The sequence below is a fragment of the Amaranthus tricolor genome, chromosome 4 (assembly GCF_026212465.1).
Source record: "Amaranthus tricolor cultivar Red isolate AtriRed21 chromosome 4, ASM2621246v1, whole genome shotgun sequence".
Lineage (NCBI taxonomy): Eukaryota > Viridiplantae > Streptophyta > Magnoliopsida > Caryophyllales > Amaranthaceae > Amaranthus > Amaranthus tricolor.
This window is the reverse complement of record NC_080050.1, coordinates 20,165,424-20,237,512: the sequence shown is the minus strand read 5'-3', so window position 1 is coordinate 20,237,512 and position 72,089 is coordinate 20,165,424. Positions and strand designations below refer to the sequence as shown.

The following is a 72,089-nucleotide window of genomic DNA, read 5'->3' as shown; positions in this document are numbered from 1 at the left end:
CTCTTCAAGCTTCAACCCATCGACAGTCGACCTCCTTCAAACGACCTCCTTCAAAGACGCCTCTGCTTCTGTGGTTCTTCGAGGCTTCGACGCTCCTCCTCCAATCTTCATTCTCCAATCTCACCATTCACCACGGAATCAAGTGTAGAATCTCGTAATGTAAGTATATTGGTTGATTTTTTTGATTTTTAGGGTTTTTTTATCAGTTTTTGATTTTTAGGGTTTTTGTTTCATCCACCATTTCTTCTTCGACATAACTAATTTTTTATTGTTAATTATAAATTACTTTGAATCTTCTATTCTTCGACATAACTTCAGTTTTTGCATTGCTTTGAAGTGGTTTATGAATTACTGGATATCTTCTATTCTTCTGTTTTGATGATTACTGGATATGGGCTGTTTTGATGATTAATGTGACTCTGTGAGACCCATGTGTAGATTTCCTTGCTCTCCCAGCTCTTTCTAATCTTCCGTCTGCAAGCATGTGCGCTGGCCTACATTCCATTTTACTGCTGAAGGAATCACTAATACACAGAAACTTATTTGGAACTGTATCATATATACTTCCTATAGAAGTATATCTGTAAATTGAGATTGAAATGGAAGTGAGTTAGAAAAATTTGAGTTAGTTAGAAAAATATGTTGAAGGTCCTAAGTATAGTGATGCAACATGTTCATCGTTCTGCTGCAGATCTTATTGACCTCCTGCAGGAGCTCCTTAAGCTCTTTGAGTAAATAATTCATGTTGAAGCTCTTTAAGCTGAATCATCTAGATAATCATAAAACACATTGATGCCTTTCTTTCACCCGAAGTGTGTCTCTTTATTTTACATTTAAAATTATTTTTATTATTGATTTGCATATGTTCTCTTTTCTTATTTTGTTCAGTCTTCAGTTTTCTTCTGCTGGTACTCTTTAAAGATTCTAAAGTTCAGGTTTTTGCTAATTTTCTGGAAAATTTTTGGATGATCATTCTCTTATATGTGGAATAAATAAGCATGATCATTCTGAAAATGGTAAGCTTGCAATGACAGTGAAATGAAATTATCTCAATTATTGGAGCCCATATTACAGAAATTCTGGATCTGTCCAGTGATGGAAATCAAAAAATGGTTGAAAAAATGTATCTTATTTCATAAATCCAAAAATCTTACAAAAAAAAAAGAAGAAAGTCTGGTCTGTGCCTTATAAGATATAACCCTTCAGTCCTTTGTTCTACAATGGCTGTTTAGCATAACTCCACTTGGGAGCCTATTCTTCTATTCTTCTGTTTTGATGATTACTGAATATGGGCTGTTTTGATGATTACTGTGACTCTGTGAGACCCATGTGTAGATTTCCTTGCTCTCCCAGCTCTTTCTAATCTTCCGTCTGCAAGCATGTGCGCTGGCCTACATTCCATTTTACTGCTAAAGGAATCACTAATACACAGAAACTTATTTGGAACTGTATCATATATACTTCCTATAGAGGTATATCTGTAAATTGAGATTGAAATGGAAGTGAGTTAGAAAAATTTGAGTTAGTTAGATTCTTAAAGCGTATAATATGTTGAATGTTAAACTTGTTGGTATTACTCGTTTGATATGTTGAATGTTAATATGTTGGTATTACTCGTTTGTAGACTAAATAGATTGTTGATGATCAATTGTAGTTTGCAATGTCGATGGATGAACCTTTTATAGTTTGATGATGATGTATTTTGGATTTGATGATGTATTTTGTTTACAGATTATCGTTTATTTTAGATTCTCACTCAATTAAAAAAATTTCAAAAAAAAAAAAACCGTAGACCAGACCAGACCAGACCGTTCTAGAACGGTCTGGTCTGGTCCGGTCTGGTCTTTTGACTGGTCTGGTCTGGTCTGAAAAATTTCCAGACCGGAATTTCTGGTCTGGTCTGATTTTTCTGTCAAACCAGACCAGACCGGACTGTGTGCAGCCCTATATATCCTTTCCCATTTTCTCTCTCCTTTCCTACACTTGACACATCATTTTCTCTTTCCTCTACATCACTTCCCACTATCTCCATCCTTTTACTTATCCTTTCCCTCAAAATTTCCCAACATCCATGAGTATCCTTTCCCACTTTCTCTCTCCTACTTACATATACCCCACCATTTATTCCCTTTTCAAATTACATATATTTTTTTTTTAGGGGAATTAATAAACTTAATTATTATTATTATTGGTGTACATGTTGTTAATAACAATTAATATGTAGATCATTCTATTAATTAGACACATTAATTAAACGAGACGAATTCTAAAACATAAAATTCATTGATTAACAACATGAAATACAATGATTAAACGACACGAATAAAAAAAACATGACTTACGTTGATTAAAATAACACGCAAAGAAAAAATAACAAACATAACTTTAAAAATTACTAAAATGTTTAATTTTCATCCGACCTCCTAGATTGTGCCCATAAATGCTCGATCAAGTCGTTCTTCAAAGCCATATGGACATTTCTATCACGAATCTCCCCTCTCGAAGCTATCAATGTATCGAAATTATCTGGATCATAATGTCCGGGAGTGACGGTGAATGTTGTTGCATTCCTAGTTGAGGACGACCCCGGCATATTCTCAGGCTGTTCATCGGCAAACTCGAGTGGATCTTTATAATTTAAATATGTATCACGCTCGTCTTCAACAATCATGTTGTGGATGATGATGCAAGTCATCATAATTTTCCACAACAGATCTACAGTCCATGCCAAAGCAGGCTTCCTGATTATTGCGAAACGAGCTTGTAACACACCAAAAGCACGTTCAACATCCTTTCTCGCACTCTCTTGACGTTCAGTAAATAACGTATCCTTAGCTGTTTGAGGGGCCGTAACCGCATCTATAAATGTCGACCACTTTGGATAAATGCCATCGGTGAGATAGTATCCTTTTGTGTAAGTGTTTCCATTAACTGTGAACAGAACTTGTGGAGCACGATTACTTATTATATCATCAAACACCGGAGAACGTTGTAGTACATTAATATCATTGCACGACCCAGGAGTCCCAAAGAAGGCGTGCCAAATCCATAAATCCCTAGATGCAACCGCTTCCAAGATAACAGTGGTCGTTTTAGATCGGCCTTGATACATTCCTTTCCATCCAGCTAGACAATTTTTCCATACCCAATGCATGCAATCAATGCTGCCAAGCATGCCGGGGAAGTTTCTAGCCTCCCCTTCTCTTAGTAGACGCTGCATATCTTCCGGTGTTGGCTTGCGGAGGTACTCAGTTGCAAATTGAGCAATAACTCCATCGACAAATTGTGAAAGACATTCTCTAGCAGTACTTTCACCAAGCTTTAGATATTCATCTACTTGATCAGCTGAACAACCATAAGCTAACATACGTATAGCCGCGGTGCATTTTTGAAGGGGTGAAGCACCAAGACGCATGGTAGCATCGGGACGTTGTTGGAAATAGCGATTACTTGCACTTAATGTGTCCACAATCCGAAGGAACAAGGGTTTCCTCATACGAAACCTCCTTCGAAATACGGTATCATTGTATACCGGTTGATTACTAAAGTAATCTGCAACTAGATTGTCGTGAGCCGCTTCACGATTTCTAGGCACAGTTTCCCTTCGTTTTCTTGGACGTTTTTGATTATCATGTTGTACTGAATTGTTAACAGCTACACCGACTTTTGCATCGCAAGTAAACGTTGACTCTCATTTATATAATTCATGACCATGTGATCATAAATTTCATCAGTTATACTTGAGGAGGAAGAGCTTGAAGAACTTGAAGAGATTGAATCTAAGCTCATATTGCATTTGGTGTTTTTATTTTGGTGTGTTTGTTTGTGATACTAGAAGATGGAAATCATATACCTTAAATAGACAAAAATAGGATAATGTTCGTCAGAAGATAAGATTTTGTTGAAACATAATTGGTGCACATAAGATATGGGTAAGATAAGGATTGTGTGGTGATGAGTTTGACCAATGCATGCATAATTTTGTACGGTTAGTTTTTTGACTAATGCATATACGTACAACAACATTACTAGTAGCAGAAACAATTCAAAAAAAGGAAAATAACTTGCGTACCTTACAATACCCTTAAATTAAAATACAAACATTGTAAAAACTAAAATGAAATTAAAGCGAAAACCTACTACTAAATTCGTCTCTCAGTTTGTTATACATTGCTAATTCCTTGTCATCAAGAACGGGCTTCAGCATTAACCTTTCCAACATTCTGAACTTCATGGCCTCCTCCTTCTGCCTTTTCTTTTCTTCCACTCGGGCCTTTTGTTCTTCATCTTGTTCCTTCATCTGCTCAAGTAGTCGCTCTCCCAGTTCACCCAATTTATCTCCCATTTCATTAAAATTTGTATTTAAAGAATCAAGATTTACACTTGACGAAGTACTTGATGCTTTACCTTTCATCTTTGTCTGTTTTATGCCAGAAGGTCTTTTAGCCCTTCTGCCAACCTCACACTGTGTGCCAACCTCACACTGTGAATCGGGTTGGGATCTTTTACCGCTCCCCCCACTATCTGGAGATGCTTGACCACCCGGTAACATATCAGACTGAACTTTGGACAAGGAGGGATCCCACTTGGGGTAATTCCTCAGAATTGCAAAACAATGCAAATAACAAAACATCTTATTGTTAGTTGCTTTGTAATCTATATGAGCGAATCTCTCCAAATTTTGCTCAGATTCACCACTACCCTTAGTTCGAAAGTGATAACCGTAGGCGTCAACCCATTTACTAACATGTAAGTTTATTTGATCCCATCGATTTTGCAAAGATTTAACGTTTCTTACCTTAATCTCATTGAGATTTTCAGCTCTAGCCTTTTCGTACTGGTTGTGAATTTCTGCCCATAACCCACTTCTCTTGGTCTTCGTTCCCCTCTCCACATCGCCTCCCGCATTTATATAGGCTGATACAAGAGCATTGTCTTCGGCGATAGTCCACGCTTGGTTTTTCCTTTGTGCAGATGTATTATTGAGTTGCACTTCCGGAACAATTTCGACTTCATCATCGTCAATCTCTTCAAGATGTTGTGCTCCTACTAATTCTTCAACATGTTCACCACTTAACTCAATTGGAGTAGCATTGCTACTACAAACTCCACCTGGAGATTGATTCATATTTTGAGTTAAATGTTCTGATATAGGGAAAAAAGGGGTATTACCAAAAGATTGTTGATATGATTGGGAATTTTGAGGAAAATTTGGTTGCATTGGTGGAATATTATTGAAATTTGTTGGTCTTGGTTGACTACTACACCATTGAAAAAATACAGCTTGAATTTGAGGATTATTCAACATATTAGGGTCAACAGGAGGATTAGATTGGTTAAATTGAAAGTTTGAATTGTTAGGAAAATTCGGGTTATGGCCGTAATTAGAATTATTACGATCCATATTGAAGACTCTAAGAAATTGGAAGTAAAATGGAGAAAAATAAACTTGAAAATATGGAGATTAGAATAATTTATGTGTTTAAGAGTATTAACTGAAAATGAAAGTATGTGAAAATATGGAAAACTTATACTCATTTTATAGGGAAAAAAATTTTATGACCGTTGGTGTTTTCAGTTTTTCCAAATGTATTACCGTTTACAAATTATGGTAGTTTTTCATTTTTTAGACATATAAAAATACCCACCCACCCATAATCTGACAAGTGGCGTCATTTCCTTGCTCAACAAAAGCAATATTACCGTTGCAAAGCCATGAACTTCAAAAATATGTTACCCATTGCACTGTTTCTTTCCTCTTTTCAGTATTTTTTTTGGCTTCTTGTACAACTTGTGCTCGTGGGCCGAGGAGTCTTCTCCTTTCCATGGAAAGGAATACCCAATTCCTTTTTCTAACAGGATCCTCAAACTTATTTTTACATTGTTATTCATCAAGATAAGTACAAGATAAGGGAGCTAAAAGGAGAGTAGTCCTCAACAATGTTGGTGCTCTTACTCCTGTTCTCCTTCTCTTCTTACTCTTCCAAAGCCCAAGTACACAGTAGTTTCAGATTTTCTGGCCAAAATTGCCTCATCATTACGTTGTTTGATAGAAGACTTGTTTGCGCTGCCTCTGGATCTCATGAAAATGGCGTCAGTGCTTGCCACACGTGGCCCAAGCACAATCCTAACCTCATTTCCAGAATAATCTGCATGTTCATCGTCCTTCTCAACGACCTCCTCACTGACTTTGAGATCTCCAACTTTTTCCTTATGTGCTGCCTTCGAATTGTTCTCAGACATTTTTTTGAGTAAAGCCTCCCAACGCTCATCTGATTTTTTCTTTTTCTCTAAATACTTATTTCGAAACTGGTCAAGATCTGCTTTTGGGCTGTCTGAAAATCTCTTCCTTATGCAGAACATGTTGTGCTATGTTGTTGTCAATTTTAGTGATTATCTTCTCCATCAGAATTAATACTCTGTTCAAGCCAGTTTTGAAGCCTTGATGAGTTCCAGCAGGATGCCGACCACACAGTCCTTGATCTCTGACGCGTCCTCGATCACCAAAACATCGAATGGATCTGATACCAATTGGATTTGATACGAAAATGAAGGATATTCCAAGAAACTGACACGAAGAATAGGTGTAAGAACTGGACTGCAAGACTCCTTAATCACTCAACTCTACGCTTCCTCCTTTGATCTGCAACGGAGTTAACAGTATCTGTGGATGGAGTGATGTAGGTTCTTGAAGACGCTCAAGAACACGTACACCAAAGATGGGCAAAACTGGCCTAAGGTAACCCATTTGCAAAGCAATTGAAAGAAAATCACTTAATGAAATTTCAGAACATTATCATTCATAACTTGTTTTTTACATTGATCAAACCTTCTACTTATAAGCCTAAGATACATGAGTAAAGCAAGGAATGAATAATACACGCAAGGTAACTACCACTAACAGTCATATGGAGCACGTGCACAATATGTGCTTCATTAAAAACATAAAAACAAACTACAATAACCAATCTGATATTCTGACAGCAGGCTTCTGAACAAGCGACCTTTCTCCCACTTTCTTGTGTTCCTCCCAAAGTTGATAATGGTCACTAAGAGTCTTGTCAGCAATTTTCTAGTGTAGAGATTCCATTTCTACTCATGGTGGCACAAGATACCACGGAACACGATCGGGCCAAAGCGTGCTAGGTCAGTTGGTCAGAACATGCTTGCATTTGTGTTCTGTTCTGATTTGTACTACCTGCTGAGTGGCTGACCTTCACTGCTACTTTCAGTAGGTTGTCCTTGATGAATAGCAATGTTCTTGGGCCAAGGTGCAAAGTCCCAAGTACCAAGATTCCAAATCCACCTTGCATGGCTACTGAATCTTTCTTGGTTGTTCTGGAAGAGGGGTGCAAGGTCAGTTATTTGCAAGCTTTGATCAGAAATTGTTGCTTTGATATTTTGAGTTCTATGTTCTGTTTTGCAAGGTTTGAAGCCTTTCATTTGCTATGTTCTTCATCCTTTGTATAAATCATCCTTGAACCATCCCAATATGGTTCATTCCCACCAATTACGCGTGGTCAATGCATGACATTGGATTTGATACGAAAATGAAGGATATTCCAAGAAACTAACACGATGAATAGTTGTAAGAACTGGACTGCCAGAATCCTTAATCACTCAACTCTACGCTTCCTCCTTTGATCTGCAACGAAGTTAACAGTATCTATGGATGGGGTGATGAAGGTTCTTGAAGACGCTCAAGAACACGTACACCAAAGATGGGCAAAATTGGCCCAAGGTAACCCAATTTCAGAGCAATTGAAAGAAAATTCACTTAATGAAATTTCAGAACATTATCATTCATAACTTGTTTTGTACATTGATCAAACCTTCTATTTATAAGCCTAAGATACATAAGTAAAGCAAGGAATAAATAATACACGCAAGGTAACTACCACTAACGGTCATATGGAGCACGTGCACAACATGTGCTTCATTAAAAGCATAAAAACAAACTACAATAACCAATCTGATATTCTGACATCAGGCTTCTGAACAAGCGACCTTTCTCCCACTTTCTTGTGTTCCTCCCAAAGTTGATAATGGTCACTAAGAGTCTTGTCAGCAATTTCCTAGTGTAGAGATTCCATTTCTACTCTTGGTGGCACAAGATACCATGGAACACGATCGGGCCAAAGCGTGCTAGGTCAGCTGGTCAGAACATGCTTGCATCTATGTTCTGTTCTGATTTGTACTACCTGCTGAGTGGCTGACCTTCACTGCTACTTTCAGTAGGTTGTCCTTGATGTATAGTAATGTTCTTGGGCCAAGGTGCAAAGTCCCAAGTACTAAGATTCCAAATCCACCTTGCATGGCTACTGAATCTTTCTTGGTTGTTTTGGAAGAGAGGTGCAAGGTCAGTTATTTGCAAGCTTTGATCAGAAATTGTTCGGTCTGATATTTTGAGTTCTATGTTCTGTTTTGCAAGGTTTGAAGCCTTTCATTTGCTATGTTCTTCATCCTTTGTATAAATCATCCTTGAACCATCCCAATATGGTTCATTCCCACCAATTACGCGTGGTCAACGCATGACATTGGATTTGATACGAAAATGAAGGATATTCCAAGAAACTAACACGAAGAATAGTTGTAAGAACTGGACTGCCAGAATCCTTAATCACTCAACTCTACGCTTCCTCCTTTGATCTGCAACGGAGTTAACAGTATCTATGGATGGGGTGATGAAGGTTATTGAAGACGCTCAAGAACACGTACACCAAAGATGGGCAAAACTGGCCCAAGGTAACCCAATTTCAGAGTAATTGAAAGAAAATCCACTTAATGAATTTTCAGAACATTATCATTCATAACTTGTTTTTTACATTGATCAAACCTTCTATTTATAAGCCTAAGATACATAAGTAAAGCAAGGAATAAATAATACACGCATGATAACTACCACTAACGGTCATATGTAGCATGTGCACAACATGTGCTTCATTAAAAACGTAAAAACAAACTACAATAACCAATCTAATATTCTGACATCAAGCTTCTGAACAAGCGACCTTTCTCCCACTTTCTTGTGTTCCTCCCAAAGTTGATAATGGTCACTAAGAGTCTTGTTAGCAAGTTCCTAGTGTAGAGATTCCATTTCTACTCTTGGTGGCACAAGATACCATGGAACACGATCGGGCCAAAGCGTGCTAGGTCAGCTGGTCAGAACATGCTTGCATTTGTGTTCTGTTCTGATTTGTACTACCTGCTGATTGGCTGACCTTCACTGCTACTTTCAGTAGGTTGTCCTTGATGTATAGCAATGTTCTTGGGCCAAGGTGCAAAGTCCCAAGTACCAAGATTCCAAATCCACCTTGCATGGCTACTGAATCTTTCTTGGTTGTTCTGGAAGAGGGGTGCAAGGTCAGCTGTTTGCAAGCTTTGATCAGAAATTATTGCTCTGATATTTTGATTTCTGTGTTCTGTTTTGCAAGGTTTGAAGCCTTTGCTTTTCTATGTTCTTCATCCTTTGTATAAATCATCCTTGAACCATCCCAATATAGTTCAACACAGTCCTTGATCTCTGACGCGTCCTCAATCACCAAAACATTGAATGGATCTGATACCAATTGTCATGGATTGACTTAGCCATGAGAAGATATCAGTAATTGGCAAAAGAAAAAACTATATGAATGAACAAATTGTAAGACAAATACAAATCACTTATTGTAGAAATTGAATGTAAATGAAAATGTATAACGAAGAACGATTATAACCAAGAACGATTACAAAAGATAGTACACAAGCATTCGAGAGGCTTGTTTTCTCCCAATGAGTATAAAACTCTTCTTAAAACTATTGAATGAATGACTAATTTCCTTCCTTTCCCCTCTATTTATACTAACTATCTCTACATTTTATTCCCCCAACTTAACTAATTGCTAAGTATTATTACTAGATCCTATTTTACCCTCTCCTAGCCCTTCATGACACAATGTTTCACTTTATTACCAAAAAGGAAGTCTTACACAATTCTACGCCCAAATTTGGAGACACAGATTACCTATCAAATAGAATTGTCTAACAAAATGTGAGTCAATCAGTGTTGGGATCAAATGGATTGGTGCGTATGCACTTCTTGGCGTAGAATTTTCAAGGTCTGATCCCAATTTTGCACCATATTTAGGCATGGTCACGGTCTGGGTTGGGCCGGTTTCGTTCCAGTTTCATCCGATTCCGGTTCTACCCGGTTCTGGTTCCATTTGGAACCTGTCGCGACCGGTTCCGGTTCCGGGCGGTTCCAAACGGTTCCTTGGCGGTTCATGAGGCGGTTCCGGCGGTTTCAACCCACGGGACGGGCGGGTCGGACCATCGGTTCCATTTTTATTTTTTCTTTAAATATTTATATAATAAAAAAATACTATAATATTGCGGACGTACCTTTGATGATTACTTGATTATTAGCGAAATTCATTGCTTGTCAAGTTGTCATCGTTATTAAAATATTTACTAAAAAAGAATGAAAAAAATAAATTAATAAGAAACGAATCAATGATAATGTCGATAAAGATGATTAATAAAAAAGAGGGAGAAAATGGACTTGAACCTAGTACCCAAAGGAATACTAAGCTGCCTACGTATCCCGAAGGAATCAAAGCCCACGTAGTTCTTTGTTATACCTTTTATTTATAGTTGTTGAATGTTGATTTATCGTTGTCCGATTGATCCTATTCATCTTCGTCATCATCATCTGGTTGGTTAGATGCTTCCGCTGACTCTCCTCCTGACGATGATGCAAATGTATCCATCATCATCCATGGATCATCATCGTCGTCTTGATCATCATCATTCCTTAGTCCTTGTGTTCGAATCTCCGCTTGATCCTAATCTTTCTTGCAAACACATTTTTGAATACTATGTGGAGCAAGACGAGATCTCTTTTCGTCTAAAACTCTTCTACCTGCACTAAAAGCAGACTCCGACGTAATTGTTGACGCAGGAATTGCAAGAATATCCTTTGCAATTCTCAATAAAATGGGAAATTTTACAGATTTTTCTTTCCACCATTCTAAAATATTATAGCTACCTTGGTCAATTTCAAAGTGGTGTTTAAGATAACTATCTAATTCTAAATATGAGGTGGAGGGTGAAGAAGAAGATGATCCTACAAAACTATCACCTTGACTCATTATATTAGCTATTACTGAATTATAATAAGAGGGACGTGCCGAAACGCTAGCACGCCTAGACGTATCGCGTTTTGGGTTATATACACTAGCGTAATAATCATTGAGTTCTGCTAAAAGTTTTTTACATGTTCCAACATAATTATGTACATCAGTAGGCGGGCGATCTAACGATTGGTAGTAAAATCCTATTACTTTAGTAAGGACTTCAGTTTTAAAACATGAGTCTAAAATGGTTGTCATTCCATAAATATAAGGAAAATCGGAAAAATATGCCTTCCATTTTTCCATCATATCGGCAAGAATCGGCTTCAAATATGGGTTAGTATCATCATGCGTATGTTTAAGGGGATGATAAAAAATAGTAATACACTCACTTATTACTAAGTGAATGTTCGGTTCATAAACATATGAAAAAATCTTAGTTGCGTGGTCATACGCTTCTAATATTTTATGTATACCTATAGCTAATTCCCAAGTGTCATCAGCTATATAGCTATCTGTACACTCACTATACAGTTGTGTTATAACTGGACGATAAGCAATCGTCTTTCTTAATAAATCGTTGGTTGAGCCCCAACGTGTAGGAGTATCTAATGACCAATACACTTTTTTTAGTTGATATTGGTCACATAATTGTTTATATCGTCTCTTTATCTTTCCCATCCTAAGCCACTTCACTATATCTCTAATTGGATCTAATAAATCGCTTAATTGTTTTATACCTGCTTAGCAAGATAAGTTAACTATATGCGCACAACAACGTATGTGTAATAAGCTACCCCCAAGGATAAAACTAAATGCAGGTTCGTTAAATAAAAGTTCTATACATTTAATGTTAGCGGTTGCATTATCAGTAGAACAACAAAATATCTTATCTAATAAGTTCCATTCTCTACATATCTCTACTAATCTATATTTTATGTTTTCACCGGTATGTCTTTTTGGCATTGTCTCAAAAGCGATTATTCTTTTTTGAATAATCCAATTTTGATCTATCCAATGTGCTGTTACACACATATAAGATTCTAAATGTGGGGGAGCAGACCAAATGTCAGTTGTTATGCTAACCCTACCATTAAAAGATTTAAACAATTCAACTAATTCATAGCGCATTGATTCATATAATTTAATTGTGCGTCTTTTAAGAGTGCTTCTAGGGATTGGTCTATATTGTGGTTGCAAAGTTTTTCTAGTAAAACGCTCGTGTGCCCTACTTTCACCGTGGTTAAAAGGCAATTTATCACAAATTACATACTTAGAAAATTCATCAATCATATCATCACGATTATATTTAAAAGGCATACCTGTGCTAGGAATGTCCCACTGTCGGCTTCCACTTGTGGTCCCGCTGCCGCTTGCTGCATGAGTTTCTTTTGTGATTCCATGCTTCTTTGCCAAATGTTTGTTAAAAGATCCCGTATCACCACCTAACACGTATTCACAAAACACAATAAATAAATTTTTATAAAATATGAATATATAATGTATGTATAAAAAACTTAAAAAGTATTTACCTCTGGCAAAACTGTATGCAACTAAGGGCTTTACTCCTTGACTTTCACAAATTTGACAAGTGCATAAGAAAACATCTGGATTGTCGGTTGGTTCTTTTGTAGAAAAATCCCAACGGCTAGAAACGGCTAGTTTCCAACGTCTCTTTTCACGGTTCCATGGAACCGGTGGGCCGGTTCACGCGGACCGGTCCCGGTTCCGGTTCCATTGAACCGTTGGACTGGTTCAACCGGACCGGTTCCGGTTCCAACCCTCGGTTCTTAGGTCCGGTTCATGCAGTTTTTTTCCGGCAGTTTCACGGTTCCGGCAACTTTTTCCAGAGGTTTCACGGTTCCGCGGTTCTGGGCGGTTCGGAACCTGTCGCAAACGGTTCCGGTTCCGAATCCGGTCCCAAGCGGTTCGGGACCGGTTCGGTTCCGGGTAACCCGCCCCGTGGCCATCACTAACCATATTAAATGGGTGGATTGTTCCTCTAGAAGTGGACACAAGTGATGATCAAATGAACTCATCTTGGAAAGTTTTTATTCAGTGTCATTTATCTTCAAGCATTCGCCCTCCTACCCTCGATCAAGGCTTTACTCACCTAAATCTTGATGGAATTTGTTGAACCAATCCCTTTGCTTCACTCACTATAGGGCGTGCTCAGGTTAAGAGAAAATCCCTCCATCCCCTAGAAAGCCACTCTTTCTGAAATATTTTTAATGTATTTATTTATTCAATCACTAGAGAACTATTTACATAAAGGGGCTATCATTAATTATACTAATGAAGAAACAGACTGACACATGTCAATCTGTCCTTCATTAGTTTCCCGCCCACATGAATGCCTGAAATACAGAAATGTTATCTTCCAAAATTTTCTGTAATATTGTCAATATAAAATATATAATTACATATTTTCTGTAATATTGTCAATAAATTCTGTATAAATACAATATCATTTCCTTAAATACAGAAATTATTGACAACCAATCTGTAATTTTCTGTAATATTGTCAATATAAAATATATAATTACAAATTTTCTGTAACACGGAAATTATTGACAACCAATCTGTAATTTTCTGTAATATTGTCAATATAAAATATATAATTACAAATTTTCTGTAATATTGTCAATAAATTCTGTATATTGTCAATATCATTTCCTAAAATACAGAAATTATTAACAACCTAATTTTCTGTAACATTGTCAATATAAAATATTTAATTACAAATTATCTGTAATATTGTTTATAAATTCTGTATAATTATAATATCATTTCCTAAAATACAGAAATTATTAACAATCAATCTGTAATTGAGACACTAAAGGATTAAAACAGAATAAATACTTCTCTGAAACATGAATAAAGCAATTTATTTAGAACACAGTTTGTCAAATTCTCACCCACACTTTAAAATTAATTATACTGATTTTAGATATTAAATCAGACAAGTCATAAGAGAAGCAATAAAATTACAGTGAAGTCCAAATTTGATTTTTAGTGTTCTATTTGGGGAAAATTGAGAGGATTTCATTTTTGGAGATTTTAATTTGGAAATAGAACAAAATTAACTTTGAGAATAACACTTTAAAATTAATTATACTGATTTTAGATATTAAATCAGACAAGTCATAAGAGAAGCAATAAAATTACAGTGAAGTCCAAATTTGATTTTTAGTGTTCTATTTGGGGAAAATTGAGAGGATTTTATTTTTAGAGATTTTAATTTGGAAATAGAACAAAATTAACTTTGAGAATAATACAAAAATAACATTACAGAAAATTTTAGGATTATTGAACCCTGCTTTCATGCTATAAATGCATGAAAAATTTTAACCTTTTGTCATTCACCTATCAAATACTACAAAAATTCTAGCCCTTTGTCATTCACCTCTCAAACACTTCAATAATTTTAGCCCTTTGTCATTCATTTCAGTTTTTTTAGCACAAATTATCCCTATGGCTCGAAGCTACCACATGATTAGAAATATTGTGGGAGAAACCGGAACATGGAGAATAAAAATCAAAGCAATTTATCAATGGAAAACATATGAACAGAATGGTGAAGTGAACGGCATCCATACAATTCTTATTGATGAAGAGGTTTAGCAAATACATGTTTTACATAATAGACTATCTTACATGTTTTGGTTTTGTTTACTATTTATTTAACTGATGAAAAAATGTTAATTTACAGGGTACTAGAATTCAAGCTATTATCTCAAAGTATGTATTATCTGCTCATCAAGATAAAATCAAGGAGGGAGAACATTACTATATCACAAGGTTTAAAGTGACCGAAAATATTGGAGACTATAAAGCAACTAAACACAATCACAAGATAATTTTTCTCAAGAACTCTGTCATAAGAGACTGCAATGACATAACAATTCCAGCAGACCGATTTAATTTTGCCAATTTCAATGACATACTTGCTTTGAAATATGACACAACAGTGTTGACAGGTTTACCAACAATTCTAATACATTGAACTGATTGCAAAACATTAAATAGCCTAAATATTTACCTTTTACTTCTTCTATACAGACATAATTGCAGAAGTAACTGCATATAGTAATGTAAATGATGGTTTCAAATTATCAATCAACCTTGAATTGATTGATGAGGAGTAAGTCATTTTAATATAATATTTTATTAAAATTAAATTACAGAAAAATTGAGATTAAATAATTATTTAAACCTTGTGTTTGATGTAGGAACAACCAAATTTCAGGAAGGTTTTGGGAACAATATGCAGAGGAAATTTATAGTTACGTATCCAAACCAGAGAATAATAAATCTTTTGTGATTATTATTCAATATGCAAAAGTCAAATTATGGAGAGGTAATAAGCATTTTAAAATAACAATCAATCTGTAATTGAGACACTAAAGGATTAAAACAGAATAAATACTTCTCTAAAACATGAATAAAGCAATTTATTTAGAACACAGTTTGTCAAATTCTCACCCACACTTTAAAATTAGTTATACTGATTTTAGATATTAAATCAGACAAGTCATAAGAGAAGCAATAAAATTACAGTGAAGTCCAAATTTGATTTTTAGTGTTCTATTTGGGGAAAATTGAGAGGATTTTATTTTTAGAGATTTTAATTTGGAAATAGAACAAAATTAACTTTGAGAATAACACTTTAAAATTAATTATACTGATTTTAGATATTAAATCAGACAAGTCATAAGAGAAGCAATAAAATTACAGTGAAGTCCAAATTTGATTTTTAGTGTTCTATTTGGGGAAAATTGAGAGGATTTTATTTTTAGAGATTTTAATTTGGAAATAGAACAAAATTAACTTTGAGAATAATACAAAAATAACATTACAGAAAATTTTAGGATTATTGAACCCTGCTTTCATGCTATAAATGCATGAAAAATTTTAACCTTTTGTCATTCACCTATCAAATACTACAAAAATTCTAGCCCTTTGTCATTCACCTCTCAAACACTTCAATAATTTTAGCCCTTTGTCATTCATTTCAGTTTTTTTAGCACAAATTATCCCTATGGCTCGAAGCTACCACATGATTAGAAATATTGTGGGAGAAACCGGAACATGGAGAATAAAAATCAAAGCAATTTATCAATGGAAAACATATGAACAGAATGGTGAAGTGAACGGCATCCATACAATTCTTATTGATGAAGAGGTTTAGCAAATACATGTTTTACATAATAGACTATCTTACATGTTTTGGTTTTGTTTACTATTTATTTAACTGATGAAAAAATGTTAATTTACAGGGTACTAGAATTCAAGCTATTATCTCAAAGTATGTATTATCTGCTCATCAAGATAAAATCAAGGAGGGAGAACATTACTATATCACAAGGTTTAAAGTGACCGAAAATATTGGAGACTATAAAGCAACTAAACACAATCACAAGATAATTTTTCTCAAGAACTCTGTCATAAGAGACTGCAATGACATAACAATTCCAGCAGACCGATTTAATTTTGCCAATTTCAATGACATACTTGCTTTGAAATATGACACAACAGTGTTGACAGGTTTACCAACAATTCTAATACATTGAACTGATTGCAAAACATTAAATAGCCTAAATATTTACCTTTTACTTCTTCTATACAGACATAATTGCAGAAGTAACTGCATATAGTAATGTAAATGATGGTTTCAAATTATCAATCAACCTTGAATTGATTGATGAGGAGTAAGTCATTTTAATATAATATTTTATTAAAATTAAATTACAGAAAAATTGAGATTAAATAATTATTTAAACCTTGTGTTTGATGTAGGAACAACCAAATTTCAGGAAGGTTTTGGGAACAATATGCAGAGGAAATTTATAGTTACGTATCCAAACCAGAGAATAATAAATCTTTTGTGATTATTATTCAATATGCAAAAGTCAAATTATGGAGAGGTAATAAGCATTTTAAAATAACAATCAATCTGTAATTGAGACACTAAAGGATTAAAACAGAATAAATACTTCTCTAAAACATGAATAAAGCAATTTATTTAGAACACAGTTTGTCAAATTCTCACCCACACTTTAAAATTAGTTATACTGATTTTAGATATTAAATCAGACAAGTCATAAGAGAAGCAATAAAATTACAGTGAAGTCCAAATTTGATTTTTAGTGTTCTATTTGGGGAAAATTGAGAGGATTTTATTTTTAGAGATTTTAATTTGGAAATAGAACAAAATTAACTTTGAGAATAACACTTTAAAATTAATTATACTGATTTTAGATATTAAATCAGACAAGTCATAAGAGAAGCAATAAAATTACAGTGAAGTCCAAATTTGATTTTTAGTGTTCTATTTGGGGAAAATTGAGAGGATTTTATTTTTAGAGATTTTAATTTGGAAATAGAACAAAATTAACTTTGAGAATAATACAAAAATAACATTACAGAAAATTTTAGGATTATTGAACCCTGCTTTCATGCTATAAATGCATGAAAAATTTTAACCTTTTGTCATTCACCTATCAAATACTACAAAAATTCTAGCCCTTTGTCATTCACCTCTCAAACACTTCAATAATTTTAGCCCTTTGTCATTCATTTCAGTTTTTTTAGCACAAATTATCCCTATGGCTCGAAGCTACCACATGATTAGAAATATTGTGGGAGAAACCGGAACATGGAGAATAAAAATCAAAGCAATTTATCAATGGAAAACATATGAACAGAATGGTGAAGTGAACGGCATCCATACAATTCTTATTGATGAAGAGGTTTAGCAAATACATGTTTTACATAATAGACTATCTTACATGTTTTGGTTTTGTTTACTATTTATTTAACTGATGAAAAAATGTTAATTTACAGGGTACTAGAATTCAAGCTATTATCTCAAAGTATGTATTATCTGCTCATCAAGATAAAATCAAGGAGGGAGAACATTACTATATCACAAGGTTTAAAGTGACCGAAAATATTGGAGACTATAAAGCAACTAAACACAATCACAAGATAATTTTTCTCAAGAACTCTGTCATAAGAGACTGCAATGACATAACAATTCCAGCAGACCGATTTAATTTTGCCAATTTCAATGACATACTTGCTTTGAAATATGACACAACAGTGTTGACAGGTTTACCAACAATTCTAATACATTGAACTGATTGCAAAACATTAAATAGCCTAAATATTTACCTTTTACTTCTTCTATACAGACATAATTGCAGAAGTAACTGCATATAGTAATGTAAATGATGGTTTCAAATTATCAATCAACCTTGAATTGATTGATGAGGAGTAAGTCATTTTAATATAATATTTTATTAAAATTAAATTACAGAAAAATTGAGATTAAATAATTATTTAAACCTTGTGTTTGATGTAGGAACAACCAAATTTCAGGAAGGTTTTGGGAACAATATGCAGAGGAAATTTATAGTTACGTATCCAAACCAGAGAATAATAAATCTTTTGTGATTATTATTCAATATGCAAAAGTCAAATTATGGAGAGGTAATAAGCATTTTAAAATAACAATCAATCTGTAATTGAGACACTAAAGGATTAAAACAGAATAAATACTTCTCTAAAACATGAATAAAGCAATTTATTTAGAACACAGTTTGTCAAATTCTCACCCACACTTTAAAATTAGTTATACTGATTTTAGATATTAAATCAGACAAGTCATAAGAGAAGCAATAAAATTACAGTGAAGTCCAAATTTGATTTTTAGTGTTCTATTTGGGGAAAATTGAGAGGATTTTATTTTTAGAGATTTTAATTTGGAAATAGAACAAAATTAACTTTGAGAATAACACTTTAAAATTAATTATACTGATTTTAGATATTAAATCAGACAAGTCATAAGAGAAGCAATAAAATTACAGTGAAGTCCAAATTTGATTTTTAGTGTTCTATTTGGGGAAAATTGAGAGGATTTTATTTTTAGAGATTTTAATTTGGAAATAGAACAAAATTAACTTTGAGAATAATACAAAAATAACATTACAGAAAATTTTAGGATTATTGAACCCTGCTTTCATGCTATAAATGCATGAAAAATTTTAACCTTTTGTCATTCACCTATCAAATACTACAAAAATTCTAGCCCTTTGTCATTCACCTCTCAAACACTTCAATAATTTTAGCCCTTTGTCATTCATTTCAGTTTTTTTAGCACAAATTATCCCTATGGCTCGAAGCTACCACATGATTAGAAATATTGTGGGAGAAACCGGAACATGGAGAATAAAAATCAAAGCAATTTATCAATGGAAAACATATGAACAGAATGGTGAAGTGAACGGCATCCATACAATTCTTATTGATGAAGAGGTTTAGCAAATACATGTTTTACATAATAGACTATCTTACATGTTTTGGTTTTGTTTACTATTTATTTAACTGATGAAAAAATGTTAATTTACAGGGTACTAGAATTCAAGCTATTATCTCAAAGTATGTATTATCTGCTCATCAAGATAAAATCAAGGAGGGAGAACATTACTATATCACAAGGTTTAAAGTGACCGAAAATATTGGAGACTATAAAGCAACTAAACACAATCACAAGATAATTTTTCTCAAGAACTCTGTCATAAGAGACTGCAATGACATAACAATTCCAGCAGACCGATTTAATTTTGCCAATTTCAATGACATACTTGCTTTGAAATATGACACAACAGTGTTGACAGGTTTACCAACAATTCTAATACATTGAACTGATTGCAAAACATTAAATAGCCTAAATATTTACCTTTTACTTCTTCTATACAGACATAATTGCAGAAGTAACTGCATATAGTAATGTAAATGATGGTTTCAAATTATCAATCAACCTTGAATTGATTGATGAGGAGTAAGTCATTTTAATATAATATTTTATTAAAATTAAATTACAGAAAAATTGAGATTAAATAATTATTTAAACCTTGTGTTTGATGTAGGAACAACCAAATTTCAGGAAGGTTTTGGGAACAATATGCAGAGGAAATTTATAGTTACGTATCCAAACCAGAGAATAATAAATCTTTTGTGATTATTATTCAATATGCAAAAGTCAAATTATGGAGAGGTAATAAGCATTTTAAAATAACAATCAATCTGTAATTGAGACACTAAAGGATTAAAACAGAATAAATACTTCTCTAAAACATGAATAAAGCAATTTATTTAGAACACAGTTTGTCAAATTCTCACCCACACTTTAAAATTAGTTATACTGATTTTAGATATTAAATCAGACAAGTCATAAGAGAAGCAATAAAATTACAGTGAAGTCCAAATTTGATTTTTAGTGTTCTATTTGGGGAAAATTGAGAGGATTTTATTTTTAGAGATTTTAATTTGGAAATAGAACAAAATTAACTTTGAGAATAACACTTTAAAATTAATTATACTGATTTTAGATATTAAATCAGACAAGTCATAAGAGAAGCAATAAAATTACAGTGAAGTCCAAATTTGATTTTTAGTGTTCTATTTGGGGAAAATTGAGAGGATTTTATTTTTAGAGATTTTAATTTGGAAATAGAACAAAATTAACTTTGAGAATAATACAAAAATAACATTACAGAAAATTTTAGGATTATTGAACCCTGCTTTCATGCTATAAATGCATGAAAAATTTTAACCTTTTGTCATTCACCTATCAAATACTACAAAAATTCTAGCCCTTTGTCATTCACCTCTCAAACACTTCAATAATTTTAGCCCTTTGTCATTCATTTCAGTTTTTTTAGCACAAATTATCCCTATGGCTCGAAGCTACCACATGATTAGAAATATTGTGGGAGAAACCGGAACATGGAGAATAAAAATCAAAGCAATTTATCAATGGAAAACATATGAACAGAATGGTGAAGTGAACGGCATCCATACAATTCTTATTGATGAAGAGGTTTAGCAAATACATGTTTTACATAATAGACTATCTTACATGTTTTGGTTTTGTTTACTATTTATTTAACTGATGAAAAAATGTTAATTTACAGGGTACTAGAATTCAAGCTATTATCTCAAAGTATGTATTATCTGCTCATCAAGATAAAATCAAGGAGGGAGAACATTACTATATCACAAGGTTTAAAGTGACCGAAAATATTGGAGACTATAAAGCAACTAAACACAATCACAAGATAATTTTTCTCAAGAACTCTGTCATAAGAGACTGCAATGACATAACAATTCCAGCAGACCGATTTAATTTTGCCAATTTCAATGACATACTTGCTTTGAAATATGACACAACAGTGTTGACAGGTTTACCAACAATTCTAATACATTGAACTGATTGCAAAACATTAAATAGCCTAAATATTTACCTTTTACTTCTTCTATACAGACATAATTGCAGAAGTAACTGCATATAGTAATGTAAATGATGGTTTCAAATTATCAATCAACCTTGAATTGATTGATGAGGAGTAAGTCATTTTAATATAATATTTTATTAAAATTAAATTACAGAAAAATTGAGATTAAATAATTATTTAAACCTTGTGTTTGATGTAGGAACAACCAAATTTCAGGAAGGTTTTGGGAACAATATGCAGAGGAAATTTATAGTTACGTATCCAAACCAGAGAATAATAAATCTTTTGTGATTATTATTCAATATGCAAAAGTCAAATTATGGAGAGGTAATAAGCATTTTAAAATAACAATCAATCTGTAATTGAGACACTAAAGGATTAAAACAGAATAAATACTTCTCTAAAACATGAATAAAGCAATTTATTTAGAACACAGTTTGTCAAATTCTCACCCACACTTTAAAATTAGTTATACTGATTTTAGATATTAAATCAGACAAGTCATAAGAGAAGCAATAAAATTACAGTGAAGTCCAAATTTGATTTTTAGTGTTCTATTTGGGGAAAATTGAGAGGATTTTATTTTTAGAGATTTTAATTTGGAAATAGAACAAAATTAACTTTGAGAATAACACTTTAAAATTAATTATACTGATTTTAGATATTAAATCAGACAAGTCATAAGAGAAGCAATAAAATTACAGTGAAGTCCAAATTTGATTTTTAGTGTTCTATTTGGGGAAAATTGAGAGGATTTTATTTTTAGAGATTTTAATTTGGAAATAGAACAAAATTAACTTTGAGAATAATACAAAAATAACATTACAGAAAATTTTAGGATTATTGAACCCTGCTTTCATGCTATAAATGCATGAAAAATTTTAACCTTTTGTCATTCACCTATCAAATACTACAAAAATTCTAGCCCTTTGTCATTCACCTCTCAAACACTTCAATAATTTTAGCCCTTTGTCATTCATTTCAGTTTTTTTAGCACAAATTATCCCTATGGCTCGAAGCTACCACATGATTAGAAATATTGTGGGAGAAACCGGAACATGGAGAATAAAAATCAAAGCAATTTATCAATGGAAAACATATGAACAGAATGGTGAAGTGAACGGCATCCATACAATTCTTATTGATGAAGAGGTTTAGCAAATACATGTTTTACATAATAGACTATCTTACATGTTTTGGTTTTGTTTACTATTTATTTAACTGATGAAAAAATGTTAATTTACAGGGTACTAGAATTCAAGCTATTATCTCAAAGTATGTATTATCTGCTCATCAAGATAAAATCAAGGAGGGAGAACATTACTATATCACAAGGTTTAAAGTGACCGAAAATATTGGAGACTATAAAGCAACTAAACACAATCACAAGATAATTTTTCTCAAGAACTCTGTCATAAGAGACTGCAATGACATAACAATTCCAGCAGACCGATTTAATTTTGCCAATTTCAATGACATACTTGCTTTGAAATATGACACAACAGTGTTGACAGGTTTACCAACAATTCTAATACATTGAACTGATTGCAAAACATTAAATAGCCTAAATATTTACCTTTTACTTCTTCTATACAGACATAATTGCAGAAGTAACTGCATATAGTAATGTAAATGATGGTTTCAAATTATCAATCAACCTTGAATTGATTGATGAGGAGTAAGTCATTTTAATATAATATTTTATTAAAATTAAATTACAGAAAAATTGAGATTAAATAATTATTTAAACCTTGTGTTTGATGTAGGAACAACCAAATTTCAGGAAGGTTTTGGGAACAATATGCAGAGGAAATTTATAGTTACGTATCCAAACCAGAGAATAATAAATCTTTTGTGATTATTATTCAATATGCAAAAGTCAAATTATGGAGAGGTAATAAGCATTTTAAAATAACAATCAATCTGTAATTGAGACACTAAAGGATTAAAACAGAATAAATACTTCTCTAAAACATGAATAAAGCAATTTATTTAGAACACAGTTTGTCAAATTCTCACCCACACTTTAAAATTAGTTATACTGATTTTAGATATTAAATCAGACAAGTCATAAGAGAAGCAATAAAATTACAGTGAAGTCCAAATTTGATTTTTAGTGTTCTATTTGGGGAAAATTGAGAGGATTTTATTTTTAGAGATTTTAATTTGGAAATAGAACAAAATTAACTTTGAGAATAACACTTTAAAATTAATTATACTGATTTTAGATATTAAATCAGACAAGTCATAAGAGAAGCAATAAAATTACAGTGAAGTCCAAATTTGATTTTTAGTGTTCTATTTGGGGAAAATTGAGAGGATTTTATTTTTAGAGATTTTAATTTGGAAATAGAACAAAATTAACTTTGAGAATAATACAAAAATAACATTACAGAAAATTTTAGGATTATTGAACCCTGCTTTCATGCTATAAATGCATGAAAAATTTTAACCTTTTGTCATTCACCTATCAAATACTACAAAAATTCTAGCCCTTTGTCATTCACCTCTCAAACACTTCAATAATTTTAGCCCTTTGTCATTCATTTCAGTTTTTTTAGCACAAATTATCCCTATGGCTCGAAGCTACCACATGATTAGAAATATTGTGGGAGAAACCGGAACATGGAGAATAAAAATCAAAGCAATTTATCAATGGAAAACATATGAACAGAATGGTGAAGTGAACGGCATCCATACAATTCTTATTGATGAAGAGGTTTAGCAAATACATGTTTTACATAATAGACTATCTTACATGTTTTGGTTTTGTTTACTATTTATTTAACTGATGAAAAAATGTTAATTTACAGGGTACTAGAATTCAAGCTATTATCTCAAAGTATGTATTATCTGCTCATCAAGATAAAATCAAGGAGGGAGAACATTACTATATCACAAGGTTTAAAGTGACCGAAAATATTGGAGACTATAAAGCAACTAAACACAATCACAAGATAATTTTTCTCAAGAACTCTGTCATAAGAGACTGCAATGACATAACAATTCCAGCAGACCGATTTAATTTTGCCAATTTCAATGACATACTTGCTTTGAAATATGACACAACAGTGTTGACAGGTTTACCAACAATTCTAATACATTGAACTGATTGTAAAACATTAAATAGCCTAAATATTTACCTTTTACTTCTTCTATACAGACATAATTGCAGAAGTAACTGCATATAGTAATGTAAATGATGGTTTCAAATTATCAATCAACCTTGAATTGATTGATGAGGAGTAAGTCATTTTAATATAATATTTTATTAAAATTAAATTACAGAAAAATTGAGATTAAATAATTATTTAAACCTTGTGTTTGATGTAGGAACAACCAAATTTCAGGAAGGTTTTGGGAACAATATGCAGAGGAAATTTATAGTTACGTATCCAAACCAGAGAATAATAAATCTTTTGTGATTATTATTCAATATGCAAAAGTCAAATTATGGAGAGGTAATAAGCATTTTAAAATAACAATCAATCTGTAATTGAGACACTAAAGGATTAAAACAGAATAAATACTTCTCTAAAACATGAATAAAGCAATTTATTTAGAACACAGTTTGTCAAATTCTCACCCATACTTTAAAATTAATTATACTGATTTTAGATATTAAATCAGACAAGTCATAAGAGAAGCAATAAAATTACAGTGAAGTCCAAATTTGATTTTTAGTGTTCTATTTGGGGAAAATTGAGAGGATTTTATTTTTAGAGATTTTAATTTGGAAATAGAACAAAATTAACTTTGAGAATAACACTTTAAAATTAATTATACTGATTTTAGATATTAAATCAGACAAGTCATAAGAGAAGCAATAAAATTACAGTGAAGTCCAAATTTGATTTTTAGTGTTCTATTTGGGGAAAATTGAGAGGATTTTATTTTTAGAGATTTTAATTTGGAAATAGAACAAAATTAACTTTGAGAATAATACAAAAATAACATTACAGAAAATTTTAGGATTATTGAACCCTGCTTTCATGCTATAAATGCATGAAAAATTTTAACCTTTTGTCATTCACCTATCAAATACTACAAAAATTCTAGCCCTTTGTCATTCACCTCTCAAACACTTCAATAATTTTAGCCCTTTGTCATTCATTTCAGTTTTTTTAGCACAAATTATCCCTATGGCTCGAAGCTACCACATGATTAGAAATATTGTGGGAGAAACCGGAACATGGAGAATAAAAATCAAAGCAATTTATCAATGGAAAACATATGAACAGAATGGTGAAGTGAACGGCATCCATACAATTCTTATTGATGAAGAGGTTTAGCAAATACATGTTTTACATAATAGACTATCTTACATGTTTTGGTTTTGTTTACTATTTATTTAACTGATGAAAAAATGTTAATTTACAGGGTACTAGAATTCAAGCTATTATCTCAAAGTATGTATTATCTGCTCATCAAGATAAAATCAAGGAGGGAGAACATTACTATATCACAAGGTTTAAAGTGACCGAAAATATTGGAGACTATAAAGCAACTAAACACAATCACAAGATAATTTTTCTCAAGAACTCTGTCATAAGAGACTGCAATGACATAACAATTCCAGCAGACCGATTTAATTTTGCCAATTTCAATGACATACTTGCTTTGAAATATGACACAACAGTGTTGACAGGTTTACCAACAATTCTAATACATTGAACTGATTGCAAAACATTAAATAGCCTAAATATTTACGTATCCAAACCAGAGAATAATAAATCTTTTGTGATTATTATTCAATATGCAAAAGTCAAATTATGGAGAGGTAATAAGCATTTTAAAATAACCTGATTGAATGTTGCATGATTAAGAAAATACTTATCTTATTTAATAACTCTTTATCCATATGTATTAGGTACGACATCATTGACCAATTCAATGTTCATAACGCGACTCACCATTGAACCTGATATTCATGAAGTGCATGAATTTAAAAACAGGTATAAATATCATTTAAAACTTATTTAGTTATGCATGGGGGCTTAGTAAATGTGTGCATCTGAAAAATCTAGAAATTAATACCAAGCCCCAAATTAAACATGTACCAAATTAAAATACCTAACAAAATGCACTATCAATTACTGTTTTATTTCATTCAACAGAAGGAAACTCAACGACGGTTCAATAATTCAACGGTCATTGCTTGATGAGTCTAATCACAGTTTAAAATCATCAGAATTAATATTTCTTCATAATCATGAGGCTGTGCAATTGAAGGATATAGTGCTGCTTCAAAAGGTTATATTTACAACTTTAATTTATAAGAATCTTAAATACAAAACTAAACCACTGAATTGTATGCAAATTGTAAACTACAGTAAGGTTACTATGTCACATATGGCACAATCACATCTATTGATTGTGAGCATGAATGGTCTTATTCATCATGTTACAAATGCTATGATGCTGTTCAAAAAGAGTCAGATGGTTCCATGAGTTGTCTTACATGCAAAGTACCTATTCTAATTGTTTGGCCAAGGTAAATAATTTACATAAAATTTTTGGCTTTTGACTTCTATTGATTAACAAGTAAAACAAGTAAAATTTCAACAATACACTCAACTAATCTAAATTCCATCAATGTGAATTAAAGGTACAAGATTTTTGTGCGTGTTTCGGATGGTGTTGGGCAATCCACTTTTGTTCTTTTTGATTCACAAGTGAAGAAAGAATTACAAGTTACTACTAAAGAGTTAATTGATAAGCAGGTTAAGGTAATTATTATTAGCATTGAACTATTACATTTTCTGAAAAAAAAAAAATAAATTTTGTCCCATTATTTTCATATTATTTTTATAGAATGGAGATACTGAGACGTTTCCAGAGGAGTTGGAAAAACTCATCAATAAAAAGTATTTGTTTGTGTTTAAAGTTAACAAATACTTTAACATAGAAAAGAAAAACAAGTCATATTCAGTAAGTAAGCTCACTGATGATGAAGAGCTAATTTTAAAATTCTGCCAGTGTTTGTACTCCAAAAAGGTATTAGTTTTTTTTCTCAAGATACAAGTTTATTCATTTCACATATATAAATTAAACTACCAAATGACTAAATGTTAATTTTTCAATTAGAAGGAAAATGATAATACTGTTGAATCAAAAGAACATTCCACTTCTATGAATCAAGATATTATGCAGGTAATATTTTTTAGTTTGTATGATATGATATGTTCATAAAAAAAATATGTAAACATTATTGAACATAATTATTTCAAATGCAGAATTGTGACTCAACAACAGAAAATAGCAACTTTCAAACACCAATTAAAGGAGGATTGGAGAAGGTCATTGACATTAGTGACTGTGAATATTCCACAAATAAGAAGACAGTTGAGGATCAAATCAATACTAAAAGAGGTTTGGACAACATATATGACATAAGTGATCTTGAGTGTTCTACCAGCAAAAAACATATTGTTGTGAAGAAGGAGAAGGACCCTATAATAAATTAGATCTATTACTTCTAATATACAATGTTTTTTAGTTTATTTTTATGAGTTGATGCATTAGGTGGACTGTGTTTTTAGAATAATTGATTCATGTTGAGTCATTGTTATTGTTTTTGGAATCATTTATGTTCAAAACTATAATCTGTTTACTTATCTATTAACTTTTCAATGATTTATAGCAATTAATTTCTATTTATTTACTAATCCTTGACAAATCAAACATTTTCAAATGTTCATATGAGAATGTTTACAATATATAACACCACTAAATAATTTATAGCAATAATATCAATTACTGTTTATGATTTTCATCCTTTTAAACCAAAACTTTGTAAATAAACCAAAACTTTGTGAATAATTGTTATCATTTAAAACCCAACATTATATTGTATAAACATAATATTAATAAAACAAAACGCATGAGCTGCGATGATTAAATGGCTCTAATCCAAAATCATGTAAACATAATTAGTAAACACACTCAACGATTGAAATACTATGAAATAATTTAGCTTACATGAAAAGGTTAAATAAATTAATCGATAAATCAACATTGTATACTAAAAGATCTAATTTTTCATATTTTGTATATATTAAATGTGTATATAACAATTTTAAAAACTTTATAAGTAGTAAATTAAATATGGTTCATAGAATTAATGTGCTATTCACTTGAAAGATAAAAAGTTTGATTTGTTAAAAGGTTAATACTGATACAATATAAGTAAAAATAAATAAATTCTTGCGATAAGTTAATATTGATACAGCATGATTAAAATAAATAAATTCTAGCGATGACTACATGACTCTAAGAAATGAAGACCTACACTTGAAGTTCGATATAAATGTTAAATAAATTCAGTAAAAAAATAATGATTTAATTTATACAATAAATTAATTATTTTAAAGATTAATATAACTTTTACAAAAATATCACCCTATTATTTAGAAAAGAAACAAATATATCATAAAGATACCAATTAACATGATCATCAAATATATTACACTCAAAAATATTATGCAACCGCAATAATATGGAAACAAAGATCATATGCCTGACACATGTCAAAGTTTATAAGTAGTAAATTAAATATGGTTCATAGAATTAATGTGCTATTCACTTGAAAGATAAAAAGTTTGATTTGTTAAAAGGTTAATACTGATACAATATAAGTAAAATAAATAAATTCTTGCGATAAGTTAATATTGATACAACATGATTAAAATAAATAAATTCTTACGATGACTACATGACTCTAAGAAATGAAGACCTACACTTGAAGTTCGATATAAATGTTAAATAAATTCAGTAAAAAAATAATGATTTAATTTATAAAATAAATTAATTATTTTAAAGATTAATATAACTTTTACAAAAATATCACCCTATTATTTAGAAAAGAAACAAATATATCATAAAGATACCAATCAGCATGATCATCAAATATATTACACTCAAAAATATCATGCAACCGCAATAATATGGAAACAAAGATCATATGCCTGACACATGTCAAAGTTTATAAGTATTAAATTAAATATGGTTCATAGAATTAATGTGCTATTCACTTGAAAGATAAAAAGTTTGATTTGTTAAAAGGTTAATACTGATACAATATAAGTAAAATAAATAAATTCTTGCGATAAGTTAATACTGATACAACATGATTAAAATAAATAAATTCTTACGATGACTACATGACTCTAAGAAATGAAGACCTACACTTGAAGTTCGATATAAATGTTAAATAAATTCAGTAAAAAAATAATGATTTAATTTATACAATAAATTAATTATTTTAAAGATTAATATAACTTTTACAAAAATATCACCCTATTATTTAGAAAAGAAACAAATATATCATAAAGATACCAATCAACATGATCACCGCAATAATATGGAAACAAAAATCATATGCAAGATCATAAAAAATTACAGTATAAACAAGATTAATTTGGTAAGTATATTAATAATGATACATATAATAAAATATGATTCTATATGTTAATTTTAATATAAATGCACTTTTGAGGAAAACACAGTTTCTATATTTAACTTGGATGCTTTTAACATCATTCAACAAACATTTTACAATAATAAGTTATGGTTTTATTAATTGTCTGGTTTTTTAAATATAAATGATAAATGGAGCTAAATAATAGTTGATATGTACTTTTTTCTCTAGATGAAGTTGGGAATTCTAAGCATGGAGAATTATAGTCTTTCAAAAATTGCAAGAATGAATAGAAAAAGAATAATTGAAAAGCGAAAGAAACACCAGAATGACACACAATTGACTAAAGGTAACTTTTAAACAATTGTAATTGCTTTATAATTATTATATAAAAAATTAAATTATATTAAATATATTTTACTTGATGAACGCAGGAATTTCTATTGAATCATCAAAGTCGTCGTCAAATACTCAAACAGTGCAAAGTTTAAAAACTCAAATGAGTCCATTGTCAGACATAATAAATGGTATATATTCTTTAACATTAACAAAATTCATTATTATTTAATTTTTGCTTGACATTTGTAATTTATAAGACAATATTTTATTTGATATAAGTTATAACAAATGTTGATAAATTTCTAATGCAACATTATTTCTAAATGTATAAAGAAAATACCTGTAAGAACCAAGTGATTCCAAGCTTTGTGTACATATCTTTAACAAACGCCCCCACATTGTTAACAGCATGAATTAATTTTTCATGTATAAAAATTGAACAGATCAACAGTTAGTTCTATTATCAAATGTATAAATAAAATGCATTCATCATCAAACAATAAAGGTAATTGTTTAACATGTTAATTTACATCAAACAGTCTTTTTAAACATCTAAACCAAAGAACATAATGTATAATAATAGATACGTTTTTCATTTTTTTTTTTTTTCAAGTAATAATTGTACAAAACAATTTTATTAAAATTATTTTTAAAGGAAAATTGAAGACATTTTTAATAAATACTGAGTAGTTTATTTTTTTCATGTATATACACACTTAAAGTACAACAAAATTATAATTTATAATCGGAAAATATTTCGAAGATTATTACATATTGATATGAACAAACAGATTTACTTTTTCCAAGCGTCATATTATTTATTATTTATTAGAGTTAACCAAAAAAATATCACTCAGTTTAAATAATAGATCGATCTGGAAATTGGCTTAATAACTATGTTAAATTACTCAAAATAAAACATGCATAATTACTGTACACATATAGTATTAATTTATGAACTAGATTATGTTCTACCTTTTAAAGGTCATATAATTTTTAAAAAAACAAACCCAAAAAATTAGCTGATTAGTTGAATGATAATCTAGAAATTATTTTAACAATTATATTAACTCATTCAAAATCAAACATGGATAAAACTGTAGATCAAATTATAATCCAGTTAACTACATATTAAAAAAGTATAAACATCTATCAACAAAATTGTAAGTATTATCATATATATGAAAGAGGTATACCTGATTTTATTTAGAGGAGTAGATAAACCAGAAACCAATTGTGAAATTTCTCCCAATATTATATGAAAACCCTTTTAAATATTGAAAAGTCGATTCATCGTATTATAAACAAATCAATTTTAGAAAAAAAAAATAATCGGTTTTCAACTTAAAGAAATGATAAATCGATCTATTTTTTCATATGAAAATCTACATAAATCAAATAAAAATTTTCAAACAAAACAAATATAAAATTCTATAAAAATCAAAGGATAAAATCGTTTAGTATTTTCGAAATCGTTTAAAATACCAGTGATACTATCACATGTTAAACTAATTTATCAAAAATCTACTACAAAAAATAAATTTCTACATAAAAAATAATAAATCGACTTAGTTTTTTATAAGATTTATCTACACAAATCAATTAAGACATTTTTAGAGAAGAAAAATACCAGTGATACTATTAAAATTGAAAGATAAACTTACATATATTTTTTAATCTGACTTGAAAAAACCCGTAAAGATAGACCAGATATACTTTGTCGAGTATTCAAGCTTAAATTGGACCAGTTGTTGAAAGATATTACAAAAGGAAGTTTGTTTGGCAAAGCCAATGCAGGTTTGTTACTTACTTTGCTTCGTTCATTTTATAGATAAATATTGAAGAAGATTTAATTTATTTAACATGCTTCTAATTTTAATTTATTTGCAGTTGTCTATAGTGTTGAATTTCAAAAAAGAGGACTACCACATGCACACATTGTATTATTTCTACATCGAAACGATAAAATTCCAAGAATAGAAGATGTAGACAACATAATATCTGCAGAGATTCCAGATAAAAATCTTTTTCCCATTTTGTACGAGAATGTAAAAGACTTTATGATACATGGTCCTTGTGGTACCTTAAATTTAAATTCACCGTGTATGAGAGATAGAAGTTGTAGTAAAAGATATCCAAAACAATTCAACAATACTACAGTACTAAGTGATGAAGGATATCCTGTGTACAGGAGAAGGGATACGGGGGCTACTGTGGACAAAAACAATGTGTCGATTGATAATCGTTTTGTTGTTCCTTATAACCCTACGTTACTTTTGAAATATCAGGCACACATAAATGTAGAGTGGTGCAATCAGTCTCGGGCAATCAAATATTTATTCAAGTACATTAATAAGGGTAATGATAGAGTAACAGCAGGATTAGTTAGGAAACGAAATGAGAATGCCGATGATAATACTATCGACGAGATCAAAGAATATTATGATTGTCGTTATGTTTCGGCTTGTGAGGCTATTTGGAGAATTTTTGCCTTCGAGATTCACTATAGGCTTCCTTCTGTTGAGAGACTGAATTTTCACCTACCAGGAGAACAAACTGTTGTGTTCAATGAAAATGAAACTATTGAAAATGTCTTGAATAAACCTTTGGTTGATAAGTCAATGTTTTTGGCTTGGATGGAATGTAATTCTAGATTTGAAGAAGCTAGAGAACTTCGGTATTTTGAATTTCCGGGAAAATTTGTTTGGAAGAGAAAAGAGCGTGAGTGGACCATTCGTAAGAGAGGTTTTTCTATCGGTAGACTTTATCATGTATCTCCAGGATGTGGGGAACGATATTACTTACGCACACTTCTGAACTATGTTAAGGGCCCAACAAGTTTTGAAGATATTCGTACCATAAATGGTGTTCTCTACCCTACATTTAAAGATGCTTGCTATGCAATGGGTTTGTTAGATGATAATAAAGAATATATTGATGGTATATTAGAGGCAAGTTTTTGGGGATCTGCACACTACTTAAGAAAACTATTTGCCATTTTGCTTATGTCTAATAGTATATCTAGACCTGAATTTGTATGGAACAGTACATGGCATGTGCTTTCAGAAGATGTACTATATAGGCAACGCATGATAATTCGATTTCCCGGTAATTTTTTTAATTATTTAATTTAATTAAGAAATAGCTTTATTAATCATGTTTAACCATTAAGTATTATAATAATTTCTAAGTGATAATTACAGATTTGAAGCTTAGTGATGAACAATTGAAATGCTATGCATTAGTTGATATTGAGAAGATTCTGCAGAATAATGGTTGTTCACTACGCAATTATAGCAATGAGCTACTTCCAGATGAATTAATAATTCAGGATAGTTTTAATAGACTCATAGCTGATGAGTTAAGTTATGATAGAGAAGCACTACGCATAGAGCATGAGCAGTTATTTCAATGTTTGACTGCTGAACAACGGATCATATATGATGATATTATGCAGGCTATGAATGATAATAAAGGTGGTGTTTTTTTCCTTTATGGGCATGGCGGAACTGGTAAAACATTTATGTGGAGAACTTTGTGTGCAGCTATTCGATCGAAAGGGGATATTGTCCTTCCTGTTGCTTCAAGTGGTATTGCTTCTCTATTACTGCCAGGAGGAAGAACTGCACATTCAAGATTTGGAATTCCTTTGATTGCCACTCCTGATTCTATGTGTAGAGGTATTACTCCGGGTAGCGATTTAACCTCTTTGCTAAATAAGACTAAGCTCATCATTTGGGACAAAGCCCCTATGACGAACAAATATTGTTTTGAAGCTTTAGACAGGAGTATGCGAGACGCTTTACGAGATTCAAATGGTATTGCTTCGGACTCTCCATTTGCTGGTAAGGTAGTTGTTTTTGGAGGTGATTTTAGGCAGGTATTACCAGTTATTCCAAAAGGAACACGACAAGATATAGTTTTTGCATCATTAAACTCTTCTTACATTTGGCATTCGTGTAAGGTTTTAAGGCTTACAAAGAATATGAGGTTGCAAACTCAGTCTGTTGATGATAATGATTTAAAGGATTTCGCTGATTGGATTTTAAAGATTGGTGATGGCATACTAGGAGAACCTAATGATGGAGAAGCCATTATTGATATTCCTGATCAATTTCTCATTAAGGATGTTGTAGATCCTATTGGTGCCATAGTTGAAAGTACATATCCATCCATACAGGAGAACTTAAGTGACACAAACTTTTTTCAAGAAAGGGCCATACTTTGTCCTACAAATGATATTGTTGGGAAAGTGAATGAATATGTTCTTTCATTATTACCTGGGGACGAAAAGGTTTACTTAAGTTCTGATTCTATAAGTAAAGCAGATGGATGTTTTGAGTCTAATGCCGATGCTTTTTCTGTAGAGTACTTAAACAGTATTAAGTGCTCTGGCCTTCCGAATCATGAGCTGAAATTGAAGGTTGGTGCTCCTGTTATGATGCTTAGAAACATTGATCAATCAGCTGGATTGTGTAATGGCACACGATTGGTAGTCAACCAGCTTGGAGATCACATTGTCGAGGCAACTATTCTTACGGGATGCAATAAAGGAGAAAAGGTTTTCATACCAAGAATAACATTGACTCCAACAGATACCACACAGCTCCCAATTAGACTTCAAAGAAGACAATTTCCTTTGATGCTTTGTTTTGCGATGACTATTAATAAAAGTCAAGGACAATCATTGAGTCATGTTGGATTGTTTTTGCCTAAACCTGTATTCAGTCATGGACAACTTTATGTTGCCGTATCAAGAGTGAGAAGTAAGAAAGGACTTAAAATTCTTATTGTTGACAAAGATAATCAAACAACTACGTCGTCGTCGTCTACTGACAATGTGGTATATAAAGAAGTATTTCAAAACTTATGAGGTAAAAAATTACGCGTTCATATTCTTTAAGTAATATCCTTTTGATAGTTTTATTATTAATATAACTAATCAATATATATATATATTGCAGGGTGTTTCATACAATATAGTTGCAAGGTGATCTATATTGAAGTTATGAAGCCATTTTTATGATAAAAATTTTGATTTAGTTGTAATTATTTAATTATTGTCACGAACTTAAGTTATTAATTATAAATTTTGTATTACCATTTATTATTTTCCTAATTTTATTGAACAAAAAATTTAAATATTCAATTATATATATATATATATATATATATATATATATATATATATATATATATATATATATATATATATATATATATATATATATATATATATAATATTTAAAATACTAACTAATAACCTTTACAAAAATTATAATACAAGTATAAAATTAACTCAAATTTTTTTTAATCTCCGTGCATGGCACGGGTATCTATCTAGTTCATATAAACTTCCTTCTTAACTAAATTGGGGAAAATACAACCTTGTTACTTAAATGGTTCAAACTTTCCCAACATGGCAATCTCATGCCTAAGTATTCAAATAAGTAAATTTCAAGTACCAAATCTTTTGAAACAAAGATTTATTGACGAGGTTACTGATGAGTCTTTCCGAGCAAGCAGGGAGAAAAAGTTGCGGAATAGAAGTATTCAAATGAGTAAACATGATGATATGACGTGCAATGTGATGGTTTAGGCGAGCAACTTGACTGAAGCTAGGAAAAATATGATGTCTAATTGGGAAATTGTTAAAAATAAACCAAATTTTGTTAGATCCGCTAAAAATAAATTTAATTATTGTTTATTTTTTAAATAAACTTACCTATTCAATATAATTGCTGAAAATAAACTCACCTCTTGTTTATTTCTAATTCTTGCTTACAAAGAAGTTTCAAAGATGGTTAAAAACAAAAGTTGAGTTTATTTAGCAAGTATACCTAATAGATTGCTTTATTTAACAATAAATAATAGGTTGGTATATTTTCAGCGGATGAAGCAAAAGTTGATTTATTATTGACTATTTACCCTATCTAATTCATAGAATTACTCTGTATTGAAAAAAGTATTGTTATGTGAAATTACTAATTTTTTTTGTTTTAGTATATCTTATTTAATTTGCCAAATTTTTTATTTTGAGTATGACCTCACACTCTCATTATTTCTCATTTTCACATTTAATTCGTATGTTCAACTCACCCATCCATTTTAAATATTTTATATTATTCTTTTTAAGCTAAATAATAAATTAATAAACAACAATAGGTTGTGTTCAGAAATAAGTAATTAATTTTAAATTATACATAAATTAAGAAATTGAGAATGACTATAATTTGAGTAGCCATTCTCACATCCTCAATATATAATACTTCACAAATTTTTGTGTGATCACTGTGAGGTATTGTCCATACATAAGCTAAATAGCTCAATTGATAGTTGATACATTTATTAGCATATGAACTTCTTGTTTTGAGTTTGTTTCATTGAGAGATGACCTCTCACAAGAATAGCTCATAATACTTTTCAAAACAATGGCTTGCGTATTAAGGGAGAAGTAGTGATTCAATAAAAAGTTAAGAAGATAAACATGATTTGGATTGAAAGTAAATGACTAAATATGCAATATTAACCTCCAATTAGGGATTATTATAACACCCCACCCCACCCCAAGGTAATAATTCCAAAAGAAATTGTTTCCTCCCTCTATTCTCCTCCCAAATTAATAAATTGTTATTTCTCTCTACTACGATTAAACCTTGAATTCTTCTTCCTTAATAATGAAATGCAATTTCTCTCTCCTGTATCTCCTACAGTCCTACTAGAACCGTAATACCATACCATTTCATTTGAGGTTAATTAAGTACTTCAGTACAAATATCAAACCATAAATAAATGTATTCCAAGAGTTATTTTTTCAAGCTATTCCCCTAAAACATAAACTCTAACTGACCATTTCAAGTACTAAATTTGAATTTGAGGAAAAAAATGTAATTTGGATGAAAAATAGTAGAGTTGAGGTTTATGTTTTGGGAAAATGGTTAAAACTGATGAAATTTAAAAAAAATAAGTCATGTAAATAGGTGTATAGCAACCTTAAAGTTTTGAAATTAACATTTTCTAATGTTTTATGTACAAAAAGGTCATGGTGAAACAATTTAGAAAACCTGAGGATTACCGCGTGGATTTTTTTAAAAGTTTTGGTTACCACGTGAAAAATCCAAAACGTTAGGATTACCACGTGGAAAACCCAAAACCTTAGGATTACCACGTGAAATTATCCAGAAAATAAACTGTTAACATAATATAAAAAAAGTTTAAATATTTGACTAAGATTAAAATAATGAAAAAATTCATTTTAAAATAATAAATAATACAAAAATAAACAAAAACAACCTAAAATACAAATTGATTTAAATTGAGTCGAACAGAGACAATACTTGTTAACTTGATATTTAGCTTTTTGAGTTGAGTTATGATTGATACTTTAAAAGACTTGATAGTTGAGTTCTTACGTATTGTCCACAAGGTTCGAATCTTCACTATCAAGTGTCTCACAGGGATGTGTTTGTTCAATTGGGTTAAATTCAAACGAACCCCTAGCAATTCTTAATATAGAAATGATAAAATATTAACATACTATACCTACTTAACCATATATTACGATATGATATGACTGAATTCAAACCAAGACGATGGCTCGAACAGACACCTCCACTAACACGTAAAAAGCAAAATCTTCTCATGTTTAAACAAACTATTTCTGTAGTTTTCCAACGAGATTCCACTCAATAAAAGAAATGTGCTGCAATACTTGATTGGCAAAAAAATAGGGAATTTTGTAATGACAAGAATAGAGCACAGACAGTTCTATTATGATGAGTGCATAATCTTTTCAAAGACAATCTTCACGTTATCATATAGAAGTAGAACAATAGAATCAACATTGTCCGCAAAATCTGGCAAAATTTCAAGCAAAATCTGTGCAAAACCAGATCTCTTAAATGAACAATTGATATTTGATACACTATTCCTTAGAAAAAAATGATTTTGCTTCCCAATACATGGGCTGTAAAGGAAATATGGAATGAGTCCCACAGGCTCACAGCTGATTTTTCCAACGACTTATTCCCAAAACAGTCAGGTTAGACAATGTAAAAAAGAGATGTCATATGGAGATCCCAAAATTACTTATCTTTGTAACTTCTTTCGCCAGCACTTTTCGCTCCTGTTTTGCCTCCGCAACTAAGCTTTTGATCTGCAAATATTGCCGAATAGATTTACAAAAATACGAAAATGTATTGACCAACAAAAAAGCCCTTCCCCTTCCAGCTTAAGATAAGTTTTATTTTAGGGAACAGAGTCGAAAAGGAGGAGACAATATGAAGCGTTGCCCAATCTGAGGAATTCACTAAGTCCCAACATCACAAACTCTTGAATCAGTTATGCAAAATGATATGGTGGTCAACTGGTCAGTGACAAATAGCTGAAACTTTACCTTCGAATGTAAAAATTATTAAAACGCTTAAATTATACTCGATGAAACATTTCCAAAAGCGAGAATCTTTTAGAAAACGTGTGATTAAAATTTGAAACTCTTAAACTTATAAAGCTGGCATAAATATGCCGCGGAAAGTATCACCACTAGTCATTGGATCCAGATGTTGCCGATGCTAGCAACAAATATATTGATATGATTAATTTTGCAATTGTTGAAAAGTTAGAACCAGAACCATGCACATATAAGGCCTTAATACAAACAACTTCAAGTCCAACCTGTGAATTGAATTTAGATGCATCTGTTCTAGGGAGATCTGCAAGTACATCCTTCAAGCCTGGACCGATTGAGAAACTCCAATATTAGACTAAAACAGACAATGCTCAGTCATTAATAAAATGTAAACAAATGAGTTAAACATACCTCTTGCTTGTTTCTCAATCTTATTTGCAGACAGAATTGCCTTTCTAATCTGATGTCCAGCATGTCTGTCAAAAGATATTTAGTGTACAGAAACAAGTTGATCATACAATCACATCACTCAAATTACATCAAAAGCAGACACGAACCTCAATTTAGTTCTGCCTCTTTTCATCTCCTCCTCTGCCATTGATACCTTTTTCTGAAATATACACATGTTGTATACACTAAGAATCTCACAAAACTACATATCAAATCAAGGTTAAATGGAGAAAATCAGATATGCAGTTCCCATGTCAGTTTTCATTTTGTTGAGAAATATTCTTATTTGCTGCCACTTTGATATCCATGATAGACTTAAAACGAACACCATGCTTCCATATAAACACGCCAATATTGTTGAACCCAACCTAATAACCCAATATTGATCCTACCAATATCACGTTTGGAGTGGCCTAACCATATATAACCTCACCCTTGCATAAACATACTGTTCAAACAATGATTGTTGTATCTTCAGCTTTACTACTATATTGCATCACAAGGCCAAAACCTGTATAAAATTACAGAAAAGCGTACCTCCAGATTTCTAGTTTCAGCCTTCAAGCGTTCAAATGATTGCATCAGCTCTTTCACACTGGAATTAGATCGAGAAAGCAGGGCCTACACCAAAATAAAGACTGTCATTCAGGGCTAGACAGTGGCAGTTCCCGGATTTTTTTTCAGCCCCTTCTAGTTCGAATGTAATTCAAACTACAAATATGCGATAATCCTAATAGACACGTATTAACAATTACAATTTGAAAATGACAGTTATAATTATAGAAATCCACAATATAACAAACCCTAACTCTTTAACTATCCATCATTTTAAATAAACCCAATTATAATTTTGAATCAACTTGAACTAATCAATTGCAAGTTTAAAGATCAACATTAAAACTTTGACAAATATTTTTTACCTTACCATTGACAAAAACAGGTTTTAAGGTTTTGGGAAGAATACATGCGTATAGGGCAAGGGGAAGACAAGGTTAAAAGTGGAAGTGGAATGAAAAATAATTGAAAAGGGGGTTTTATAGATTTCGAACACTTGATCATTGCCTACAAGATGTTTTTTAGAAAGCTAATCAATCCTTTTTACATTTTATTATGGGTTCACTTGAGCCCACTGAACCCATGAAGCTAGATTGGCATATCATCATTCATCAAGTCTAACTTTCTATCTTCTTTATCGGTTCGCTAATCTCGTTTCTACACATGCACAAACCATCTTAAACAATTTTTTTTCCTCTTTTCCTCAATATTAGCAACTTCTAAATCCTTTTTTTATATCTTCGTATTGAATTCTAACCCTAAAGGTATGTCCACTCATCCACAAAGCATTTACATTTCTACTACTCTCATCTTCCTACTACCATTCTTTTTATAGAAGCGTTGATCCAATGATCGTTCGATAAAATTTTCCTTTTAGCTTTGAAGCACACCTCAATCACATAATACCGCAAAAACCGTTGTTCATTATGTCACTCTGACTCACACTTAATTCTATAGGTCACACCTTATTGGATGTCCCAACAACTCTTAAATATAGATCCAAGGTATTTGAAGCATCCACAAGAGGCGATTTCTTTCTCTTCTAGCTTAACAGCACCTCTTGTTATATCGTTTAAGCTAAAGTTACACTTCATGTACTCCGCCTTACTCAGACTTAATTTGAATTATCGTGACTCTAACTCTTGTCTCCAACATTCAAACTTAGCATTCACCCCATCCTGGTCTGCTCTACCAAAAGAATGTCATCAGCAAACAACATGCACCAAGGCACATCTCCTTGTATCGATCGAGTTATCTCCTTTAGGACTGCCGCAAAAAGAAAATGGCTTAGGGACAAGCCTTGAAGGTCAATTGTGATTGGGAAATCCTTTGTTGACCCCTCCACATTTCCCTAACATTCGTCTAAGCATCTCAATACATATTTTGCACAATATTAATGTATTTAATTAGAATACCCTTACTTTGTCTCGCCCACCAAAGTACTTCTCTTGGTACCTTATCGTATGTTTTTTTCAAGTCAGTAAAAAACATGTGCATGTCTCTTTTTCTAACCCTACAGTGCTCCATCATTTGTCATATAAGATGAATTTTTTCCATCGTAAATCTCCTTGGCATTAATCCAAATTGATTCTCTAATATGCTAGTAACATCTTTTCATAGTATCTTTGCAAAAATTCTCGATTTTCTTTAGCTTCCATTTCTTCAAAGCCCCCTTCACCTTTGATTTTTGTAGTCTTTGTATAAATTCTCTATTTTCATTTAAGGGAGTTATTGTTGTATCCCTTACAATATTTCTTTGTTCTCCATTAAAGAGCTCATTAAATACGTCATTAGTTTTTGCTTTCCACCTCTGTCATCCTATAGATATCTTTTTCTCCTTTAAAATCTAGTTTGTCAAACACCTCTGTAAAAACTTTTAATTTTGCATCGCAAACTGTTACTTCTGTCTTGTTTTGAATTTCCTTATACTCGACTAAGTTTTTCTCATTCCTGTATTTTCCTAATACAAGATAGCATTTTTTTCTTTTTCTTGATAACCCAGCTTGATCTCTTTATTCCACGACGTTGTATTCTTCTTTACTAGGTTAGTACCCACTCATTCTCCTAAAATCTCCTTATCTATTTGAGTGATATAAGTTTTCATCTTGAACAAGGTGTCCTGTGCATCCAAAGTCATCTCTCAATCTTCTTTAACTTTCTCAACGAAAACTTTAGTATTTTCCACTTTTAATCTCCACCATTTAATCTTACGTTCCTCTTTGGTTCTTTTACCTTTGGTCTTACTTGAATGCGAACATCTGAGATAAGGAGTTTGGTCATTACACACTCTTTTGAAATAATCTTACAGTTTAAAAAACTACCTATATCTATCACCCTTGTCAAAATATATTCAGTTTGGTTGCATTTACTCTGGTTCTTAAAATCAACAAGTGGTTATCTCTCTTCTTAAACCATGTGTTAGCAACCAACAAATCGTATGAGTGTGTAAAATCAAAAATATACTCTTCTTAGCCACTACGGACGCTTTCGCAGCCAAAACCTCTATGGACGCTTCCGTAGCCACAACAACCATGGTCGTCTCCGAACCTTTAAGGGCCTTGAGCAAAAATTAAATGTGTGCTTGTTGAGTATAAACATGTATGTCCATCTTTTGATGAACCAAAAACTACAAAATAACATTGTACTTTTGGAATTCAAGCTGCTGTAATAAGATGAACCAAAAAACGTTTGATTTTTCGTTATCTTGGGAAATTTCCTTTTTGCCCTTGTCTTCTTCTTCATCCATCTTTTTCTTCCCTTCATCTTCTTTCATTTAAACTAGAAGTTTAAGGTTTTACGAATTAGACCATAATGTTAATTAAGTATGGTGTGCTTTTTTAACCTTGTTTGTCCTGACTGGGAATTTATAAAGCTATTTGAGTATTTTGCATCTGTTCAAAGTTCTGAAGGAGAAGGTATTTGAATATAAACATGTGAAGCTAAACAAAAGATTGGGAAGGTATACAAAAGACATTTGTTTGTAAGATATTCCAATCCAATGACCGACATACCCACTCTTAAAAAAAAATTGTTGGAATGGAAAGTCCAAAAGGCTCAAATGCCTCCATTCCACAATATCTAATTAACTTTTGACATAGTAAGAATTAGTAAGAACAAGTTTTAGTGAAGTAGCCTACAGATGTTAAATATAAAGAAGCAAGTATTCATTTTGAAACTTCACAAAAATACTTGATTAACATTATGATACATGAAAAAGATGGAGGGAAGAAGAAGATGGATAAAGAAGAAGACAAAGGCAAAACGAAATTTCCCAAGATAACGAAAAATCAAATGATTTTTGGTTTATAATGTTATGGCAGCTTGAATTCCAAAAGTACAATGCTATTTTGTGGAATTTTTTAAAGATTGCTACCGCTGGCCTTTTGCAAAAGTTTGTGCCTACCATGTAGAATAACCCATAAAGATAAAATAAATCAAACAGTACTTAATAGTCAGAAACCAAAAATCAATAATCATCAAATTAGTCATTATTAAACTAATGAATCGTCATTAATTATGAAAAAGTATCGACATAGATTCTATGAAGATTTACATGTATTGGTAAAAGTATTATATTTTTTAATATTTGATTCGAAAAATGGATGTATTAATTTTTGGGGCCCTTAAAATAACAGGTCTTGAGTCGTCGCTCATACCGCTCATGCGGTAGAGTTGGCTCTAACAGCGACATACCCCTACGAGCCCATTCGAATTACCTTTGATATAGAGCTTTTCATTTATTGGTATGTTTTGCACCAAATCATCGAGATCCTTCCAAAACTTCCTTTTAACTGATTCATCTATGCATAGGAACTTATGCACTCTTTTAGTCATATTGCTCTCTTTGCATTTCTCTACTACATCCTTAGATGTTCGTTCATCCATAATGAAATCGCTCATCCATAAAAATGAACAAATAAATTCAGAGTTGACACTTACTCCTTTCTATAGGGAAAAAATTAAGTTTGCTAATAGTTATGGAGTGAAGCTAAAGTCAACATATATAACCAGATTTACACTTATTATGGAGATTACAACTTAAGAGATATTTAGAAAAGATAGTGGTACTTAATTTAAGAGATTACAACTTTCTCTCCTTCCACCATACTACTTTTCCTCCTCTAGTTTCCTCAATTTCACCTTTCTTTCTCTATCTATAGCGTTAATTTTAGATGATCACGCTCTCCCCTCCGCTTTTCCTAGAAGAAATTTCATTAACTACCACTAATATGTCTTTCCTTCATATTTCCCCCTCTTTCGCTTCCTTTTCTAGGCTATAAACAACAACATTGTTGAGGACTTAATCCCAAAAGATTTCACGGCTATATCCAAATAGAAAAATGATTCTCTTTGCTCCCCACCACTCTCCTTCCATTCCCTCCAATATTCGTATCCAAACAATGTGTTACAAAACATAAATGCATTTGAGAATCATGGATCAATCTATAAACTGAACCTAGGCAAACAACAACTTTGTACATCTGGAAACAAGGGATGATATATTAATACACACCTCATCAGTTGAAAATAGCCTCAAGGTTCTATAGTACAAAAAACGCCTCGGACCTGCATGTATTAGGATAGTAGGTTAAGAATAAGTAATCTCAAACTAGTTAGCCATTCAATTTTTTAAAAAAATATATATAGTGTGCCAGTACACAGTTTGACCCATGTTTCTCTCCTTAGTTTAAAGTGATTCATTATTTTAGTTTGGAATTTTAACTTTTATGGATTTTGAGTTGTGTACTGCAAGGAAGGGTAGAGAAGAATGTAAAAGAAAAAAAAAGAAAGAGAAGCTAAGGTTGATTTGAGTACGACATGCTCCCAACGGATATCACTACTCCATTCACAAGATAAGCATCATTACATTCTTATTTCCCTAGTTATTTATAGAACTAAGGGTCTAACAACTTAAGGTTGGATCCCTCTAGAATAATTTTAGATGCTCTTTTTACAACACAAAATAAAAGGTAAAATAGGAAATGCTAGTGACATCTTAACAAAATCAATAACCGATTTTATTCCTTTTGCTCAAGTGTCACTCCTTGTGTCACCAAATTCTCCAATTCTTCCTCATCAGCAGCATGTGCATGTGCATCCTCGGCAATCCTTTTGGTGTGCCTCTTTTAAGTAATTATCTCCTCCCCACCTGATAAATGATGGATACACGACAGGAACCCTCATAAAAATAAATAAAAGTGGGTAGTATTTGTTGTCCAAGCAATGTGGATGAATATTAAAAAAAAAAGTGTAGCCAAAAAAGAGGATACGACGAGTTGTAGTATGCAAGTACCAATAGCCACTACGACTGTCGTGAAATGAAGAGGAAAGAAATATATGAGCAGAAGGTCACGACAACTCGTCGTGCAAGACCCCAAAAACCACGACAACTCGTCGTGGACATAAATGCGCTTTTTGTAACCACTAAACCACACCTTTGTCCTCCATCACTCCTTTCACGCCCCCTCTCATGTTAACAGAAATTTTCTTCCTTAACTTCCTGAATCTTCATACTTTTCTTTCCCAAACACAAAACTAACTCCCAAATCTCACCTTTTTCAACCATTTCACTTAAATTTCATATTTCAAATAAAGGGTTTAGTAAGCTAGTTATTAACAAAGATCCTAAACTCATTAGTTCCAAGATGCAATTAATGAGAGGTTAATCTGACAAAGGAGGAACTCTTCATAACTTAATGTGTTGAAAACTAAGCTCTTTCACACGTCCAAAGCAAATCCCACACCGCCGTTGTGAACTGATTAATTCACTTGCAAAACAAGATTTAAGAAAGAGAAGTGAGAAAAGATGACTTCCAATTTCGAGCTTCTGCTTGCTCTTAACACTTTTTATCATTAAATTTCTCTATGTCTTCAACAACTCTACACATGGGCATATAAAAAGCCAATATTAGAAGAGCTATTACAAAAATGCCCTTGGTATAATATTAAAATAGCTATTCACAAAATTGACCTCACTATTATATGTCAGCTATCAGACCATACAAGGTGTCTCCGCTTGTTTTTTTTTCCTCTTTTAAGATGCTGTTTTCATCCTTCTCTTATAAGTCATTAGAGACCTTGGACCTGAGTTATCCCTTAAATCCTGTAGTGTGGCATTAACCTCCGCCTGAAGTATTACCTTGTCCACAAGGTGAGCGTTTGGATAAGTGTGTAGCATCTTAGTGTAATCTTCCCATGTTGCTTCTGACTCAGTCAGTCCTTCCCAACCACTGATCTTGTGACCACACTTGTAAGGCTTATTGTGGTTGTGATCTTTCCAGTGTCAATGAAACAAATGGCTATGAAATTGACGTTGCTGAGTCCCCCTCGCCCTCTGTAGTAGGCAAACATGAAATCAGGATAGATGTTGCTAGTAGTAGGTAATTCCAACTTGTATGATACCTAACCTATTCGTTGCAGTACTCTGTATGGGTCACAAAAACGTGGTGCTAGCTTTTCATTTGGTAGTTTAGCTAGTAATTGTTGACGGTATAGTTGCAGTACTCATAGTACTCTTCGTGGGTGCGAAATGTGGTTTTACGAATATCTTAAAAATCACATCCGTATTTGGTGGTATCCCGATTTGTGGTTAACCTTTGAAAAATATTTTGCTCCTCACATCCAACAGCTCATCAATAATGGGAATAGGGAATTTATATGGTATTGTCGCCTTGTTAAGGGCTCGATAGCCTACACAAAAACACCATGACACGTCTTTCTTCTTAACTAGTATTACGGGGCCTGAAAATAGGCTGGTTGAGGGCTTAATTATCCATGCTTTCAACATTTCTTGGACCAAAAGCTCGATATCATTTTTTTAAAAATGCAGGTAACGAAAGGGTCGCGCATTGATAGGATTTGTCCCCTCTTTAAGAATGATCTGATGATCATGGGTTCGGTTAGGAGGAAAACTAGTGATAGGTGCAAATATGTCAAGGTATTGATCAAAAGTGGGTTGCAAGAAGGGCAATATTAGGGGTTTGTTCTCGTTTGTTTGTAGTGCCATGCACTTCATCCATACTCCCCGGCCTTCCTTCCTTGTAGTTTTTACCATTGCTCGTAAAGAAATCAAAGAAATCCTTAATCCAACTTATCCCTGACAATTTAAACTTTCATAATTTGTGTTTTCCAGTTTGTAACCACCGACCCCAATTTCTCAAGCCATTGAACTCTTATGATGAGGTCAGCGTTTCCTAGTTCTATCATCAAGAAACCCTCTTCAATAGTAATCTCTAGTATTTGTATTGATATGTTTCTACAAATTCCTTCCCCTATTATTTCTTATATGTTGCCCAACACGACCCCAAAATCATCGTAATGCTCACAACTACGTCCAATTTTTTTTACCACTTTCTTGGACATAAAATTGTGGGTTGCACCAGCGTCAATCATTAGTACTACCTCCAACTCAGCTATCTTGCCCACCAGCTTCATTGTTTTTGGGTTGGTGATCCCTACTACTGAATTTAAAGAAGTGCTCTAGGGTTCATTTTTGTCTTCCCTTTGCTTAACTTGACTGTCTTCATCTACCAATTCGTATTCAGCTTCATCCACCATGATTAGCATGCTAAATTCTTTTTTCCTACATTCATTGTTATTTGTCCATTTCTCATCACACTTAAAACAAAGCCTTTTGGCTCTCTTTTCCCTCGTCTTCGCTTGATCCTTCCTTAAGTTTGGTAAGTTGTTTGGGGGAGATGGTCTTTGGGTTTGCGTGGTCATTGGGTTATTCGAAAGTTCGGGGTTATTTTGTAAATCTTGGTGGTGCGTATTCTGGTAATTGTGGTGACTTAGGCTCTATTTTCTGTGGAAAGCCTTCTTCCCAACCAAGATTGGGCCCCTAGTTTTTAATCAATTCTTGGAGCCCATTCCATAGTTTCCTCCAGTTTCCAGAGCATTTGGACCTTTCTAACCTTGAGAAACTTAACTATGAACTTCCAAACCTTCAATTGATGTTGTCGTGATCTTTTATATTTGTAAAAAGAAAATATCACATTTTATCCTTTTATTTTTTCAATAATAAAATTATCCTCCATTAACACTTGCCTCATGGACAAATAAACCATAAACATTATTACGACTAACCCTTGAACGCTATTCTTCACCAAAGGATTAATCTTAGACCTTTAAAACGCTTTCGATAATTAACTAATTTATTAAAAAATCATAAAAGGGTTTTAATTTATGATTGTGGACTACTATTATTATGCAATATTATGCCCAAAGCTATTACAATTGCACTACATGCATCGTTAATAGTTACTTTATTAGTTAATTATTTTGTTTAACAATTAAAATCAAAAATAACATTATTAAAGTGATCAGTAATAATCAAAAATTCAAGCATCATTATATAACATAACCGGCAAGTTTTATGTTTACACCTTATCAAGACCCCGACACCACATTGTTGAGATGGAAGCCTAGAGAGAGCTAACAAGTTACATGCTCAAAGATCCAAGGGTACACTGCTTTCATCGCAGAGGTTCCTTTAATGATTTGTGTCTACTACTTCTCTTCCCCTTTTTATTACTTTGTATGTTCTTTTGCTTCAAACATTAAGGACAATGCCTTAGATAATTATGGCGAAATATGCACACTTGTATACATTTCAATTCTTAGTTCTATTTTCATAGTTTCATTTTCTTATTGCATTTCTCTTTTTAATTTTAAACATTTAAAAAACAAATATAAAAAGAAAAAAAAATAAAAGGCTACCAGAAAATCTGAGGAGGTAATCTAGGCAAAAGGAAGAGTTGAGAGTCCATTGGAATCACTTTCGGTAATTATCATTCATCCTTTGTTGTAATCTCCAAGGTATATTCTATCCTTACCTCTTTTTTTTAACTCTAGGTCCACTTATATTTGTCTTTGCCCCTAGCTACCCAATCATTCTCACTTAAATTTCTCGCAATTCACATGTCTTATAGCTACCTATGCACTTACTTGAGATATAAAAAATAAGCCATTAGCCCCATCCTTTTTGTTTACTATATATGGTTTTTGAATTATGAGATACAAGAGCTCCATTATAAAAGACTTAAAAGTCTTGGAGATTGGGCTTGGTTACTTGACACCTTTGTGTTGGTTAATATGAATCGTAGCAAAACAATTGTGTTGGATACATGAAATAAAAAGAGTCGTTCCGCTATGTAACCGTCACTTTATAATGGATTCAAGATTTACCGAACTGTACAACCCATTTACGTAACATGTGATATAAAATCAAAAATCATGCGGTAACAGCCATTATAAGCTACTCTCTCTGTTTCATTTCAATTGTCTTATTTGCTTTTTGCACGTTTACCAATCATTAATTCAATACTTAATAGCGATAATTGTGTGTAACTAAAAATTATAAAAACTAGATTTTAATAAACTCTATGTTAAGACAAAATAAACAAGATCTCATTTGACTTTGTTTTAATGCATGGATTAAGAATAAAATACAAATTAAGAGTGATTGATAGCGATAATTGTGTGTAACTAAAAATTATAAAAACTAGATTTTAATAAACTCTATGTTAAGACAAATTAAACAAGATCTCATTTGACTTTGTTTTAATGCATGGATTAAGAATAAAATACAAATTAAGAGTGATTGATGAATAGTAACCCAAAAGCAAATGGAATATTTGAAAAGAAATGGAAGGAGTATTATTCTAACATGTTAGCCATTATTATCTAGTTTTTAAATGCATTAGGTTTTAAAAGGTCTATTAGAAGCTTTAATTTAAATATACGTTCTAGAAAACCTGTATTATTATTATAAAATCATTTTTTCAAGTTAGCGATTCACATCGCGATATCCAATAAATGAGTCGTAACATCGAGATTGCTATGTTCGTGACGTCATGACCATTATCACAATCGCGACAATAACTGCAATTTTTTCTATGGTTGGGTATAAAGATGACAAGGCACTTGGTTTTTTCTTGGAATTTTCAATAATCAAATCATAATAGAGTGAAAGAGCGAATCCTAATATAGGAAGCTTATTTTGCTTAAGAGTTATAGTTAACCTCGAGCTTAAAGAGGTAACGTTAGTACTAATTATGTTATACTAGCTCAACATTGATGATTACAAGTTCAATTAAGAAATAGAAGGTCTCCATTTTCTTCTATTATACTTTGTGCTTCACTGAGATATTCGAGGTCACTGAATACCTTAGATTTTCATTTGTTCGTCCATTGTAAAACGCAAGCATGAGGTATTCATAGTTTCATCATTTCATGTATAAGATCACGCTTGTTTTCTTAGAGTTCTACTTAACATATGGTTAGGATATTAGTTTTAGTTGTGCTTGCTAAATATTGATCATGTAATAGCTTAGGAAAATGAGTGACAATCATAAGTGAGTGAATTGAGAGATTCGCAAAAGTAATAAAATGGCTAGGTTGAAGGCTTGAATGAGTTCCTAGGTAAAATGAAAAAAAAGAGAGAGAAATTAAATGTTTATGTTTTATTTTTATCATACGAATTGGGAGTCATATGGTAGGATTTCAATAGGTTATCATCGGAGGAACAAGAGTATAAATTTCTCTTTACCATCTTCTATAGAAAATACAAGGATGTTGAAATGTAGGGATTCTCGGTTTCATGACTGATTATAATGTTCTTATTAGTTATGATGTGTGTGAGTGTGAACCAATCGTGAAGCAAAATGTTTTGATTACTTGGATCACTTGACTTACACTAGGTTAAAGGAGTTAAGAAGAGAGGCATAAGGATAACTTAAGACTAAGGAGACCATGTTCACCCTTCATTCTCAATGTTTGTTTCGAGCTTGTTCAAGAACTACAAGGCCAAGCACGACGAAGATTGATAACTGCAATTACTTGCACTTATTTCTATCACTTTAGTATTCTTTTTGATGTTAAATTGGTGGATTATGAGCATAATTAACCACATTTGTCACATTTCACCATTATAATATTTGGACAAATGTGTCATTTTGTAGCCTTTTTTTGGTGAGAATTGTATTAAAGTTGATGGCATTATCAAATTGGAGTGATCAGGGAGTGAAGGCATGGAGAAAATGACCAAGACCACTACCATTTGATGAAGAGGCACACAAAAGTGAAAGAGATAGCAAACGATGTACGACCATAGTATCGAGGAGGCATCCATTTAGAGGTCGTTACTCACGACGCGTTGTCGCATCTCCCAAATCTCATGCAAGATGGCTTGTCATGTCAGATTTTTTACTTTCGGCTTTTTTAGTCACCGCATTACTTCGCAAAACAGTGCTGGCAATTGCATTTCCACTCCAATCAACTATCATTTACATTAAGATTGAATAGTCATCAAATAAGTCCTTTTATAAATCCTATGCACCATAAATCAACTTAGCCCAAAAGTTCTTTAAAATGTTCCAATTTTATACTTTATTCACCAAATTGTTAACAAAAAAGGAAAATCTAGAAGTGCAAAAACATTCTTAATCACATTCCAATTCACACAACAAATTCAATAAAAGTCCATAACACACCCACTTAAACACTATAGACAAACTGCAACATTTTACCTTATTAATTAACCAAAATGCATACCTTTCAACCCCATAAATCCCAACCCAATAACAGCTCCAGTAGCAATTAACGGATTTGAACCCGCAAAAAATGCACCTTCTGCATTCAAACTCAAAATAAACCAGCAGTAAATTCAAACTTGTTTATTAAAATCTAATCACAAAACCAAACATATCCAACATAAGAACACAAACCTTTAACTTTCCCGAAAAATTTAGTTTCATAAGCATTATACTCAGCCTTCACATCCTTCAAAGATTCCTGCATTCAAAAAATCCCTAATCAAAACACCTAATTTCAATTACAACCGCGATTAGAAACCCTAATTAAAAAAAACTAACGAGAGTTTGCTGAAAATGCGCCGAAGAACTGCAAAGAATCTGCGAGAGACGATCACGGGTTGTTGTAATGGCAGAATTGAAGGTTTGTTCTGCTGTTGTCTGAAAAATCATGGCTTGTTCTATTGTTTGTTGAAGCCATGGATTCGTTTGCTTTTCTAGGATCTTTAATGCTGCTTCTACAGAAAAATTATCGGTTGCTGTTAATGGAGGGTTTTTGATCGATGGTGAAGATGATCCTTCGTTGGATTCCATTTTTTCGCAAATGTTGGCTCGCTCTTTATGTTTTTCAATTGAGCATTGTGTATAGTCTGCTAAATTTTATTTTATAAAATAAAAATAAAAATTGTTTTTATTCTGTCTACATTTAAGCCCATCCAATTATTATTATTATTATATTATTACTAATATGAACAATCGTATTATTTTTATAAAATTAATTCATTTTACAACATAAACCTAATTATTTAATATTTGTATTTTTGTTTACGATATTATCATTATCAAAGCGAATAAATAATTTATTATACAACAATATTAAAACATATACCCATAGCAATTATTGATAATTGAGATAAATAAAATTTAAAAAGTCTTCAACTATGATAGATAGGAGAAAGGATTTAATTGAAAAACTAGCCAAATTATTTAGATTATTCATTATAGGAGTATAATGATGGTTTATTATCTAAGTTAAAATAAAAATTTACATGATTGATTGATGATTATTATGAAAAATTCCACATGATAGTATCTAGTTTTCATGAAACACCAGTGGTGGCATTTTTGTAAGATTTTTTCACATTGTAGCATCCAATTTATACACTATCTAACTGTAGTAATATTTTTCGTTAAATTCTTATTAATTTCTGTTTTATTCATCATTTTGTAAGATTTTTTCCTGTTTTTGCTCTCAAATGTTTGATTCATCATCTTTAACGTTTAATTCACCGATTAATTTATCAACGCCCTTAAATGTTATAACAATTTTATTTTCATTCAAATTAATGGCATTATAAAGTTTAAAAGATGCATTACAAACACTAATAAATATTTCAAAAAAGCATTTAATAAGCTCAAAGGGTGCATTTAATAAGTTCAAAATGTACATTCCAAGCACTAATACATATCCACTTAATTGTTACAACATTTAAGGGCGTTGATAAATTAATCGATAACTTTAATGATAAAATGGTGAATTAAATATTTGAGAGCAAAAACTGGATGCTACCATGTGGAAAAATCTTACAAAATGATAAATCAGACGGAAATTAACAAGAATTTAACGGAAAATGCTACGGTAGTTAGATAGTGCATAAACTGGATGCTAACATGTGGAAAAATATTATAAAAATGCTACCACTGGCATTTCATGAAAACTGGATGCTATCATGTGGAATTTCCCTATTATTATTATTAATTATTAGTTAAAAATTATGGGTTAAACCAAGGGTAAAATTTTAGGTGATTTATAAATTTTAAGGATATTCTATATGGTACTAACGTAATTTTGCGTAAGGTTAATAGTAGCAAATCTAAATAAAAATTCTACAAAATAGCATTGTAATTTTAAACTTTAAGCTACCGTAACATTAATGCACAAAAAACGTTTGATTATACGTTAAGTTGTGAAATTTCATTTTTGCCCTTGTCTTATTTCCTTAAAATCCAATAACTTTCACCATTTTCATTATCATTTCTTTCATCTATCTTTTTCTTATCACAAATTTTCTTCAACCATGTCTCCATATCTTTGACCTTAGTCTTTACTCGATTTGTTTGACTTCATTAAATTTGAACGGAAGAGGGATGTAGAGGCTGTAATATCCAACTTAAAACATGTCATGGTAAGAGAAAGTAGTTTATCAGTGTCATAGGCTAAATATGCAAAACAAGATGAACAGGCAAAAGGGTTAAAAATAGCAACTAAAGTCACGTAAATCAAACGTGAATCCAAAAGGGATGAAAAAAAAAGTATATTGAAGTTGTGAGGGGTGGGAATACAAAGTCTACACAACAACCAAAATAAATCCCAGTTGCTATGACCGTAATGAACGTTAGCGAAAATCAAGAAATTGTAACCTGAATTAATAATGCAGTTGTGGGAGTATTATTTAAGATTGAAGAAGCTCATTTGATTATGCAAAGGTTAGCGAAAATTATTTGATTGATGATCCATCATATTAAAATCCTTACTCCCTCAAAAAATTCTAAATATTTGTTGGGATGAGTTATCCCACATCGATTAATTGAAAATGGTGTGCACGCTTTATAAGCTATTAGAGACCTTCTTCCCATTGCCATATGGTTTTGGGATAGTATATATCTCCTTGGCTTATGAAGTGTGTGCACTTGTGTCCCCTCGTTAATATGCTGGCATTCACAATAAGTCCAGCCTAACTTAACAATATTTAATTCTCCGTATGGATGTTGAAGCTAGTAGAGATGAACAAGTTGATGATGAATTAAATGTGAGCACAGGAGTAAAGACTAAGGTCAAAGTGGATACAATGTGTTGAAATATAGTGACTCGAACAAGTCGTTATATGGGATGAAGAGGAAATGGGTCAAAGAGCAGTCCGCGGGGGGCGGAGGACATGATGTCCCAGTCTGCGGGGCGCGGAGTTGGTTCTGTCTCCGTTTCGCGGCTCGCGTAGTTTTACACGGATCGCGTAATGACGGTTTCTTGGCACGTTTTTGGCCGATTACTCTTAGTCTTTGACGGTTTTTTGTATTTTCTTAACCCTAATTTCCTTTTATTATGAGGTATACTATATAAAAGCCTCATGTAATTAGAATTAGAAGGGGATGCAATGCAAAACACAAAGTGAGGAAATTAAGAGAGAAAAAGCTTGGAGAGCCATTGTTGTGGTTTCTCGTGTTCATCTTGTAATCTCCCGGTTTATAGTGAAAAGTTTATTCTCGGTGCCGGTGGATGTAGTTATCACGTTGATAGTGAACCACGTTAATTTCTCGGTGTGATTTTCTTTATTGTTTGTTTGAATCTTTATTGTTTCATTATTGTTTTCGATCTTTGCTTCCGCTGTCGCACAACAATTGGCATCAAGAGCTCAGGTTTAATCCTAGGAAGAGTTTTTGAAGTAAACAATGGTAGGAGATTCTACAATAAGGATTGATAAATTTAATGGAAAGAATAGTTTTGGGCTATGGAAGATTAAGATGAAGGCGTTATTAAAGCAGTTGCAGATTTGGCGTCCGTTGATCCCAAAGAGTGTGACATCTACGTTGGGATCTGGAGATGGATGGACTGATGAACAGGTAGTAGTGATGGAAGAGAAGGCTCATTCTACCATCTTACGAAGTCTTGATGATCATATCATCACGGAGGTTGCTGATCAGGAGACGGCCGCAAAATTATGGTTAAAATTGGAGTCACTGTACATGACAAAATCTTTAACCAACAAATTGCTACTGAAACAGCGATTGTTTAGCCTCAGGATGCAGTCAGGTACGCCATTAAGGGATCATCTAGAAAATCTTAATTCTATTTTACTAGATTTGCGTAATTTAGAAGTTAAGATAGATGATGAGGATGCAGCGTTAATATTGCTTATTTCTCTACCGAATAGTTATGAGAACTTTGTGAAGTCTTTTGTGGTTGGCAAAGACTCGTTGACCCTAGAAGAAGTGAAGGAAGCACTTTATACTAGGGAGTTGCGTCAAAAGGCGACAGGTAATAATGAGAATTATGGCAGCGGGTAGTTGTTAGGTCGGGTAGAAATTCTAGAAAGAATAAGGGGTGCAACAATAGTAACGGTGCTAGGTCGGATACTTGTAATAGTAGAGATGGGTCTAGCAACACTAAGACCATAATATGTTATCATTGTCAGGAACCAGGACATTTTAGATCTAAATGTTCAGAATTAAAGAATAAATCTCATGCCACAGTAGTCGAAAGTAAACAGAACAAGAGCTATGATTCGGTGGAAGATTTATCATTGATTAGTTATGTTGAGTCTAGTGATTTGGTTGATAGCTGGATTCTTGATTCTGGTAGTTCGTTCCATATGAGTCCTCGTCAAGATTGGTTTGATACTTATGAGTCTTGATTTGGGGCTTCAGTTACGATTGCTAACGGTACTCCATGTGAAGTAGTAGGTATTGGTTCCATGAGACTTTGGACTAGTGATGGGAGAAGGGTTACTTTGACTAAGGTGAGGCATGTTCCTGCATTGGAGAAGAACTTGATATCGCTTGGAACCTTAGATGATTTGGGGCTCAAGGGTGAGTTTAGCAATGGGGAAGTGAGTTCTTTAAGGGTTCGGATTTGATACTTAAGGGTCACTACTACAAAAAAGGGAAAAGGGAACATGCATAAAGAGAACTCCTAAATAGAAAAGAGATCTCTCAGACCAAAGAAAACAATGTTTTAACATAGCAGTTCTCTTTGTTAAAAGGGAACATGCATAAAGAGAACTCCTAAATAGAAAAGAGATCTCTTAGACCAAAGAAAACAATGTTTTAACATAGCAGTTCTCTTTGTTAATCTCTTTGACCCACAATTTGACCAAAGAGAACTCCTTAATTTCCTAGTAGTAAATTCTCTTAATTTTCCTTAAAAATTTCACACCAAAAAACCGCCAAATTGAAAATAATATGAAAATTTATTTTGTCCCAAAGAATATGAAATTTTTATTTTTTTAAAAAGAAAAAAAAAAGAAATTTCGAAAACAGAAGAGTAATAGCCTCACGCCCTCACAGAAACACTCGAATTCCCATTTCCCTCTCAATTCCCTCTCTTGCTCTCACACTAAACTCTAACCGTTAAAACTCTACACACCTCTTCCTCCACCTTCGCTGCCGCACTCCCGCACCACGCCACCGCCGGCTGCTCCTCCAACACAGACGGACACTCGAACTCGGTGCTGCACTGTTGGCTGCTGCTTCCCTATGGGCTGTGGGTTGTTCGAATCGAATCGAAGAATCCCTAAAAATCATAATTTTTGATTTTGTTTAAAGTATTTTCACTCTTTATCCTAAATCCTAATATTAATCTTGTTGGGTTTTGTATTAATCTTGCTGGGTTAATTTTTTTTTTGTGGGTGGAATTGTTTAATTTTGGTAATCCGTTGTAAATTTGTTGAGGTAGAAGAAAATTCAACTTTCAGTTTGGTGGGTAGTGTGATTTTGCTTATCTTTGCTATTTATCTTGGTAAAATGTCCAGTTTGGTGTAGATTGAATTGCTTTATGTTGTGCAATTTTTGTGGGTTGGAGATAATTTGCCTGGGGTAACCTGTTTTTGTGGATTGTGTACTGGTTGATTCGATGTCAGATATGTTATGTCAAAGGCAATGATATGTAGTGCAATAGTGCTATTTTTGCAAATAAGATTTGCTTGTTCTTGTACTAATTTGGCTAGGTTAGTCTACATTGGGTTTGATTCAAAAGTATGTTGGCAGAGTTTGCAAATTCACATTCCTCAATCATTTCCCTTCCCCATTTAAACCCATAAACTTAAACTAAAAAAACAAAGAAACTAAGATCTTCTGAATTCATTAATCAAACCTATTTAATCTGATCATTGCACTACATTATTACAATATCAAGTTTCTGAAGCAAACAAAACAGCAATTAATCATTAAAATACAAAAATCCCCCAAAATTGAAATGTCACATCAATTTTGGGACGAAGGGAGTATCATTTTTGGTTTCATTACTCCTGATAAGATCTTTTTCGTAAAATCTGCATGTGTGTAAATCTCTAACTATGGTGCTGATGTAGTAATTACCTTTAATGGTCTTGTGTTTGTGATGGAATCATTCTTATTGTTTTGCAGTATTGTTTACTGATAACTTCATTGCTTGCTCCATTTTTATTGCTTTCTGTTTGCTGAACATTTCAATCTCTGATGTCCTAATTGAATTGTGCTACCTTAATTTCATATCATATTAATTAGGATTTGGATTGTTGAATGGCAGTGGAATAGAATACAGTTTTCAATTAGGTTTTCCTCTGGTATTGTTTGCCTCAAAATCTAATCCGTGAAATTGAATAGCAAAGATGATGATAACCTTGTACTTGTACTTATGTCTAGATACGATGTGGGCATGTATCATTGTAGCTTGTTCTTGTACTTATGTCCTTTTCTACTTGCTTGGTTATTAAATATGTATATTTTTGTTACACTTTCCTTCATTGTCATGGAAATAAGGAGTTTTTGTTACAAATTCACGAACTCTGGTTTTTGGCAACAACGTTTTTTGTTGCTAAAAACGACTTTTCTTGTAGTGTCGATTGTCGACTTTCTTAAGGTAAGATTCTTGAATTGTTCATGAATTGTTCAATTCAAAGCAAGAATTCTGGCATCGGTTATTTATATCAATTGTTTTTTCAATCTGTACAATATGAATTGTTCAAGTTTATTTATTGAATTGTTTGTTCTAGCCTAATTATAACATGCCATAACTTAGCAGCTAGTATTACCTAGCTAATGACCGACATGATAACATAGTAGTCATATGCCTTTTCTTTGTTAATTAATTCTTCTTGTAGTTTATATGAATGCATGAGATAATCATGGAATATTTTTCTTTTCCTTTACATTGTGTACAATTTTTTGGTGCATAGAAATGGATCGTAGTTGGATATCAACAACAAAGCCGGGTGACCCTAAATATCTAGTGGGTGTTAGAAAATTTGTAAACTTTGCTATTAAGAATAGTCAATTGGGTTCTAAATTACCTTGTCCGTGTTATATGTGTCATAACTTAATGCATCATAGAGTTGATGAAATTCTCAAACACTTAAATAAATGGGCATTTGATAGAACATATACCCGTTGGATATGGCATGGTGAACCAAAGGAAATATCTTCAACAAGTAGTAGTACTAGACATGATGTGCCGGAAGATTATATGGATGAGGGTGATAGACTAGATGACCTGTTACGTGAAGCTGCTAGTAGTGCTCTTGAAAAACCAGAAATATTTGAGAGTTTGGTTCGTGATTCTGAAACACCCCTGTATGCTGGCAGTAAGCATTCAAAACTGTCTAGTGTACTTAGGTTATATAATATGAAAGCGGGAAATGGTTGGAGTGATAAGAGTTTTACTCAACTGCTTGAATTTTTGAAAGAGTTACTTCCTGATGATAATGTCCTTCCTAAGGGAACTTATGAGGCGAAAAAAAAATATTATGCAAAATGGGTTTGCAATATGAAAAAATACATGCTTGTCCTAAAGATTGCATATTATTTAGAAATGAGCATGAATCGTTGAAGACTTGCCCGGTATGCAATGCCTCACGGTACAAGAAAAAGGAAGGAGTGCCAGCTAAGGTTTTATGGTACTTTCCAATCATACCAAGATTTAAAAGACTATTCTCAAATGCAGAGGATGCTAAAAATTTGACATGGCATAAGAATGGTCGACTTGATGATGGGAAACTTACCAGCCGACTCCCCTCAATGGAGGTTTATTGATGATAAATTTGAGAACTTTAAGCGCCTAGCCTTGTCTACTGATGGTATGAATCCGTTTGGCTCTCTTAGCAGCACCCATAGTACTTGGCCGGTAATTTTAGTGACTTACAACTTACCTCCGGAGTTGTGCATGAAAGGAAAGTAAATGATGTTGTCAATGATAATTTCTGGCCAAAGCAACCAGGAAATGACATCGATGTGTACCTAACTCCTCTAGTTGAGGATTTGATATTGTTGTGGGAAAAAGGTGTAGACGTTTATGATGCACATCGAAACGAAAATTTCAATTTGCGGGCATTATTGTTCACTACCATTCAAGATTATCCAGATTATGGCAATCTCTCAGGATATACGGTCAAAGGAAAAACAGCTTGCCCTACATGTGATGATGGTACCGAAGGGAAGTGGTTATCAGCATCTAGTAAAATGGTTTTTATGGAATATCGTCACTACCTTCCAGAAGATCATCCTTATCGTAAGCAAAAAAAGGGTTTTTAATGGAGAACAAGTATTTGAGAAACGTCCAAAGATCTTGATTGGTGAACAAGTGTTTGAAAAGGTGAAAGACATCCAAATTATATTTGGTAAGAAAAAGGAACACAAAGATCATCCTTAATGTTTTTTTCCCGAATTCTATCTAATCGTTTTACTATGTGTAGGCTAATGGCAAATAAGAAGAAATCTATACCTGCTAAGCGAGTACGTGGTGATGCAACCACTGATGAGAGTGATAGTGATGATGGTGATCGCGGGGGTTGTACTGTACTTGCAAAGGTAGGGAAGGCTATTCATGAAGGCCAGAAAATCCAGTTGGAATGGACTAAGAAACCTGAAATTCCATGTGGTGAACACAAAACTACCTTCTACTCATACATAGGTATTATTGCTCGTGAAAGAGTCAATATTAATTACAAGGACTGGTATGATCTTCCGGAACAACTCCTTGACGAAGTGTATGAATTCATAGCTGTAAGTATAATTATATTCATAATGTTATTTGAAATATTTTATTACTGTTATAACCTTCAATTTTCATGTTATAATTGTTTCTTTAAATTTGAATATTACAGAAGGGGTTTGTGGTACTCGAACATCGTAAAAATTGGATTTTGTCACGAGCTGGAACTCGTTGGAGAGCCTGGAAAGCTAGATTAAGGAAGAATTGGTTGTATAGATCTATAGGCATCATAAGAGAAAAGCCACCAAAGGATTATCCGTGGATACTTCAAATAGATTGGGACAAATTCATCAAGTATTGTACATCCAAGGAGTTCAAGGTTAGTGTTTTTTGTAGTGAATATATGACAGTAACTTTAGGATAAATTGCATTTGACAATAATATGCATGATGATTAGTGTTTTTTGTACAATCAACTCGATCCACTTTAGTGTTATTTCTACAATTTACTCAATCCATTTGATAACGAAGTTTATAGTCATTTGTATTAAGTGATTTATACTTTTGGCGAAGGAATTGAGCGAAACTAATAGAAAAAGGCAAATTCGAAGACATCTGGCTATCGAGGAGGGCGACTTGGGTATCAACATTTTGAGAAAGAGCTTGTAAGTCTCACTTTTATCAACAAAAAAAACAAGCTGATTTAACTTGTTGAAATCAAAAAACTATTTAATAGTACTTTCTCCAAATGTAGGAAAAAGAGCTAGATGAACAAGGGGTTCATGTTGATCAAGTTCCTAGGCATTGGACTTGGATAAGAGCTCATTCTCATGTGAAAGACGAAGTTATTACCTTTAAGAATCCATCCGATTTAGCAATAGCTAAGGAAATTGTAAGAGCTAAGCCCATTGCAATTTTGCTAAATGTTATGTCAACACCAATTTTTCACAATGCATTTTATTTTTGTTTGTTGATGTTAGCAAGCATTGGAAGCTCAACAAAATAACGGAGAGATAGTTGCTGAAGGAAGAAATGACATTTTAGCAAAAGTTATTACGAAAAAAGAGCATGGTGGTTGTGTAAGAGCCGTTGGATCAGGCATAACAAATAAGGAGTACTTTGGCTTCAACAAACCAGCACCACCTAAAGAATTACACTCTGTAATCAATCGTATGCACACAAAAATGATGGGCACGGAGAAAAAGCAGAATTATATGATGTCTTTTATAATGACGTGCTGTCAATTGAATCAGGAGCAATTATGTGACTTCATGACAAAATTTGGTAATTGTGTTGGCCAGGGAATGGGTGGTGGTAAGGATTTTGGGTCTGATTCCCATCTTAGTGATTCTACTACACAAAAAGAAAAAAGTGGTAATGGTGGAAAAGGATCAAGTTTTATCCCATTTGCAAGTTTAGGAGTTCAAGATGTGCAATCTGAACTTGTAACTAGTCGTGGTGGTGACATTGTTGACAATGAAGCAAGGAAAGAATTTATTACAAATGAAGAGCATGATAATAGTGAGGAGCATGGATTTGAAAAGGAACAGGTTCATGAACCAGGTATAAAAGATCGTCATACTAACATTGATGATTGTGAACCATAATTTGTTCAATTGCCTGATTCCGAAGCGCAACCCATACCTTACAATTTTCAAACTTCTCCTTTTATTGAGGTATATCCTTCCTTATTCATGAGAGTTTTACTTAGATTAAACAAATATGTTACTTTGTATTATAATGATAGATTAAATTTATAATAATTTTAAACTACTAACTTTATATGATTATAAATGTTTCATGATGAATAGGGATGGAATGATTGTTACTTGGGGCTAGAGGGAAATGAAGGGATAGATATTGTTGCCATGGCACAGGTTTATATACCGAAAGCAATAGAAATTGTGAAGAATCATAGGGCCCCTATGCCAAGTGGTCATTATCGAGTCAATATTCAAACGGATATCAAGCCTAGTGCACTTTTGCCATATCCTAATGAGGAAATGACACTAGTTTGTCAAGCTAAGAAATCTTTTATTCCTTGGTCGTGTCACTTCATTTTCCCATTTCCCAGTGTAAGTACTCCTTAGTAGCATGGTATAAGTTTGTAGACATAATTCATATTATGTTTTGCAAACTAATTGTTATTATCTCCTTGTTTTCAAATTAAGGATGCACAGAAGCAAGATGCAAACAATTCCATCTCAAAATCTCAAAATTCACCTTCATCCTATTTTCAAACTAAGGACGCAGCTGCACAGCAAGATGATGGAAACAAACTCATCTCACCATCTCTGAAATCACCTTCATCAATTTCATCATCAAATCAGAAGTACCAAATCACTGATAAAGATCGTGCCAAGCTGACCATAAACTTGGTAAAAAGTTTTAAATTTGAAGCTTTAGCAATGAGAAAAAGTGAAGAACAAATCACTATAGAAATACCAGACTATGTGTTCCGCAATAAGCATACTGTTGACATTGATTGCATAGACATGCTTGATTGATGTTATCAACGAGAAGTAGGAGTAGGGCACCTTTCAATTTTTATGAAGTCAGTAACTTAAAACTCCTTTTTTTTTATTTTTTATTTTTAAAGTTATAATATATTTATTAATTTATTTTTCTTATGATTTGCAAGGTATTTGAGTGAATTTTGTCAAGAAGAAGATATCTCCGGAATGTATGGTTTTTGTGATGCTAATATGTTTTCTCCATTATCACCAATAGAGATCGAAGAGGATCGATCTAACTACTTCGCTAGCATTTTCGCATGCAATAATGCTAAGAACAAAAACCAATTATTCATGGCACCTTATTACGAAAAGTAAGTGACAAAATTTTTTTTGTGGTTGTCTTATATTATTATAATAATGTTTTTTTTTTCATTAAAAGAATCCCCTTTAGTGATATTGATTAGCAAGTATGAATGCTATCTTTGTGTAGTCGGCATTGGATGTTAGTAATTATTAGTCCATGGAAGGGATTGGTTTATTGACTAGATCCTGCTGGTGTGGAAAATAAAGTGCGTGAAAATGCTCGTAAAATTATTTATGAGTAAGTAATATACTATTGCATCGTAAATGGTTTTACTTTGATATATTATTTAGGTTCTATCTATTTAATCATTTTATATGTAAATGACAAGGGGGCTTGTGAAGTTTAGCATGGTCCATTGAAAGGATCTCAAAAAAGTTAAAAAGAATCCTAAAGTTGGTTGGAACAAACTAAAAGTAAGGTTCTTTTATAGTAATTTTTTTATTGTTTAGACATGTTCTAAACTTATGACAAATTCTATGTTCTAATTATTTTTTCATCGTTTGTTTGTTTTGATTTCTTGTAATAGTCCTCGTCAACCTCAAGACGCCAAATACTATGGATATTATGTATGCCGTTATATGCTTGAGACTATTGAAAGTAGGCAACAATTGATTTTGGAGGAGGTAAGTATTCGTCAAAAATTTATATCAAACATTATGATATTGGTATTGAAACACAATGACATTTGGATATAATATTGATGAATTGGATTTTCGGCATCAATGTTCACCTTCTCTTTCTTGGCTGCAATTTATAGGTCTTATGATTACATGTTGTTGTGATGTTTCTAGCAACAAGATGGTTACCAAAAGTAGAGTTAGTTGACTACATACAAGCCTCTAAATCACCCCTGATAGAAGTATTATAGATTGGGAGAGTGTGATTCAAAGTTGACATTTGTTTGACATATTTTATTTATGGGCAGTTGATTTTTTTGGGAATATTTTATTTGATTAGTTATTGAGACAGATTATGATGTATTTCATTGTTTCCCAATTTAGGGGTTTTCCTATATACAAAGGAGACTCTGCCGAAATTTTCGCTCAAATTTTTTTTATTTGACACATATTGTTGCAATAAGTTGCGTTAGTAAAATTTTAATGTATTATTAATGTCTTGCAGTTTTCCCCTGGTGCTCCTTCACCTTATTCTCAAGAGAGCATTGATCAAGTTCGAGATTTATGGATTTCTTACGTTGTCAAACATAGGCCAAAAAAATTGGAGAAGGAAGCAGAAGATTTGGATGATGTGTTATAAGATCATATCAATGGGAATTATTAAAGATTAGAATTCATGAAGAATTCTGATGACATTTGACTTTTGGAATAAGATAATTGTATAGTTGAATTCTAGTCTAATTATATGATGAAATGGTTTATAATTTTTGCTCTTGGTATAGCATGTATGAACGTGTATATTTAATGGTATATATGGATTTGAACAAATTATATCGTATTGGTATTTTTATTTATTAATATAGGTCTTTTGTCATATAAATGGTGGTTTAAAAATAAAAGGAAATTGCAATTGTACGGCTTTATTATTAGTAGTTATTGGCAGGCGCAAAGAGAACACCTCCAGTAATTGCTAGTTTTCTTTGGTAAGGGAAAAGAGAATACCTCCATAAAGCAGGTGTTCTCTTTGGTGGGGTTGTAGATTTTTTTACAAGTAGTAAAAAGAACACCTCCATAAGGTGCAAGTTTTCTTTAATGTGAAGAAAAGAGAACGCATATTTGTTCCACATGTTCTCTTTTATTTTACTTAAGAAAACACTAAAAAAGGGGCGTTCTCTTAGGCTAAGAGAACTGTGACATGGAGAACGCTCCTGAGGAGTTCTCTTAGGCATATTTAAGGCCTTCTTTTTTCCCTTTTTTGTAGTAGTGGGTGTCAAGGTGAAATCCCTGTATGTCTTTCAGGGTGTTACGCTGCTTAGTTCTATTGTTAGTGCTTCTACTTGTCACCAGGAGATGACAATTTATGATAGGCATGGTCATATGGGTGAAAGTAGAGGGCTGGAATTGTCCATTGAGAATCGTCTTACAAGTGTCAAGGATGTCTACCTTGAGGAAGACAAGCATTGTGTGTTTGGGTTAAAACACGGGTGTGAGTTTAGCATTGATGCTCATGATCACTTGTATGATAAGATGGTTAGTTGGCTACATTTGGATAGTTCGTTTTGTGGATTTGTTATGTTCTGTGTTTTAGGTATTTTGTGGCATCATACCTATGGGATACACCATTGCATGACGGTGTTACAGGAATAGCAAATTGGACCTTGTTAGGCAGAGTCTTATGCATGCTCTCTAGTACTTGGTTGTTGAGTAGATACATGATTAATTTGTTCAATCGGGGTTTACACACGGGATTAGAGGTGCCCAGTATGTGTGTGGTATGGCTCAATAAGGTATCGTGCTATCTCATATTTAGAGTCTTATTAGGGCTTTGGTGTGTTGCTGTGTATTTTGTAGCAGCTGGTTATGGTGGGTACCGAGTTTGAGGTGGAGTATGAGGTTAACTCCTCATCCATTTTTGTTCGACCCCAGATTGATGGTGTTGATGCTACCCCAGGTATCTCTCTGACTGTGATTTCTGGTGCTATCTTTATCTCTGTGGATAGTTTAAAGGAGTCAGTACAGGGAACATTCCGCCAATCTAAAGGGTTTCAAGAAAAGCCTATATGTGTTATCGAGAAGTCTAATAGATTGGTTGTAGGGAGTGTTGTTTTGGTTTCTATAAGTGTGGTAGGTTATGCATTGAACCTTGTGGGATTGGCAAGGTTGGTAGCCAATTTTGTAAAGTCACTTGGACCTCCAACTTATGAGCACGTAGTAGAGTATAGTGAACGGGCGCAGTGGCTTGCTATGACTTTACGTATGAGCAGAGTGTGGGAACTGTCGTATGGACTGGTAGTGTTACTTAGCTCAATTCTCATTTTGAGACTAAGTCGGTCTACATGTCTAGAGTAATGGTTCGGTGTGTGAAGTATGATGTGATGTGTGCTTGTTTTGTGCATGCCAGAAGTGTCATTTGTAGGTTTGTGACTCAACCTGGGTGGGGGCACTGGCAGGTAGAGATTGTTCTCTCTACGGTTTGCTTGGATCAGCAGTTGTGTTTCTTATGTACGGGAATGATATTAAGTGCTTTGTTACATCGGTTGAAGCTTGGGTTGTGTTCGGTGAGTTTGATTATGTCTTGATCTCGGTGATGGTTTTTTGTGATCAACCTTGGTTGGCTTTTGTGTACTACGATTGTGTGTTTAGTGATCAGGTACTTGATGTTCGGGAGAAGCACAGTGTGGTTAGATTTCATTCGGAATGCGCGTACATGAAGATAGAGGTAAAGAAGGTAGGATGGTCTGACAGTCCTAGTAGACTCTTTACTATGCTGGATTCATTAGCATAGGCCTTAGGGGCGGTGTGAAGGAGCTCACAGGTGGAGGTGTGGACAACCTCAAGGTGGAGCTTGCCTTGTGTACTCGTGATGCAGATAGAGCATTATGAGTGAACTTGTGATGCTAGTTGAGCGTTATGAGTTGTTATACTTGGAAACGAGTATGTGATGGGTCTTTGTTGAAGACTTATCGGGATGGGTCTTGGTTGGAGACTTGTCGGGATGTATGGCTTATGCTTGAGCTTTGCATCGGGTTTGGCTTGAGAATGGTTTTGCTTCACTATGGTTTGGTGAGGTAGTGGTTGACTACGTGTTCTCGTCAAGGTGGAGATTGTTGAAATATAGTGACTCGAACAAGTCGTTACATGGGATTAAGAGGAAATGGGTCAAAGAGCAGTCCTAGTCCGCAGGGCGGGAAGTTGGTTCTGTCTCCGTTTCGCGGCTCGCGTAATGACGGTTTCTTGGCACGTTTTTGGCCGGTTACTCTTAGTCTTTGACGATTTTTTTTCTTAACCCTAATTTCCTTTTATTATGAGGTATACTATATAACGGCCCCATGTAATTAGAATTAGAAGGAGATGCAATGCAAAACATAAAGTGAGGAAAACTAAGAGAGAAAAATCTTGGAGAGCCATTGTTGTGGTTTCTCATGTTCATCTTGTAATCTCCCGGTTTATAGTGAAAAGTTTATTCTCGGTGCCGGTGGATGTAGCTATCACGTTGATAGTGAGCCACGTTAATTTCTCGGTGTGATTTTCTTTATTGTTTGTTTGAATCTTTATTGTTTCATTATTGTTTTCGATCTTTGCTTCCGCTGTCGCACAACACAATGTTAGCTTGTGAAGTAACACCTTTGGCTTTGGTGGATCTACATATAAAGCATCTGATGCCCTTGCCAATTGTGCAGCATAATAAGAAGTCACTTAACTCTTTAATTCAAAAGATGTGGAGACATAGTTAAAGGAAATCCATGGGAAGAAGAATATGGATGAAAAAAATGATAATGAAAATGGTGAAAGTTATTGGATTTAAGGAAAGAAGACAAGGGTAAAACGAAATTTTTTAACTGAACGTATAATGAAACGTTTTTGGGGCATTAATGTTACGGTAACTTAAAGTTCAAAATAACAATGCTTTTTGTGTAATTTTCTTAAAAGTTTTGCTATCACTGCCTTTTGCAAAGGTACGTTGCTACCATATAGAATATTCCTAAATTTATACTCTTTTTATTCAGTCTAAATGTCTCATTTTACCACCTTATTTGTTAATGTATTATTATCATTAATATCTTCAATTGTGCATTATTAAAAATTATCGTAAGTTGATATTAATAATATTTGCTTTTAAAAAATAAAAAAATAATCTTTGTATTGAGACGAATCAAACATGATTATATTTGACTTATTATAGCTTATAAATCAAAAATACAATACAATTTAAGAGTACTAGTGTAGAAACTCGTGCAGTGCACAGTTTTTTAGCATCAACAAATACAAACATATGATATGAAAAAAATAAAGCTAGAGATATTATACAGTAAAAAAACTCAATTTTTACGGATATATATTAATTATCTCTATAATTTTGAATATTGTCAACAATATAATTAATGAATTTAACTATAAATAAATGCTAGTCAAAAATATTTTAATGGTAGAGATACTCCCTCCATTCTTATTTCTTTGTCCACTTTGGGTTTTTCACACATATTAAGAAAAATAAAATCTTTGATTGTAGTGAGTATTATTTTAATTAGATTGTAGTGTGAAGTAATGATTGTATTGGAAGTATGACAGAGAAAATAAAATTAAACAAAAGATAAACTTATAAAAAATTGATTATATTAATGTAATGAAGATGAGAGAGAACCGTACAAATGGGTGGAATTAACCAAGCCACTAAACTTTCCAAATTAGGAAAGTTTTTGAGGGTATTCTAAAAAAGGGAGGGAAAACATTCAAGCAACTAAACTAAAATCAGCTTACATATACATACTTTACCACTTATATTGTCCAATTTACAAGTAAATGGATTGAGAAATTAAATGAAGCTAATCATAGATTACATGTATAATCTGAAAAAAAAAGACCTTACAATTTCTGTGTTTAAATTTATATAAGATTTTGTCATTAACACCAAGGAAATCAGAATCACCAAACTTCATCTTCTTCCACAATAACAAAATAGTAGCATAACGGAATCTGAACCAGAACCACAAAAATTGAGTGCATCATTACTGTTTGATGGCTTCAGGAAGTGAGGATGAGGAACAGGGAGCACGGTACTTTGGATCGAACACATATGATCTAGATTCAAGTTCTGAATCAGAAGCAGAATGTAACATCTCGGAATAACTCGGGTCGTACGAAAAGAGAAGATGACCTTTTAAAAACGAGACAACTATAATCCGAGTCAAACCGGGATGTTAGGAAACGGTTTTGAAGTTAAGGAAAAACGTGCGGATCGAGTTCCTATTAGCGTTATTATGAACTACTAGATAATAAGAAATTCTTAGCAGCGGATAAGAACGAAAAGTTAAATCTACTTATTACAACTTGAGAACGAAAATCGCCTCATAAAAACCAAATGTTCTTCAAACTCAACTAGAAAATTATAATGATTTATTTCTTCAAGGGTCAATCCTCACTCCCCAAACCTGCAACTTAACTTACTGCTAATCATTGCCCAGATAGGAAACAACATCATCGCAGGGTCGTTAAGACCAAAAGTACACGTCAGCAAACGTCGCAAATCAAATAAATAATAACACAAGAGATCGTTTTAATTTATTAGCTGACAATTCACAGAACCGTACGCTTCGATCATGCTTATTAAGAATTATTATTTTCATGTAAAGATTAGTCAGCCATACTACTGTACTATCCAGCCATACTGCCGGTACACTCCAAATCTCCATAAGTGAGACAATACATTAGGGGGAGCTAACCCCTAAGCAACTCTCTACCATAGACACTCGCCTTACTTCGGTGCCTATGGTTAAGTATGCATACCCCCGCGGTGGCTCATAATGCCCCCATATACCGCGAGTAATTCATTTCCACCAATTGACATCATACTACGTCCACTTTAAGGTTAGTGAGGTCATACTACCTCTGCTTATCAAAACAATGTATAAAAATTATTTATTCGAAGGATAACATTATTCGTACTATATATCCATGATTTACTTTTGTATACCATTATTATATGATACATCGGACTAATGCGAACTTCGCTGCGTGTACATACCTTAAGCAAGATAACCAACTCACAAGCGTCTTAATCAATTCCCGGTCACGAATCGACTTCCTACAAGGTTCAATCGTATTCGGGAAATAAGCACACATACACATTTTCCTCAAATCATCCATAACACACATATACAATCACATCCATACCTAGAATTCTACACACAACATGAACATCCATCACATACTATAACATGGTAAATACACAAAACAGGACAGCCTATATAATCTGTCCAGAAACTCAACTTAAAACTGTCAAATTGAAAGTCCGACTTCACCGTTGCGTCCGGAAGGCGTCAAAACCCCCGGGTACCAATTTTCATAATTTATAACATAGTATAAGTATTTTTAACTTAATTTCAAAGCCAAAAATGTTCCAAAAATACATTTTTTTCACCATTTTCAAAACCTACGGGATTTTGTCATTCCATCATTTTTTTATCACAAAAATATAAATATCAATGCTTTATGTCCTATTAAATCTAAACAACAAAATTTACATAAAAATAAATTTTAATGAATTATTATTATATATATATATTTTTTTTTCAATATAATTCTTTTTACACAAATGTTTTCACACATACACATCACATATATACATGTATATTTTTTTTACCAACATTATAAATTCCTTCTATTAATCAAAAATAAATAAATTTCTAACACCACATACATTTTTTTCTATATATATATATATATATATATATATATATATATATATATATATATATATATATATATATTATATATATATATATATATATATATATATATATATATATATATATATATATATATATATATATATATATATATATATATATATTCAATCATCCATCAAACAAATTCTTCACACACATGTAGCATATCTAAAACCCTAAAAATCATACATTAATTTAGATAGAAAAATACATCATACTTTCACACATGAATTTTAGATCATGAACAAATCATAAACCATAAAATAACACACATAAAAATCATAGAAATTTAAATTAAAACTTAAAAATAAAAACTAGATTAAGAATTACTCACAATTGCTCAAGAACAAAACACCAAAATTGATGAACCAATGAAGGATTAGGCGTGAGGATTAGAGGGTTTTGGGAGTGTTTTCTTACTTGCAAATGGTTTGAAATGAAAAGATGTAAGGAAATTAGGAGATTAAGGAAATTAAGAAATTAAGGAAAATTAAGGCAATACTTATGGAAGGCAATAACTCCTTAATCTTTCAATATCCTAAGAAGTTACAAATCCCCCCCAAGATACTCCATATGGCCGGCCAAAATGATTCAAATTCCCACTTTTATATATATATTTTTTTAAGATAGGTTAGGAAAAAGGTTTGGACTTAAAATGGTTTTAATTGCCTTAAAAGTTGAAGTCTCATGATCTAACCTACTAACAAAATAAATAATAAAAAGAAATATATTCTTCTAAAAAGAATAATAATAATAATATTACTAGCAAATCATTTAATATATCGGAAAAAATATCGGGTGTTACACAGAACCACGAGATATGGAGGATCAGCAGGCACAACAACAACTAAACCATCATAAGCCAAGGCTCAACAATGAGTTAAGGCATCTTATATTTCAAGAGATGTTGTCACTAAAAACTAGTGATTTACTACCTCATGGCACATTCAAAAGGATTGCTAAAAAATATGGTTATCATCATTAAACTATAAGAAACTTATGGAAACGAGTAATGCAAACCAAAGAAGCAAACAAGTCATTCGTTGTAGATTCAAAATACAAAAACCGTGGAAGAAAAAGAGTGGTGGTACCACCAAACATACTTGAGTCTAAACCAATGGGCAACCATACGTGTATTAGAGATGTGCCAAGTTTTTTAGACGTAGCACCATCAACGGTTTGGAGGTTGATAAAAAGAGGAGAAATAAAGGCACATTCAAATCCATTACACCCGGCTTTGACCGACGCCAACAAAATAAGAAGGGTGGAGTGGATATTGAGCCTTATCCAAGAGGACACCATTCAAAGACATCCAATATACAAGGTCATATACGATTTCATTCACATCGACGAGAAGTGGTTCCATCTAACCAAAAAAACCCAAAGAGTTTATCTTTCACACAAAGAAAAGATCCCGTATAGGGCAGCAAAATCATCAAAATTCATACCTAAGGCCATGTTCTTAGGGGTAGTTGCAAGGCCTAGATGGAATCGATATGGGCAATGTATATTTTATGGGAAAATAGGTATATTCCCTTTCATTAATAGGGTGGCAGCACATAGGGACTCAAAAAATCGACCAAGGGGGGCTATAGAAATAAAACCAATCGAGTCAATTACTCAAGATGTGTATAGGAATATGCTTATACAACAACTCATTCCAGCCATACTAAGAAAGTGGCCAAGTGGATGTCCTTTACTTATTTTTATTCAACAAGATAATGCAAGAGTTCATATCACAAACGATGATCCGATTTGGCAACAACACAATAGGCAAGGTGGATTAACATTCATTTTTACACAACAAACTCCAAATAGTCTGGATTGTAACATTCTTGATTTGGGTTTCTTTAGAAGCATACAATCATTAATGCATAAAAAGATGCCCAAAAACATGACAGAGTTGATAACAACAGTCGAAGATGCATTCGGAGAGTTACATCCAAAGACTTTCACAAATGTATGGATCTCATTACAACACCATTTAAATGAGATTCTAAAGGTTAAAGGATGTAATGACTACATACAACCACACTTTGGAAAGAAGGTACAAGAGGACAACGGGAGGTTAAGGATTCAAGTAAGAATACCAGCACAATTGGTTAGAGAAGCTGTTGCTTTTCTTAACCCAAACA

The 72,089-nt window shown here is 32.6% G+C and overlaps 5 protein-coding genes across 7 annotated transcripts in view; 3 read left to right on the top strand and 2 right to left on the bottom strand.

The window, feature by feature from the left end:
* Positions 1 to 2,362: 2,362 nt before the first annotated feature.
* LOC130810829 (uncharacterized) lies at positions 2,363 to 3,789 on the bottom strand. The gene is made up of 2 exons (XM_057676954.1): positions 3,741 to 3,789; positions 2,363 to 3,690 (listed from the first exon to the last, which is right to left on the bottom strand). Exons 1-2 carry the CDS (start codon positions 3,787 to 3,789, stop codon positions 2,405 to 2,407), a joined length of 1,335 nt encoding a protein of 444 aa, XP_057532937.1. The 3' UTR covers positions 2,363 to 2,404.
* A 28,486-nt stretch (positions 3,790 to 32,275) lies between these two features.
* On the top strand, positions 32,276 to 35,043 carry LOC130810828 (uncharacterized). Its single transcript, XM_057676953.1, has 2 exons — positions 32,276 to 33,278; positions 33,374 to 35,043. The coding sequence occupies exons 1-2, from the start codon at positions 32,276 to 32,278 to the stop codon at positions 35,041 to 35,043; spliced, it is 2,673 nt and encodes an 890-aa protein (XP_057532936.1).
* Positions 35,044 to 37,885: 2,842 nt separating this feature from the next.
* LOC130810375 (RGS1-HXK1-interacting protein 1) lies at positions 37,886 to 51,760 on the bottom strand. Its single transcript, XM_057676408.1, has 9 exons — positions 51,456 to 51,760; positions 51,309 to 51,375; positions 51,136 to 51,213; positions 44,096 to 44,148; positions 39,565 to 39,648; positions 39,135 to 39,187; positions 38,989 to 39,053; positions 38,844 to 38,902; positions 37,886 to 38,325 (listed from the first exon to the last, which is right to left on the bottom strand). The coding sequence occupies exons 1-9, from the start codon at positions 51,705 to 51,707 to the stop codon at positions 38,236 to 38,238; spliced, it is 801 nt and encodes a 266-aa protein (XP_057532391.1). The 5' UTR covers positions 51,708 to 51,760; the 3' UTR covers positions 37,886 to 38,235.
* A 7,586-nt stretch (positions 51,761 to 59,346) lies between these two features.
* LOC130810320 (uncharacterized) lies at positions 59,347 to 64,029 on the top strand. 3 transcript variants are annotated; one of them, XR_009041029.1, is made up of 8 exons: positions 60,777 to 61,468; positions 61,604 to 61,867; positions 61,973 to 62,346; positions 62,434 to 62,619; positions 62,739 to 62,849; positions 62,941 to 63,025; positions 63,139 to 63,235; positions 63,735 to 64,029. XR_009041029.1 is itself a non-coding variant. In XM_057676330.1 (7 exons), exons 2-5 carry the CDS (start codon positions 59,559 to 59,561, stop codon positions 60,557 to 60,559), a joined length of 618 nt encoding a protein of 205 aa, XP_057532313.1. In that variant the 5' UTR covers positions 59,347 to 59,479; positions 59,555 to 59,558; the 3' UTR covers positions 60,560 to 60,684; positions 60,773 to 61,468; positions 61,604 to 61,957. The 3 variants fall into 3 exon arrangements, 1 of the variants encoding a protein (XP_057532313.1); XR_009041028.1 differs by having other exon boundaries at positions 61,964 to 62,346; XM_057676330.1 differs by lacking the exons at positions 61,973 to 62,346; positions 62,434 to 62,619; positions 62,739 to 62,849; ... (1 more) ...; positions 63,139 to 63,235; positions 63,735 to 64,029 and adding exons at positions 59,347 to 59,479; positions 59,555 to 59,864; positions 59,966 to 60,172; positions 60,366 to 60,457; positions 60,547 to 60,684 and having other exon boundaries at positions 60,773 to 61,468; positions 61,604 to 61,957.
* A 6,937-nt stretch (positions 64,030 to 70,966) lies between these two features.
* The window catches only part of LOC130810827 (uncharacterized), a 1,230-nt gene continuing 107 nt past the window's right edge, over positions 70,967 to 72,089 (top strand). The window contains exon 1 of the mRNA XM_057676952.1: positions 70,967 to 72,089. This exon is cut by the window's right edge and continues 107 nt beyond it. Within this exon, the coding sequence (XP_057532935.1) occupies positions 70,967 to 72,089 (1,123 nt within the window).

Bases quoted from the DNA above. Each gene is read 5' to 3' on its own strand.
- LOC130810320 (XM_057676330.1), top strand. From the start codon at position 59,559: ATGGCAAATAAGAAGAAATCTATACCTGCTAAGCGAGTACGTGGTGAT. The intron at 59,865-59,965 runs GTAAGTATAATT...TGAATATTACAG, and splicing joins AAGTGTATGAATTCATAGCT to AAGGGGTTTGTGGTACTCGA. The intron at 60,173-60,365 runs GTTAGTGTTTTT...CTTTTGGCGAAG, and splicing joins GTACATCCAAGGAGTTCAAG to GAATTGAGCGAAACTAATAG.
- LOC130810375 (XM_057676408.1), bottom strand. From the start codon at position 51,707: ATGGAATCCAACGAAGGATCATCTTCACCATCGATCAAAAACCCTCCA. The intron at 39,649-44,095 runs GTGTGTATTAAT...ATTTTGGTGTAG, and splicing joins GGCTATTTTCAACTGATGAG to GCCCTGCTTTCTCGATCTAA. The intron at 39,054-39,134 runs GTTCGTGTCTGC...ATCTTTTGACAG, and splicing joins AGAGGCAGAACTAAATTGAG to ACATGCTGGACATCAGATTA.
- LOC130810829 (XM_057676954.1), bottom strand. From the start codon at position 3,789: ATGAGCTTAGATTCAATCTCTTCAAGTTCTTCAAGCTCTTCCTCCTCA. The intron at 3,691-3,740 runs GTATAACTGATG...TATATAAATGAG, and splicing joins TTCAAGCTCTTCCTCCTCAA to AGTCAACGTTTACTTGCGAT.
- LOC130810828 (XM_057676953.1), top strand. From the start codon at position 32,276: ATGAGAGATAGAAGTTGTAGTAAAAGATATCCAAAACAATTCAACAAT. The intron at 33,279-33,373 runs GTAATTTTTTTA...TGATAATTACAG, and splicing joins CATGATAATTCGATTTCCCG to ATTTGAAGCTTAGTGATGAA.